The sequence below is a fragment of the Bubalus kerabau genome, chromosome 18, assembly GCF_029407905.1.
Source record: "Bubalus kerabau isolate K-KA32 ecotype Philippines breed swamp buffalo chromosome 18, PCC_UOA_SB_1v2, whole genome shotgun sequence".
NCBI lineage: Eukaryota > Metazoa > Chordata > Mammalia > Artiodactyla > Bovidae > Bubalus > Bubalus kerabau.
This window is the reverse complement of record NC_073641.1, coordinates 63042718-63114806: the sequence shown is the minus strand read 5'-3', so window position 1 is coordinate 63114806 and position 72089 is coordinate 63042718. Positions and strand designations below refer to the sequence as shown.

Here is a 72089-nt window from a genome sequence, read left to right as displayed (position 1 = left end):
TGTCCCTGCGATTCTCCAGGCAAGAACACTGGAATGGTTGCCATTTCCTTCTCCAATGCATGAAAGTGAAAAGTGAAAGTGAAGTCGCTCAGTCATGTCCGACTCTTTGCGACCCCATGGACTGTGGCCCACCAGGCTCCTCTGTCCATGGGATTTTCCAGGAGAGAGTACTGGAGTGTTGTGCCATTGCCTCTACTGACTGAGAATCAGGAGATGAAGTAGGGAGCCTAGAGCTAGTTTAGCACAAGTATCAACAAGTTTTTAGTGGTAGCTATTGCCCTAAAACAGAGCAGATTAGCTTTTGCAACTGGGTAAAATGTGAAATCATGTAGTAAGTTATGGATTTTTTTATTGCTCCCATAAACCACCAAAAGGACAAAAATCACCCATGCACAGACCAAACAAAATGTATTTTGTAGTTAAGGAAGCTTTTAAGGAAACTACTTCAGGTTCTAGAAGTCCTATTCCTGTTTGGGTTTCCAAACCAACTGGTCTTTCACTAAGGACTTCCTCAATTCATAAAGGAGGGTGCTGCCACTATCTTCAACCCCAAGTTAAATCTAGAAATTATCTCAATTGTTTTTCAAGGGCTCTAGGATAAGTGTTAATTTTTTTTTATTAATTTCACAGATAGGTCATGGCCTAAATAATGGACTGTGTTTGGGGTAAAATTGTAATTTATCTTTTGCAACTTTATGTCTTCTTTTCTTCTAACACTGAGGACCAGAAAATGTGATCCTTTTAGTAGTTTTACTTGTTCTTTCAACACAGTAGGGAATCATCTACTTATTGAATTAGAACTGAATTACAAAGGCAATTGAGGCCTTTTAAGTCTTGATCAAGGACCTCAGAAAAATAGGAAGGGCCTTCAGTGAATCCCTGGAACATAAATGTCCAGTTATATTGTTGTCCTCCTAAGTAAAGGCATAAAGCTCTTGACTGTCCTGATCCACAAGCACACTGAAAAAGGCACACTCTACTACAATGAAATAAGGTGGCTCCAGAGGAATTGAAGACAGAGTGATATTTGGGTTAGGTACCACTGGGAACTGAGGGATAACAATTTTGTTTATGGTCCTGACTGAACACATAAAAATCTTCCGTTTTTTTTTTTTTTTAAGCTGTCAGGAGAATCTTTATTGAAGTATCCCTTCTGTTATGGTATTAAAAAGCATCCTGAGAATAGTTGAGGACCCCAAACCAAAGAGCAGATTTGAGACCTGGTGCTGACATCCTAGTTCAGTTCATTTCAGTTGTGTCCAACTCTTTGTGAACCCATGGACTGCAGCAAGCCAGGCTTCCCTGTCCATCACCAACTCCTGGAGCTTGCTCAAACTCATGTCCATTGAATCGGTGATGCTATCCAACCACCTCATCCTCTGTCATCCCCTTCTCTTGCCTTCAATCTTTCCCAGCATCAGGGTCTTTTCCAATGACCCTTTTCTTTTAATTTCATGGCTGCAATCACCATCTGCAGTGATTTTGGAGCCCAAGAAAATAAAGTTTATCACTGTTTCCATTGCCCCATGTTGATGCAGATTTGACAATCGATGAGCAGCAAGGCACAAGGGGATTCCATGGGTCCTGCTGCTGGTCAAAGGCTGCAGTCCAAGAATGAGCTGTGCAGATGGCTTCTATAAGAAAATGGAAAGTAAATGAAGCACCACACAAATGAGAAAAACAGAAGCTATTTATTCAGAGCTTGTTGAAGTGAAAAGAGTCAACCATCATCACTTGCATTTGGCAGATTCGCAAAGTCAGGCAGTGAAGTGGGAAAGGTTTATAGTATAAGATGAGAAAACTTCAAACGTGTTCTAACTGTTGGCACAGAGGCTGTTGGCACAGGGAAGCTAGAGGCAGGTAACTAGAAGTGGAGCATCTCATAAATCAGTTAGAGGAACTTATTTGGCTTTCTCTAGTTAGTCCTGACTTTTCAGCAGAAGCAAAAACGTGGAGAGCTGGCAGTCACTGACCAAGTCCTGATCTTTCTGGGTCTAAAGCTGGAAGAGGTTGGTGTGTGGCTTCCTGAGCTGATTGCTGCAGAGACTGTAACTCAGACTTACATTATCGTATGTGATCTGACTAGTTTCCATTTGTATACTGACCCTTTCAGTCACCTTAAGAGTAATATTATCAACAAGATGTTATGCTGCAAAGGAAGAAATTTTGTTCCAAAGGAACAAGCATGCTTCCCTGGTGGCTCACTGGTTAAGAACCCGCCTGCCTACGCAGGAGACATGGGTTCAATCCCTGGTCTGGGAAGATCCCACATGCACCGGAGCAACTAACCTCATGTGCCACGACTACTGCATCTGTGCTCTAGAGCCCAGGATCTGCAACTACTGAGCCCTCTCGTCACAACTACTGAAGCCTGTGTGCCCTAGAACCTGCGCTCTGCAACAAGAAAAGCCACAGCCGAGAGAAGCCTATGTACCACAAATAGAGGTTAGCACCTGCTTGCCGCAACTAGAGAGAAGGCTGTGCAGCAGTGAAGACCCAGCACTGCCAAAATATAAATAAATAAACAAAAAGAAAGAAAAACAAGCCAAGATGGAAGCAGAAACTTCTGGAGCACATAATCCACTCCTATTTTAAGTTGCCTTATAAAAGTATACATAAAATCCTTGGCACAGATCTTGGAATGATTATATATCATCAACCTATTTTGAAAGTCTGCCTATAAAAAAATCTCTCAAATGTCAATACTATATGTCCCTGCCATGTCGGAGTTCAGCCCAGAGTAATCTACTTTAAATTCCTTGTAAGAATTACCCTCAAAGAGAAGGGCCAAGTTTGTCTTTCTTTTTGTATATTCCCCTAGAAGTTTCATAATTTCATGTATCGTTACGTGAATTTTGAATTCCTGAGTGCATTTTTAATTTAATTTAATTTAATTTTTTGACTTTACAATATTGTATTGGTTTTGCCATACATCAACATGCATCCGCCACAGGTATATGCATGTTCCCCATCCTGAACCCCCCTCCCACCTCCCTCCCTGTACCATCCCTCTGGGTTGTCCCAGTGTACCAGCCCCAAGCATCCAGTATTGTGCATCAAACCTGGGCTGGTGACTCGTTTCGTATATGATATTATACATGTTTCAATGCCATTCTCCCAAATCATCCCACCCTCCCCCTCTCCCACAGAGTCCAAAAGACTGTTCTATACATCAGTGTCTCTTTTGCTGTCTCGTATACAGGGTTATTGTTAACATCTTTCTAAATTCCATATATATGTGTTAGTATACTGTATTGGTGTTTTTCTTTCTGGCTTACTTCACTCTGTATAATGGGCTCCAGTTTCATCCACCTCATTAGAACTGATTCAAATGTATTCTTTTTAATGGCTGAGTAATACTCCATTGTGTATATGTACCACTGCTTTCTTATCCATTCATTTGCTGATGGACATCTAGGTTGCTTCCATATCCTGGCTATTATAAACAGTGCTGCGATGAACACTGGGGTACACGTGTCTCTTTCCCTTCTGGTTTCCTCAGTATGTATGCCCAGCAGTGGGATTGCTGGGTCATAAGGCAGTTCTATTTCCAGTTTTTTAAGGAATCTCCACACTGTTCTCCATAGTGGCTGTACTAGTTTGCATTCCCACCAACAGTGTAAGAGGGTTCCCTTTTCTCCACACCCTCTCCAGCATTTATTGCTTGTAGACTTTTGGATCGCAGCCATTCTGACTGGTGTGAAATGGTACCTCATAGTGGTTTTGATTTGCATTTCTCTGATAATGAGTGATGTTGAGCATCTTTTCATGTGTTTGTTAGCCATCTGGATGTCTTCTTTGGAGAAATGTCTATTTAGTTCTTTGGCCCATTTTTTGATTGGGTCATTTATTTTTCTGGAATTGAGCTGCAGGAGTTGCTTGTATATTTTTGAGATAAGTTGTTTGTCAGTTGCTTCATTTGCTATTATTTTCTCCCATTCTGAAGGCTGTTTTTTCACCTTGCTAATAGTTTCCTTTGTTGTGCAGAAGCTTTTAATTTTAATTAGGTCCCATTTGTTTAGTTTTGCTTTTATTTCCAATATTCTGGGAGGTGGGTCATAGAGGATCCTGCTGTGATGTATGTTTAATGAAACTGTGTACATGTGTCCTAAAATTGGGTGCAATCTTACTGACCTTCATTCTTGGGTATCCAATCTTAAATTCTCACCTTGTCCAGACTAGGTTTCCTTTCTTTTATGTTTGATTCTTTTTCTCATAAACCTTTCAGTAGTTTAGTTCCCTGAATACTGATTCCCACACCCTACCTCCAATATCTCATCATCAGCATCTGGGTGAGCTAAATCTACCTTTAACATTGATCTTGCATCTATTTCTTTCTCTTTTCTTTCACCAACACTTATCTAATTTAGGTTCTCATTAAATTTCACATGGTGTAATGCTTTCTCATGTTCTAGCCATGCTCAGCCAGATCCAACATAATCATTGCTGTCAGGTTAATTTTCCTTAAGGCTATACCTGGCCATTTAACTGTGCTATTGAAAAACTTCACTTATTCCTTTTATTTTACAGAGTGAAGCCCAAACTGTGCAGCCATGTGGGACACTACACTCTTCATCATCATCTTCTCTTACCCTCTTTTCCTATTTATGAGCCCCTGTAACTCTTAATCTGGGCTTCTCATGTTATTTCACATTTTCAGCTCCACACCAAATTTATCTAGGCACATGTCCAAAGTTTCACTGATAGAAAAAATTGAAGTTACATATCCAAGTCTGACTTATCTTTCCTTCTTTACAGAATTTAGGATAATGGACAGCATTTATTAAATAACAACATTGAATAATTGAATCAATACACTTATATGTAGAAATAGAAAAACATGCAGTGTTAGTGGCAAAATGAAGCTATGATCAGGGCAAAATTAGATGCTCCAGTATCACAGTGGTTAACTTCTATCCTGGATATTTTTAACAGAGTTTGGATGTGAGATGAATCTTGCATGAATTATAGGGTTTTCTCCATGGAATTAAGGGAAAACACCATGCTAAAGATGAGGAATAATTTCAGGAGAGATTTTGGTATCAGTTACAATGAGCATCTTTAAAAAAAATTATTTAAGTGTAGATGATATACAATGCTGTGTTTAATTTCTGCTGTACAGCAAGTGACTCAGATATACATGAATCTATTCTTTTTCATTTTCTTTTCTGTTAGAGCTCATCCCAGGATGTCGAATAGAGTTCCCTATGCTCTACAGTAGGACCTTGCTGTTTATCCATCCTATTTATACTAGTTTGCATCTGTTAATCCCAAACTCCCAGTCCCTACAGGGAGCATCTTAATCTAGTTAGGTAACAGAATCTTGAGTATCATTGAATTTACCACCATTTTTCCCCTACCCTTTCATTTAGCTCCTTCATAAGTGTCAAAATAGGTACAGAAAAAAACAACACTGTGGATAAAAACTAGAAATTAATTGGCACAATAATATAAACATATGATTTAAATATTTTGCCCTAGCTGTGATAAACATTAGAAATTAAAGTTGTAAAAAATAGCTTTAACTCTGCAGTGACAGAAAGAGAAGAAAGCGGGATAAGACATATGTTTCTACTTGATCTGATTTCAAGAATAAACACTTGCTTACTGTGGAAAGCATCATAAGGAAGAGCTTTTAAGTTATCACTTTAGAGACTATCTGGTGAGATCTATGTTTTTTCTTTTTTAACTTAGTCAGAAAGAAATGTTCCAAAGGGTTGTTTAATTAAATGTTAGTTAACCAGAATATTACTCTGTAAAGCAAATGGGTAAGTTTGATAGCGCCATGAAGAGAAAATTTAGCTTTCCTAACAAAGCTTGTATTTTCTCATATGCTGGGAACTGTCATTTACCACACCCAGTAATGATTTTGAACACCGCTAGCTCGAGGGAGAGATGAGAGTCAGCTGGATCAATATCTGGAGAGGAAGCTCTTGGGTAAAAACAAAATGCATAGCTATGATATCTCGGATTGGTTTTCCATCTTGGGAATTTTTAACCAGTGGGATCACATTCCAGGAAATGTGGAAATGGCTAGGTATTTATATGCATAACTGAATCACTTTACTGTACAGCAGAAATTAGCACAACTTTGTAAATCAACTATACTTCAACAGAAAAAAAAAAATCATTCTCACCTTTGTCTCAAGGAGGCTCAAATAATATAGCATAGGGGAGAACAAAGCAATCTTTTAGCCATTGTCAACCAAAGGATGCTGTTATTCACCACCATACACCTATTGGCTTGAGAACAGTAGCTATGCATCCTTTCTAGGATAAACGTCTTCATACTTTTTCAAAATAGCCAGGAACAGAGAGACAGGGAGGTGTACTGGTCTTGAGGATTCTTTTCCACCTTGTCCTGGATCATAAAATGCATTGGCATAAATCTAACTTGTCCAAGTATCTTTAAGATTCCCCCCAGAAAGGACAAAAGTCAGATGAAATGTTACTTTTTTTTTTTTTAAATGTTCCCTGGCTACTCCAGCCAAGAGTGATTTAAGTGGCTATAACTGTCCAGTATGGTTTGCCCCACTTACAGGATGTTAATCACATTTCACCTTGAAGCCATTACTTGTCAGGCCACCTCACTAAATTTCTTGGCAGGTAGAATTCTGCTTACAACTCTGAGGCTAGTGTTTTGCATATGAAAGGCACTTGCTTGATAGCTTTTTTTTCTTTTTTTAGGGTGTAATTTTATTGTTTACAAAGTAGTTTGAAATCCTTCAAGTGAAAATATAAACTGCTGTCATTAATCATTTCCTACTATGTCTTATCTCCCTGTGTATTAGATTGATAAATTTATTTTGTCTGTTGCTATTTTGATCCCCGGTGATGTCCCTGAAAGCAAATATAATTAGGCAGCTCCTTGGTTTTTATAATTTGTGATTTCTGTTCCAGCTCTAGATAATATTATTTATGCTGACCTAAGCAGTATATATTTGGTTGTATGTTATGATATGCATTTTCAGAATGGTTTTATTACTTTTATATACTTACTTAAATATTCAGGCAACCTGTCCTGAGGTTGCGCTGCCTTTATTTCATGATGGGCCATTACTAAGCTCTCTTTACACGATGATGGCTAATTCCTTAAGGCTGAAGTTTTGGAAGCTCATGTGTTTAAGGAGGTCCAAGATCATGTACAATCCTCAGAGGAAAAATGGGATAATGGACCAATAATTGCTGCTGATTGCAAAAACAGATTTTCACCATTTCGTGAGATAAAAGGGAGTGTTGTTTAATTGCTGTAAATGTGTCCTATTCCTTCAGGAATTGGATTCAGATGATATTGCAGTGTTACACCTGGGAATCTAAATATGGTTTTGTACTGATTGCTCATTATTATTTTTAGATCTCTGTAACCTCCTGTCTTAATGCGCTACTCTATGAATACTCTGATAATAGCGTGAAACACCATTAATTCCATTAATGTTATGCCAGTATTCAAGAAAGGGGTCAGTACATTTGGTCCACTTAAAATTTTACTTTAAAGAAAGGTTACATAGTTTGGTATGCATAAAAAGGAATTATCAAATAAAGTGAGAGATACTATGTTTATTTTAATGGTCTTTGCTTCTATTATTACATGGAACCTTAATAAAACAATGGTACAATCTATTGAAAGTGAACCAGGCAAATTAGGTTCTTCAACAAGAGAGATGTTAAACAGAAGCTTATTTTACAAACAGTGATACTATCTAACAGGTAGCTGAGAACTGAAGTTCTTTTCAAGAGATCTAAGCTGTAATTCTTGCTTGAATCTTTAGTTATTGATGAAACTTTCCTTAAATTTCTCCCTGTCTTATTTTCTCCATCTCTGACATTAGACAATTTATAGTTTCATTTTCAAGATGTTTGTGAAATACTTTGAAGTAAAACAAATACAAAAGGGAAATAGCAGGAAGCAAACTATTCTTGTTAACACTTATCAGCCAGTACCAAAATAGCAAGCATTTCATCAGTAGCATGCATTTCATGTTTGAACAGTAAAGCAAACATCACACAAGAAGTTTATTACATTTTTGTTTCTGTTAGTAGCTATCAGGATACAAGTTCAAGTCATTTAATGTCTTCAGTTTTCCTGTTAATAAGATCACAGCTTTAGATTATTTTGATGGTAAAAACTTACATGAACCTATATGTATGGTGTTTGTGTGCAAATATGTGTGAGTAGGTTTTAATAAAAAATGAAAGCTGATAGTAAATAATTTAACTTGGTTACATCATTAGCTGAAAGGATACTTCTTAAATTTTGATTTCTATTTTTTGGCCACCCCACTTGGTATGTGGGATCCTGGCTCCCCAGTTGGGGATCAAATCCATGCCCCTTTCACTGGAAACACAGTCTTACCCACCGGACAACCGGGAAAGTCCCCAAAGGATATTTCTTTGAAGATGTCATCCTGTCATTGAAATAAACAGGTAAAAATTTCTCTAAACAAATATCAGAGAAATTATTGTTTTGTGGGGTACAGAACATGTTCTGTTTAAGGGCCTTATTTAAACCATTTGAAACATTTCAGTTGGAGTCATTTCTGAAAAGTCATTTACACATTTTACATATGGTTGCATTATTTCCTTTTAACAGAATCATAGAATTAAAATTTTTTCCTGCAAATATTATTAAAGGTGAAATTCCAGCACTACTAATGTTCACACATATTTCTAAATGAAAATATCAAGATTTGGATAATTCACATAAAACCAAACAATTCTAATCCATCATATGTGTGAATAGAGTTAATTTTATGAAGAACTGAGTCCAAATAATATAAAATTTACATGTGAAAATTTTTTTTCCACATTGGAGTCAGTTTTGCTTTATTTTGTTGATTTCACTTCTGACATCTAATTAGGTGAGAAGATGACCTTTATTTATCGCTCTTTCATTCATCATAAGGGAGTATGTGGAGCTGTGTGCCAAATTTCACTGACAGGAAAGGGGAAAATTGTTTAAAAACAGCCCTGGGGCAGAAATGTCAGACACTTGCAAGCCTGATTCTATTTGGTACTCAGATTAAATTCTCTCACATGAAACTCTGTACAAGGAGTTTTCTTGATAGCTTTCCTTCTACTGCTACTGCTCAAAGGAAGGAAACAAATATATAAATCTCTCACCCAAGCTCTCAATAGAAAAAACTCTCCACCACCTCCATTTCATTTCTTTTCACCAAAGAAGCACAAGAGAAAACACTAAAATTCTGAGTTTTATACTCTTGTGGGTTGTTCCTTTTTTTAAAGCTTCATTTAAAAAATACCTTGTGAGGAAAATATTTCTAAGGTTGGATTTGAATAAAATTATTGAGAAAATTAACTGTATACTTGAAATGATGGAGGCTTTTACTCTTAAAATCTTTTTCAGATTGGCTTAAAATATGTACTTCCAAAGAGACAAGAACATTTCTCATTATAGCATCCTTAGAGAAAACCATGGATTTAGACCAGTTTTTCACAGAGGAGAAAAGATCAATTAACTTGTAATCACTGAAGCAGTATAAGTTTTGGAAGGCTAGAGGAGAGGCACTTCTTTCTGTGTGTCAAAGAATTGATTCCTGGTTCTGAGTTGTAACAAAGGAACTCTTGATTTTTGTAGATGCCTGTGAGTCACGTAGAAATTGCCCATCCAAAGCAATCAGGCAGTGCAGAGGTGAATTTGAAGAGTGGTCTCAGGAACTGAACACCAGTATCTTAATACACGATATTAAGACAAGGGGGATCATGTCACTTTGTTCAAGATAGCTAGTAAAATTTTAGTTATCATTTTAGCATGTTTTATAGGTATTCTGTTTGAAAACTTTTTACTATATTATTCTAGAGATGATAATTTTTTAAATGTATCCTTTTCTCAAAACTAACACAACATTGTAAATCAACTATATTTCAGTAAAAAATAAATACATTTAAAAAGTATCCTTTTCTGTAATATTATCAAAACATATTCTATGTTTTAGAAAATGTGAATAAGCCTCTATCCACAGAGCTTATATTTCTCTTTATTTCTCAACTTATTCATCAAAATTAGGTATGTGCTTATTTCTACACTGTTTATGTAATAGTGATGTCATTAATATAACAATACCTCTCCTTGGCTTTTTTGTACTAATTAATTTGACCAAAAAATCAACAGAATATTGTGTTCTATAATTAGAATTTTAAATGCCTTTGTAAATAAAGTTATGGATTTGGTGTTTTAGTTTTTAACAATTCCAGGGTGATTTGAACAGAATTCTGCACAGATATGAGAAGACTGATGAATGGTCCATAAAATATGATATTAGTTCATTGAGGCAAATCACCCTTTTTTAGAAGATGAATCACTTTTATTTATAGAAAATTCTAATTTAAAGGTATGCATTTTTAGATGAACACCTGTGGTGTGGTTTTGTTCTTATTATACAGTTTAATTTGTCTTTAATTGGAAGATAATTGCTTTACAATGTTGTGTTGGTTTCTGCCATATAACCAAGTGAATCAGTCATAAGTATATAAAAGTCCCCTCCCTCTAGAACCTCCTTCCCACCTTTGACCCCATCCCACCCATCTAAGTTGTTACATGACAGTGTGAATGAACCTTTTCTTCACATTCTTCATGTGAAGATTCATGAAGATTCTTCATAAGATTCTTCAAGACTGACGACTGAAAAAACTTTGCAAGTTTCAGTTTCATCAGAATCACCTATGGGTATAATATTTCATCACCATTCAATATATCTTCCATCTGATTGTAGTTGTTTTTATTTTTATTTAAAAAAATTTTTCAACTTTATTTTATTTTTTAACTTTACAATATTGTATTGGTTTTGCCATATATCAGCATGAATCTGCCACAGGTATACACGTGCTTTTAATTTATATTCTAGAAACCGGTAAGCTGCCCCTTGAATAAGTCCCACATCATTTTGATGTTTGCACACTGTGGTCAACTCCATAAGACTGCACTCTACAATGTGGGGGTTACTACTTTGAGAGTCCTAGGATGTGAATATTCTGAATTTTAAGATTTATGATTCATAAAAATACTTTAGAATATTTTCTTTTCACTGTGATCAACAGGTGACATGTAATAACTAGAATAGACTATGTCATAGGTATCTTCTTATCTCAAAAGAGGGATTCCCCTGTGGCTCAGATTGTAAAGAAGACAAGGGTAGACATGGGTAGATAGATAGGTAGACACAGGTAGACACAGGTTTAATATCTGGGTCTGGAAGATCACCTGGAGAAGGGAATGGCTACTCCAGTATTCCTATCTGGAGAATTTCATGGATAGAGGAGCCTGGCGGGCTACACAGTCTGTGGGGTCTCAAAGAGTTGGACATGACTGAGCAACTAACACTAACACGTAGCATCTCAAGAGAATGTTTTAAAATTTATTTCCTTTCCTGAGAAATCCAAAATTGTCTCTGAATTATAAATCAAATCAGAAGACCATAAAACCAATCAAGTAAATATAAATTGACTAGAACTGTTCATAAAGTATGAACCTTTAATACCTTTGTTCTCACTATTATTTCAGGTTATTTCTATGGGGAAAAATAATTTTTTAAGAAGAAATTTTATTTTTCAAGGCTTCAAAAATAATATTCACAACATTAGGAAACTGAACATAAAAATAATTAGTAATGCCATTGTATCAGTTGTAATTTTTGAGCAAGAGTATTTGAGACTAATAAATTCTTGTCCAAATTATCAAATTATTATCAATATATTATTTATGGTCAAAGCACACTAAGGCAGGAGTCTTATAAAGTAATTTATGTAAATAAAATTCAATTACCCAACCTCTTTCTTGAACATTCACTGTTATTAACATTTTTTGAATAGATTATTTTTTAAGAGATCTCAATTTTTGAGAGACTACCTTGCCATGCTAAGTTGGTTCAGTCTTTACTCTTTGCGACCTCATGAACTGTAGCTTGTCAAGTTTCTCTGTCCATGGGATTCTCTAGACAAGAATACTGGAGTGGGTTGCCATGCCTTCCTCTAGGGGATCTTCCTGACCAAGGGATTGAACCCACCTCTCTTGTGGCTCCCACACTGTTCAGTTGTTCAGTCGTGTCCAACTCTTTGTGACCCATGGACTGCAGCACACCCACCAGGTTTCCCTGTCCATTACCAACTCCTGCAGCTTGCTCAAACTCATGTCCATTGAGTAGGTGATGCTACCCAATCATCTCATCCTCTGTCATTCCCTTCTCCTCCTGCTTTCAATCTTTCCCAGCACCAGGGTCTTTTCCAATGAGTCAGTTCTTCACATCAGGTGGCCAAATATTGGAGCTTCAGCTTCAGAATCACTTCTTCCAATGAATATTCAGGACTGATTTTCTTTTGTATGGATTGGTTGGATGTCCTTGCAGCCCAAGGAACACTCAAGAGTCTTCTTGAGTGTTTTTGAGTTTCTTGGTTTTGAGTTTCAGCTTCAGCATTGGTCCTTCCAATGAATATTCAGGACTGATTTCCTTAAGGATGAACTGGTTGGATCTCCTTGAAGTCCAAGGATCTCTCAAGAGTCTTCTCCAACACCACAGTTCAAAAGCATCAATTCATCGGCACTCAGCTTTCTTTATAGTTCAACTCTCATGTCCATGCATGACTACTGGAAAAACCATAGCTTTGACTAAACAAATCTTTGTTGGCAAAGTAATCTCTCTGCTTTTTAATATGCTATCTAGGTTTGTCATAACTTTTCTTCTAAGGAGCAAGCATCTTTTAATTTCATGGCTACAGTCACCATCTGCAGTGATTTTGGAGCCCCCCAAAATAGTTTGTCACTGTTTCCACTGTTTCCCCATCTATTTCCCATGAAGTGATGGGACCGGATGCCATGATCTTCGTTTTCTGAATATTGAGCTTTAAGCCAACTTTTTCACTCTCCTCTTTCACTTTCATCAAGAGGCTTTTTAGTTCTTCTTCACTTTCTGCCATCAGGGTGGTTTCATCTGCATAGCTGAGGTTATTGATATTTCTCCCAGTAAGCTTGATTCTGGCTTGTGCTTCCTCTAGCCAAGTGTTTCTCATGTTGTACTCTGCATATAAGTTAAATAAGCAGGGTGACAATATACAGCCTTGACGTACTCCTTTCCCTATTTGGAACCAGTCTCTTGTTCCATGTCCAGTTCTAACTATTGCTTCCTGAGCTGCACATAGGTTTCTCAAAAGGCAGGTCAGGTGGTCTGGTATTCCCATCTCTTTCAGAATTTCCCACAGTTTATTGTGATCCACACAGTCAAAGGCTTTGGCATAGTCAATAAAGCAGAAATAGATGTTTTTCTGGAAGTATCTTGCTTTTTGGATGATCCAACGGATGTTGGCAATTTGATCTCTGGTTCCTCTGCCTTTTCTAAATCCAGCTTGAACTTCTGAAAGTTCATAGTTCATGTGCTGTTGAAGTCTGGCTTGGAGAATTTTGAGCATTACTTTACTAGCGAATAAGATGAGTGCAATTGTGCAGGGTACATCATGCTAAATGTCAGGCTGGATGATTCACAAGCTGGAATCAAAATTGCTGGGAGAAATGTCAACAACCTCAGATATGTAGATGACACCACTCTAATGGCAGAAAGTGAAGAAGTACTAAAGAACCTCTTGATGAGGGTGAAAGAGGAGAGTGAAAAAGATGGCTTGAAACTCAACATTCAAAAACTGGACCGTGATGTGACCCTTCATGGCAAATAGAAGGGGGAAAAAATGGAAGCAGTGACAGATTTTCTTTTGGGGGGGGGGGCTCCAAAATCATTGTGGATGGTTACTATAGCCATGAAATTAGAAGACACTTGCTCCTTGAAAGGAAAGCTATGACAAACATTGTATATCACTTTGCCAACAAAGTTCTGTATAGTCAAAGCTATGGTTTTTCCAGAAGTGAAAGTTGGACCATAAAGAAGGCTGAGCACTGAAGAAATGATGCTTTTGAATTGTGGTGCTGAAGAAGACTCTTGAGACTCTCTTGGACAGCAAAGTGATCAAACCAGTTAATCCTAAATGGAGTTGACCCTGAATATTCATTGGAAGGACTGATGCTGAACCTGAAGCTCCATTACTTTGGCCAACCAATGCTAAGACCCATTTGAAATGCTAAGACCCTTTTCATTTGAAAAGACTTAGATGCTGGGGAAAATTGAAGGCAAAAGGAGAAGGGGATGCCAGAGGATGAGATATTTAGATAGCATCACCGACTCAGTGGAGATGACTCTGAGCAAACTCTGGAAGACAGTGCAGGACAGAGTAGCCTGGTGTGCTGTAGTCCATGGGGTCAAAAAGAATTGGACATAACAACTGAACAACAAAATGAACATTGGGGGTGCACATGTCTTTTCAAATTCTGGTTTTCTTCGGGTATATGCCCATGAGTTCTTCCTGCAACAACGTGTCCTTTTACAAATAAACACACCTTGGTTTCAATGGCATGTAAATAGATAAATATTTAGACAAACTATTAAATTAAAAGATCAGTGATGACCTGAACTTTATGATTTCTTCCATGGAGATTTATATATCATTATAGATTCACACTTAGGTAACTTTGATTTTATGTTGCTGCCAGAATGAAGTTTTTATTTTATTGAATAAATTTTCCAATTGTTATAACCATTTTATATAAGGCTACCTATTTTACATTGATCTCATAACCAGCAAAATTGTTGAAATTTAAGATAAATTCAGTTTGTCTTTAATACTCTCCTAAATAACATTTTAGTCTTAACAATGGTAGTTTCACTTTTCCCCTTCCAATCGCAAATATTTTAATCACTTTTTGTTTTACTGTATAGGATAGCTCTTACTGTGTTTTTATGTTGATACTCAGCCAGAGTGGTCATCTTTGATTTACTCCTGACATTAAAATAAATGCTTCAACTTTTTTTCTCATTAAGTAAAGTGTTGGCTGTAGATTTTTAATGAACAGACTTAACATTTTAAGAAAGTTTCTTAGTTTCCTCATTTGTAACTTCTCTTAAATGTGTGTTGAATATTTCTAAGCAATTTCCCTACTGCTCATTTGGGCTTCCCTGGTGACTCAGACCAGAGAAAGCAATGGCACCACACTCCAGTACTCTTGCCTGGAAAATCGCATGGATGGAGGAGCCTGGTAGGCTGCAGTCCATGGGGTCGCTAAGAGTCAGACACGACTGAGCGACTTCCCTTTCACTTTTCACTTTCATGCATTGGAGAAGGAAATGGCAACCCACTCCAGTACTCTTGCCTGGAAAATCCCATGGACGGAGGAGCCTGGTGGGCTGCAGTCCATGGGGTCGCTAAGAGTCAGACACGACTGAACGACTTCACTTTCACTTTTTCACTTTCATGCATTGGAGAAGGAAATGGCAACCCACTCCAGTATTCTTGCCTGGAGAATCCCAGGAACGGGAGAGCCTGGTGGGCTGCCGTCTATGGGGTTGCACAGAGTCGGACACGACTGAAGCAACTTAGCAGCAGCAGCAGGAGGTGGCTCAGACAGTAAAGCGTCTGCCTGCAATGCGGGAGACCTGGGTTTGGTCCCTGGGTCAGGAAGATCGCCTGGATGAAGGAAATGGCAACCCATTCCAGTACTCTTGCCTGGAAAATTCCTTGGATGGAGGAACCTGGTAGACCAAAGTCCATGGGATCGCAGAGTTGGACATGACTGAGCAGTTTCACTGGTTCATGGGGATTTTACAATCATTTTCAGAATTTTTTTCTACTCAATATGTTAACATATGAATCGCATTAATAGACTGCCAAATGTAATAGCTACTTCTGCTTTCTTGGAATAATTAACTTGTTTTATAACTTTTTTAATGCACTGCTGGATTTTGCTTCTTGAGTTTAATATTTCTTTCTTGAATACATGTGTACATAGAATAGGATGATATGTGAGCATTTTCTTCTTTTGAGAAAATTCTTTACTCGTGAGCTTTTCTCTTTTGTTACTTTTTTTCTGAAGAAACAGTCACTGGAGGTTTGTATTGTTCTTACTGAACATTTTTGTTTTGCTACTGTTTTCTGCTTTAATTTTTATTAATTCATTGTATGATTCTCACAGGTTTGGTTTGTGGTTCTAGTTCTAACTTTTAAAATTATATGCTTAAGTTATTTTTATTCACTTTTACCAAATGATGAAATGTATTTTGGCCTTAAGTGTTTCTCTGAGCACTGCTTTGTTGACATTTAATAATTTCTAAAATATAATGTCTTCTTCATTATTTTTTATATGTTATTAAAATACAGTTTGATTTCATTCTGGCCTTAGAGTTTCTTCATTACCATTAAAAAATTGCAATGCTTCAGAGGGATGGTATGGGGAGGGCCGTGGGAGGGGTGGTTCAGGAAAGGGAACACATATACACCCATGGCAGATTCATATCAATGTATGGCAAAACCAATACAATATTGTAAAGTAAAAATAAATAAATAAATAAATAAATTTCTAACAGTTATAGCAATTCGTTTTTCATATTTTCTTATTTTCCTGCTTTACTAAAGAATATAGTGGGCCTTATTTTCAGTGTAATGTAAGTTTTTCAAACGTTTCATGGGTAATTTCTAAGAAGATGCATGTACCTAGTTGTTCAGTCGTGTCTGACTCTTTGCAACCCCGTGGGCTGTAGCCCTCCAGTTACTCTGTCCATGGGGTTTCTCCAGGCAAGAATACTGGAATGGATTGCCTTGCCATCCTTCAGGAAGAAGGTGCATAGATAAATACAAATAGAGTAGATCATATAAGCGCATCAATTAGATTTGTGTAATTTTTTGTATGTCTTGTTTTTCCCCCATTTAATCTGAACTAATAAATGTAAGTTTTTTATCTCTTTATGTTACCCTCTTTCTACACATCCCCAAATTTCTATTTCATGAAATATTATGTCATCTAGCTTAAAAACTAATACTCAGTTCTGTTAGATTTGTAGAGCTTTGTACTTATCACTGGAAATTTAATTTCCATGTTTGTTTAATACCTTTGTGCTGCATATAACCTCAGCTAATATGCTTACCCCTACTTTCTTAGAAAGAGTTATCCCAGGAATATCATACTCTTCCTTGTTTACAGACTCTTTCATCAACAGGTCACTTCTGGATATATGAATGTAATCCAGAAAAAGAGGAGGTCTTCTTGGCTCAGTGAGAAATATGTTAATCCTCCCTGTGTGTGTGTCCTTTTATTAAATAATTGAATCTGTATCCCTTAGTTGCTACAAATAGTCTATAAATAAAATGATTTTAAATGTGATTTAAAACCGCTACTTTGTACTATGCCTTTGTAACCAGGTGAACACACAAAATATATTAGAGAATTGATGTCCAGACTGAGATTGTTCATAAGAAGGAAGAATTTCAGACACATTTTTTTTGTTTGTTATTGCAGTGTTGCTGAAAATAGATTTTTAACATATACCATCCCACACTTCCTTCTGTAACTATATCCACTAGACTTGATGCCAGATTTCAGTGTTTGGCACTATAAAAAGTACATGTGTTTATTTTTATAAGCCCTTATCAAACTATTATACATTAAAATTTAAACTTATATAGTGCCTGGTACTTTTGATTAATTTAAAAAGCAAAATTTGTACTTTAGAATTAATGTAAATTGACAGTTAAAAGTAAAAGATTTCTTCAGTTTTTAAAAATTATTATTATATGGATTATCACCCCCAATACATTGGTTACAACTGCCAACTTTGGCTAAACACATTATATTTAACAATTGTTTTAACCTGACTGAGCCTGAAAGAAAAAAAAATAGCTTAAAAGAAATTTATTTAAATAAAACTCCCAATACTTCAGCAGAATGCATCAAGTCTTAGATCACTTTTAAAGTTGGGTCATTTAAAATGCCCCCAAATAAATTTCATTCCTGCATTTTACTCTGGATATAAAGGTTCAGCTCTGTTAGATGGGCTATCAGTCTCTTTACTTCAACAAACAGCAGTGAGGAATTGGTCCTTCTGGACATGCAGTAGGTGTAGGTGGCCAGTAGAAGAAGGCACTTCAGGGTGTGGGGCTGGGAGGGGGAGATGCACTTTCTTGGGGCTGGACTCACTGACTGAGGACTGAGGGAGGGGTAGCCAAGGGAGCTTAGAAGGGAGAGCTGAACCTGGGCCACGTCCAGTCCGAGCACAAGAGGGCCTCCAAGAAGACGGGAGAAGGCGCTCAGCAGGGGCATCTGCCATGGTCACAGGGCACAGCCTCGCTTGCTCCTGAGTCTGACCCTCTCCCCTCCTCCATCCCTGGCTCCATCCTCCCCATGAGGTAGTCACAAGCAACTTAGGGAGAGGAAAGGAAAATGAGGCAGCCTTGGGGAGAGGCAGGATGACCACTCTTGGCCCCCTCCAGCGTTGACTGAAAAAGAAAAAAAATGCACAATGTGAGCTGAGAGTTAAGTTTTACTTGGGGCATTCTGAGGACTATAGCCCAGGAGACAGCATCTCACATAGCTTTGAAACTGCTCTGAAGAGGTCAAGGGGGAAAGACATGTATGATCTTAATGAAGGGGAGTACGTGGAGTCAAGTACATTTTTTGGCAGAGGCTGGCTGTTAGTCACAAGGAATAGATATCACTGCTAATGGTTTTAGTGCTTTTCTAGATGAGGAGATGCAAGAATTTGGGCTATAAAAATCTTCTCCTGAAAATATCTGTCTTAAGGCCTGTTCTGCCAAGCTTTCCCAGGGCACACAGTGCTTTATTCCTAATCTGTACCCTGAACTCCTTTCAGAGTGTGTTGAAGGTCAGCATCTGCAGTGGTTTGTGACCATCTTCATAGAGGCAGAGGCCAATTTTTAGTTTGCTCCAGACATTGATCTTCCCCACCTTCCCACTGTCTGCAGAACCCCAAGTCTGAAAGAGAGAGGGAGTTGCCAAAGGAGAAACAGTATAGAATTATGTCAGTATGACTTTGGTCTGGGGATTTTAATACAGAAACAACAGTGTCATTGTCTGAAAATGATCAGAAATCTTTTTAGCATCTGTGAATGACCAGGAAGGTTGTGAAGATCTGTTCAAGTCTTCATTCAAAGATTGAGAATGAAATAACCCAGGTTATAGGCTGTTGTGTATGTGTGTGTATGTGTGTGTATTCATGCTCAGTCATGTCTGACTCTTTGCAACCCCTCTGGACTATAGCCCGCCAGGCTCCTCTGTCCATGAGGTTTCCCAGGCAAGAATACTGGAGTGGGTTGCCATTTCCTACTCCAGAGGATTTTCCGGAACCAGGGATTGAGCCTGAGTCTCTTGAATTGTCAGGCAAATTCTTTACCACTGAGCCACCAGGGAAGCACATTATAAGTTGAAGGGACAATAAAAAAAAATTAAAATGTTATTGAAACACAGTATTGAGTAAAACTTTTTCAATAAATAGTTAATAGACTGCTCTGCATTAACCTATAAATCTAGGAGATCAGACATACAGATCCTTCTCATTAAAAAAACATTCTGCATTACTTTATATGAGGTACCATTATTTAATGGACATTTGTTTTTAGCTTTTGCTATTCAAACAATGCTATACAAAAATTGATTGTTTTGTTCATTGATTCCATAAAATTACTGAACACCAAGTATGTGCCAGCTTCTTCTAGAAACTTGACAGAATAAGCAGACAATTCCTTTGCTCAAGGACTTTCTGCTCTCAGAAAGAAAAGAACATTCTTAGAGCACTGTGGAGAGTAGAAAATATTATAAATTCTAGCAGGGAAACGGTCAAAAGACAGGGCATATGCTTTAGAAATTCTTCTAGGCACTGTTAAATTGATCTCCAAAATGGTCACCACTGTTGACAGATCCATCAGCCATACAAGGGATTGCCTGATTCCCATCACCTCATCCACACTGTGATTTATACAATTATCCCTCAGTGTCCAGAGGGGTTGGTTTCAGGGTCCTGTCAGATACCAAAGTCTTTGAAGTTCAAGTCTCTTATTTATATTGGTGTAGTACTTGTCTTTTATATTTTGTCCTACCTCCTTTCGAAGAGAATGGGCTGCCTTTCTGGGTGCCTTGTGTCCTCTGCTAGTGTTCAGAAGTAGTTTAGTGTAAGTTGCTCAGCATTCAAACAATCTTTTGATGAATTTGTGGCAGAGAAAGTGGTCTCCCCATCTTATCCCTTCACCATCTTGACACTGTGAAAAAAAGCAAAGAAGAACTAAAGAGCCTCTTGATGAAAGTGAAAGAGGAGAGTGAAAAAGTTGGCTTAAAACTCAACATTCAGAAAACTAAGATCATGGCATTCAGTCCCATTACTTCATGGAAAATAGATGGAGAAACAATGGAAACAGTGACAGACTATTTTTTGGGGCTCCAAAATCACTGCAGATGGTGACTGCAGCCATGAAATTAAAAGACGCTTGGTCCTTGGAAGAAAAGCTATGACCAACCTTGACAGCATATTAAAAAGCAGAGACATTATTTTACCAACCAAGGTCCATCTAATCAAAGCTATGGTTCTTCCAGTAGTCATGTATGGATGTGAGAGTTGGACTACAAAGAAAGCTGAGCATTGAAGAATTAATGCTTTCCAACTGTGGTGTTGGAAAAGACTCTTGAGTGTCCCTTGGACTGCAAGGAGATCCAACCAGTGAATCCTAAAGGAAATCAGTCCTGAATATTCATTGGAAGGACTGATGCTGAAGCCGAAACTCTCATACTTTGGTCACTTTTTGTGATGAACAGACTCATTGGAACATACCCTGATGCTGGGAAAGATTAAAGGCGGGAGGACAAGGGGACGACATAGGATGAAATGGTTGGATGGCATCACCTACTCCATGGACATGAGTTTGAGTAGGCTCCCTGAGTTGGTGCTGGACAGGGAAGCCTGGCGTGCTGCAGTCCATGGGGGTTGCAAAGAGTCGAACATGACTGAACGACTGAACTGAACTGAACTGATAGATTTGCATATTACTTTCCCATATCCTCCCCTACACTTTAAATCATCTCTAGATTACTTATAACACCTAGCACAAGGTAAATGCTCTGTAAGTAGTTGCTGGAGTGCATCAAAATAAAATTTCACTTTTTGGAACTTTCTGGAATTTTTTTTTCTTGACTATTTTTGACCCATGTTTGGTTGAATTTGTGAAGGTGACATCTGAGGATATGGAGCACCTACTGTACACCTTTTAAAATTTTGCCCAATATGGTTCCTAAAGCTAGCATCTGAATGTTATTTTGATTTGCACTTATTTAATTATGAATACATTTGGGCATAACTTTATAAATTTATTTGTCCTGTTGTTTTACTGTGATATACCTTATATATATATCTTTTGCCATGTTAATCATTTCATCTTTGTACCTGTAGGGCTTAAAGATTTCCTTTTAGACTCATAGTTCTACTAGGAGAGCTCTCAGGGTTAATTTTTCTGGATTACAGGGTAAGCTCTTTCTGTGTTTGTTAGTGGTAGTTGCTCAGTCATGTCTGACTCTTTGAAACCCCATGGGCTGTAGCCCGCCAGGCTCCTCTTTCATGGGATTCTCCAGGCAAGAATGCTGGAGTGGGTTGCCATTCCATTCTCCAGGGGATCTTCCTGACTCAGAGATTGAACCCAGGTTTCCAAATTGCAGACAGATTTATTAGCATCTGAGCCACCAGGGAAGCCCCTAGTTATCTTTCATTTCAAAAATTTTTCTCTGTTCATGTTTAAATAATAGCCTGTTCAGTTATTTTGTGTTTCCTCCCAGAGACATCAATAATATGTGTAGTATTTCTTTTGTACTTTCTACTTTGGCACCCCTTCCCTTGACAACTATTTTAACTTCATTTCTTAAAATTTCATTTTCATTCTTCTTATTATTTTAGTTTCTTCAGTGGTCCTTATTATATTTCATTTAAATCAATTTTGTCCTGTAAATGTTATAGTCTAGCCTTCATTTCCAGAGAAGGCAATGGCACCCCACTCCAGTACTCTGGCCTGGAAAATGCCATGGACGGAGGAGCCTGGAAGGCTGCAGTCCATGGGGTCGCTGAGGGTCGGACACGACTGAGCAATTTCACTTTCACACATTGGAGAAGGAAATGGCAACCCACTCCACTGTTCTTGCCGGGAGAATCCCAGGGATGGGGGAGCCTGGTGGGCTGCACAGAGTCGGACACGAATGAAGTGACTTAGCAGCCTTCATTTCTAAAATTACTTTATCTTTTCTTGTTTGTTTCTTTCCTACAGAAGTCAATTCTTCATTTCTTACTTTAAAAAGAAAATCTATTCTTAGTTTTTTGTTTTGTCATGGTATTTTTTCCCTTATCCTCAAACGTTTGTTTGCATATATTTATTTAGATTTAGAATATTATCTTAAAGTTTCTTTTGCTTCATGGTTGCTTTTTTCCAGAAGGCTTTTCTTTAGTTGAAGCATATTGAAGCAGGGAACAAGTGATACTAGTTTGGGTGTAGTGATTGATAGTGCCTACAAGAGAGATGCTGTATTCATATAGGGAGGGCATGGAGGCGCCATCCTTCTCTCTCGGAACAGACCTGCTTAGAGGTGCTATGAAAATCATCTACTGCACTGTGAATCTATTTCTCCGTACTCTAAATTCACTTCTTTTTTCGTCACCTAAACCACAGTGAAGTAGTCTTTTTAAAAAGTTGTTGAAGTATAGTTAATTTACAATGTTGTATTAGTTTCTGGTATACAAGAAAGTGACATATATATACAAATATATACATATATATATATGGCATGTATGCTAAGTTGTTTCAGTCTGACTCTTGAAGACCCCATGGACCGTAGCCAGACAAGCTCTTCTGTTCATGGGATTCTCCAGGCAAGAATACTGAAGTGGGTTGTCATATCCTCCTCCAGGGGATCTTTCCAAACCAGGAATTGAACCCAAGTCTCTTATGTCTCATGCATTGGCAGACAGATTCTTTACCACCAGCACCACCTGGGAAGCCAGTGTGTGTGTGTGTGTATGTGTATGTATTCTCTCTAATATTCTTTTCTCTTATGGTCTACCACAGGATATTGAATAAAGCTCCCTGTGATAAGTGGAAAGACTTCACTGTTTATCCATTCTATATATAACAGTTTGCATCTGCTAACCTCAAACTCCCAAATCTTCCCTCCTCCAACCCCCTCCCCCTTGACCAGCACAAGTTAGCTCTCTCCATCTGTGGGTTCGTTTCTGTGTTTTAGGCACGTTCCTTTGTGGCATGTTTTAGATCCCAGATGTAAGACATATCATATGGCCTTTGCCCTTCTCTTTCTGGCTTACTTCACTTAGCGTGATAAACTCTAAGTCCATTTCTATTGCTGCAAATGGCATCATTTTATTCTTTTTTATGGCTGAGTAGTATGGAATAGCTTTTTAAATAATTCACTTTGAGCTCTTTGATTATGCCTCTCATCATGCATAGCTCTGTCATTTTTCACTGCTTTGATTACTAAATATCACAACGCAGAGAGTCTCAGTAGGCATAGCTAACGTTTTATAAATTGGGTCTTCTCATACAACAAAAACAACAATAAGGAAATAAAAAACAGAATCTGGGAGTATTATTTGTACTGCAGTTTTGTTTGCTGGGCGAATTCATCCCTGCAGAAGCCAGATTTCAGATCGTATGAATCAATATATACAAAATCTCCAAGTCATGCAGGGCTATGTCAGTGGCATCTTCAAAAGATCATTTTTGGGCAACAAATTATCCTTAATCAGGGTGGTTTGAAACAAAAAAATGATTTGGAAATCAAGAAGTGTTGGGGGATTATATATATTTACGTGCATACGACTAGTGCATTACTCTCAGATTTGAGCAACTAACGCATACATTCACACTCTCAGGAAAAACCTTCTGCAGATATTTTCCTTCCACTTTAAAAGTAGAATTTTAGATTAAAAAATAATTGAAAATCTGATGTTCTGAAAAACTTACTACTGTTCAAAAATATGTCAACCACTTTCCCTTGTATCTACAATAGACTGAAGAAAAATGTTATAAACTTTTAGATCTGTCATCTACACAATTTACTTGTGCTTTATTGGCTTAAAAAAATCTGCTCAGCTGCACTCGCCAGTCTGAAACTTAAATACATATTTCATATCTAATTATTTGTCAAAGTAACTTTGCAAAAATGTTATTTTTGAATGTCATCCAAAATCTGTCTAAAATACATTTCTCTTAAAATTTTAACTGACGTAAAATACAAGTAGGAGTACACTTTGCAGAATATTATGCAAAGAGAAAGAAAATGAGATATTTAGGTTGATGAAATAGGACATTAAGCAATTGACAATAATACAGACTTCCATTTTAAATTGTCTTTTAAAAAAACTTACTTTTCTGTGACTTCTTTCTAATCCTTTTCCCATAAAGCAATCTAGATTTTATGTTTTTATCATAACAGTAATGTGGCATGTGAGTATTATCTTAAAATAATAAGTGCGTTAGTGCTTTATTTTTTGCACAATTGGCCTCATATATCTGTAAATAAATTGTTTAGTGTTTACAATAGTTCTTATGCTTTTTCTTGGCCCCCATGGAGCAAAGTCCACCTGGTTCCTTGTGTGCATGTAGCATAAATAAATCTTAAATCTTTCAAGTGTAAATTCACTGATATTTTGTATTTCTTTGTTACAAGAGGATCAATCTAGTCTTTTCCAGTTAATACAGTTACTACACTTTTTCTTCTCTGACACAACTTGCTTTCCCTAGACTGTGTGTGTGTTAGTAGCTCAGTTGCATCTGACTCTTTGCAACCCCATGCACTGTAGCTCGCCAGTCTCCTCTGTCAGTGGAATTCTCCAGGCAAGAATACTGGGGTGGATTGCCATTCCCTTCTCCAAGGGATCTTCCTACTCAGATATCGAACCTGGGTTTCCCACATTGCATGCAGATTCTTAAACGTCTGAGCCACCAGGGAAGCTTGAACTAGATGCCCAGAAATAGGGCTGCTGAATCAAAGGTATGTATATTTTAGGGTCTGTATTTTACTGGAATACTTTGAAACAAAAGGTGAAGAAATTCACAGTCACAAAATCAACAAATGCCCCAGTATAAAATGAGGGTTCATTCACTAAGTGTGCAAATAGAGCACCTACAAAAAGGAAAGATTTAGAAAAGTACTCCTTAAATGTTTTATCTCTTGATTACTTTATATTTTTACAAAGAATCGAGAACCCAAAGAGCTTCTGTATACACGGGTTCTACCTATTGATATCTAACCATATAAGCAACTAATACAGGGATACATCAAAATCATTATGTATTCATTCAGTTTAAAAATGATCATCAATTCATTACATGTTAAGATATATGATATTTTCAATGAAAATCACAATGCTTTCTAAAATGATAACAGCAAGATAAGCGGCATTGTTTTCACCTGAAAAATCTCTTCATGAGATTTATTTTAGTAGAAGATACCGGAGTTGTCATAGCTGGTTCTAGATTCAATCTGTTGTCATATCACACCTCATGTAGCTTTCGGAAAGCTTCTTGATGTACTTGAGGGAAAATGAAAGTAAGGAAAGTAACTAAAGCCTTAGTATTCTTATGAAAATATTTTTGACCTTGCAGTCAACCACCCAAAACCTTAGAGAACTACTAATTTATATTATTAGCTACAAACTTGCGGGGGAGGACTAGGTTGTAATAAATGAGAAAGAAATCTTCAGAGATACATTTAAAAGCAATTTTGTTGTTCAGTCACCAAGTTGTATCCGACTCTTTACGAGCCCAGGGACTGCAGCACGCCAGGCTTCTCTGTCCCTCACCGTCTTCCGCAGTTTGCCCAGGTTCATGTCTAAGGAATCAGTGATTCCATCCAACCATCTCCTCCTCTGTCCTCCCGGCAGACAGAGGGGGCAGCAGAAGATTCAATGGACATGAGTTTGAGCAAACTTTGGGAGACAGTGAAGGACAGGGAAGCCTGGCGTGTTGCAGTCCATTAGGTTGCAAGAGTCTTGCTTGACTTAGTGACTGAACACCACCACCTACACAATGGCTGATCATTATTGTCAACACAGATTATCAAGAAAGAACTGGATGCCCCCAGCCTGAAACAGGAAATGCAACTGGAGTGAAAATGTAGTTGGGAGCATGGGAGAAGAGATAAGAAAAACCACGCAAGGTGGAGGAGGGGATGAGGAAAGTGGTAGGAAGGTAGGAATTGTAAAAGCAGAGATAGGTGCATTTAGATGCTTTGGTTGCTGACAGTTGGCAATCTGAACTGTAAGGATGTTCATTCTCTATTAACGGTATATACAGATTTCATTTCCTGATAATGCTGAACCCATGTGATTGAATAATACACTCATAAATTTCTCTTCAGATTTATCAGCATTAAATTAATAAGTATGACTACACAGTGCTTTATATACATTTTCTCAGTCTTCCTGAAAATGCTGAGGGGAGATTATTTTGGCTTTAAAATGTGTATTGTGTAGTGAAATCTAGAATCAAATAACTTGAGATTGGACTTAATAAAAAACAAGAGTAACAGAGTTTCAGATATATTCAGTTGTATGTTAAAGAAATTTTATTTGCTTTTGTATATCTCTGTCTTATGAAACCTGACTTTTAAAAAATTAAACTCAGATTTCGAACTATGAAACTATGCACAGCGTATTTTCTTTCTCCACTTCTTTGCCTTTATTACTCCCCAGGGTGATCTTTGTCTCTTTCCCAGGAAGCCAACTTCCAATGCTGGCCAAAATATGATATATCAAAATTTACCATCTTTCTGTGTTATTGCTTAGCTCCATTGCTCTATTCATTTTTACAAGCTATCACCAAACCCTTCCTTTTTTATACTTTTTTCTTTCTCCAGAGGCTACTTTTTCTTTTCCCTGTATCTTGCACTGAACTTTTATTTTGGAAAAAAAAAGCATGTTCTATTTTTTAATCAACCAAGAGTAAGATGGGACTTTAATATATATTCTAAAGTGTTGCCAATTGACTTTACTAATCTCTGAAAACCATCCTTTGCTTGTCACCTGGACAATGAGATCACTGATGCTCTTTCTTAGAATAGTCAGTATTTGATGGTTTCAATAGATTGTGGCATTCTTCTGGGAGTCCCTCCTCAGCTTCAAAGTTTAGTTAGAAGTCTCGTAGGATTTTAGCCCATTAGAGTTAAACATCATTTTATATTTCCTTATCTAATGTCTGTGTGATGAATGCTTTCCTATATTCTTACTTTCTTATAATGCTGGTACTCTCCCCAGGCTTTCATATAGGATCTATGCAACCTTCGTAATCAACTGGTCTGAAAATTTTATATAGAAAGACGATCCACAATATTTGGTGACACACGTTTAGAAAGACCTTGATACTGGCAGTGAAGGTCATTAAATGCTAGGAGATAATAAAAAGAACTTTGGAAAGAAATTTCCAGGACAACAGGCAGATACTACAGAGGCAGGCTGGTTTAGTCTGTCCTTCCTATCATGCTCTTTCAAATGATGCCTCATCTGTCAGCCAAGTATGATAATATCTAGGTGTTTATGGCTTGGAACAGAGCATAAATTGATGATGATTGTAGATGTATTTAATTGCATGCATCAATTATATATAGGTTTTGGTGACTCCAATGAGGAAAACAACCTTTTTAATTATTGCCAGATCATTGGTCTAAGTATTCCATTTTGCAGATAATTCAGAACTCTCCTGGACTATGACTATGGAAAGGGGGATCTTGGAAAGAGTAATGGATGATTATATTTTGCCAAGTGTGCTTATGCAAGTATACTAATTCTTATGAGTTATTCAAGCTATGCTTAATACAGAATGATTGATTTTCATGTTTATTTCCCTCTTTCCTTCTTTTGATCCAGACCAAGCTCTGGGACTCACACCTGATTTATTTATTTATTTATTTATTTTAGTTTCTTTTTTAAAAATTAAATTTATTTATTTTAATTAGAGGCTAATTACTTTACAATATTGTATTGGTTTTGCCATACATCAACATGAATCCACCACAGGTGTACACGTGTTCCCAATCCTGAACCCCCCTCCCACCCCCCTCCCCATACCATCCCTCTGGGTCATCTCAGTGCACCAGCCCCAAGCTTCCTGTATCCTGCTTTGAACCTGGACTGGCGATTCATTTCTTATATGATATTATACATGTTTCAATGCCATTCTCCCAAATCATCCCATCCTCTCCCTCTCCCACAGAGTCCAAAAGACTGTTCTATACATCTGTGTCTCTTTTGCTGTCTCCCATACAGGGTTATTGTTACCATCTTTCTAAATTCCATATATATGCATTAGTATACTGTATTGGTGTTTTTCTTTCTGGCTTACTTCACTCTGTATAATCGGCTCCAGTTTCATCCACCTCATTAGAAGTGATTCATATGTATTCTTTTTAATGGCTGAGTAATATTCCATTGTGTATATGTACCATAGCTTTCTTATCCATTCATCTGCTGATGGACATCTAGGTTGTTTCCAATTGGAGGCAGAAGTAGAGTTCTATCTTGGAAGAATCTGCTTATATGGCATAATGTCTTGACAGTTAAATGTTAATACAGAACATGAGCCCATGCTATGAAAGGCAACTGAAAAATGTCACATGACAAGCTGCATAGGCAGCTCTCATGAAGGAGCTCCTGATAAGCTTTGAAAAGTAACACAAAGGTAACAGGCAGAAAGAGAAAATATATGGAAATACATACCCTGTGGTTCAGACCTTCTGTTATTTTTATGGGAAAGTAAAATCAAAGTAATGTGTTTGCAAGTTTCAAAGAACTTATTGTCCTCCTGGGAAAAATAATATGAAAAGTAAGACTGAAAAAGATAACCCTAAGATAAAGATATAAATAAATGGTTTTGTTTTCATATGAATTGAAGATGGATCAAATTCCTAGTTGAATCATATGAGGAGGTGAATAAAGCTGTATGATGAAAAATCCATGATGGATCATAAGTTAGAAATGATGCATGATTTCCACTAGTTTATATAAATCTAATCCAACCAGTCCATCCTAAAGGAGATCAGTCTTGGGTGTTCATTGGAAGGACTAATGTTGAAGCTGAAACTCCAATACTTTGGCCACCTGATGTGAACAGCTGACTCATTTGAAAAGACCCTGGTGCTGGGAAAGATTGAGGGCAGGAGGAGAAGGGGACGACAGAGGATGAGATGCTTGGATGGCATCACCAACTCGATGGACATGGGTTTGGGTGGACTCCGGGAGTTGCTGATGGGCAGGGAGGCCTGGCGTGCTGCAGTTCATGGGGTCACAAAGACTCAGACATGACTGAGCGACTGAACTGAACTGAACTGAATCACCATTGTGTGATACCTTAACTCACAGTGTATGTCGAAGGATGGAAGAATAGAACATATTTTAAAGGAGAATCTTTCCCTTTATTAATATGAAGAGGATAATTACCAATGAATAGTTGGTCATTATTTAGAAAAATCATCATTATCTAGATATTTCATTTGCTGCCTTAAGTAGCAGGACTTCCTTAGGAGAGGCGGGTGAAACCATTGGCAACTCAGAATATAGGAAAGACAAAATAAGGTGAGCAAACAAACAAAAATTTCTGGGATGAAAGAAATGAAAAATTCCTGAGGTTTGTCAAAGGAATATGTATTCTTGGTTCTGTAGGAAAAGGTACTTTTAAAGTTGGTTGGTTGACTTGGGAAATCAGAAGTAGGGAAACTGCTAAATACAAATAGAATATTCCATGGGACCAATTTTGCATATCCCCGTGCCAGCCAACAAACAATGCAGTCCAGAGAAAAACTCAGACGTGAAGAATAACTGTTATAAGATGAAAGAAATGGGGGAATGAATACCTATATAGAATTTTTAGCCAGTAGCCAATTTCCAAGCCCCAAATGTATGAAAATTAGATAAACAAAATCTCATCCAGTCTCCAGAAAATGAGAGACAATTAATAATTTTCAAAGAACAATGACGTATTATTAATTCATTTCATAATAATTGTAAATAATTAACAGACTACTGTGATAGTTTTAAAATGTGTCACTTTTCTACATCAAAATCTTCTGAGTGAAAATTTCTTTAAGAAGCAAATGAAATCAATATAATTCTGTGTCTAAATGCATGAAGAATAGTATGTTAAAAGGATATTACACTTTTCTATGCTACTACATATATTCAATTGCTTATTATTTTTAGCATATCATTCCCAAATAAAATAACTGTGGAGAAATCTATCTTGTTTCTGTGACAGAGCAAGTTCAGTTTTCACATTTCAAGTAAAAATCATATTACATTGGAATAGTTCAATAAATTACTTCGTTTCTTTTGCTACACCAAAGCAGATATTTCACTTTTTTTTTCACATTGAAAAACACTCACAGTATGCTTTCTTTAAAAACATCTCTTAGGCATATTTTGAAAGTTAAGTGGCTTCAGCCAGTTAAATATATGCCACTTATTTTATTCTTTTCAAGGATATTAGATGACTCAGAAAATATCTATTGACTCATGTGTTAGCCATGGTATAAAAAGCTCAGTACTTTAACATATACTGAATAAAAAATTAAGTAATTAAATGCAATAAGTGATTGTGAATTTCTATTGCCTGATCATGCATTCTTTTCAGTATAAAAATAAAAGAAGCATAACTATTGTTTACAATAAGAAAAAAAATATTCCATATAACTAGAGTGCTTTTCACTGAAGAGCTGTATGTATGCATAGATATAATTTAACATGTTGAATACAGACAGTTCTATCTTGCATATTTTATTTATAGATCCAAGAAACAAGAGATATTTAGGATATCCTAAAATAGATTAAAGTGATGTACTGGAATAATTTTCAGAAGTGGCCAAAGAAACTCAGAGCTCATTTAGTCAGCTTAAAAATTTTAAATTGTACTGATGAGGAATTTGAGCCTGTAAGAAAAAATACGATGCAATCAAAGAGACAGTTTTTAAAATCGGGTTGATAGTTTATACATATAAAATACTTGGCTTTCCATCCTTTGTCTCTTTTCATTATACTATTCAACAGTTTATAACATACTAATTATTCCTCAAAACATATGTTTTTGAAAGAATGCATAATCCATTGAAAATTTATAACACACTGGGGCTGACTCTGCACTGAAGTATATGATTTACTATTAGTAAGAGTAACTGGATATCAGGTGTCAGTTTGAACTTACAGAACAAGTTCTAAACATCTATAATATTTAATCTATATTATTAAAACCCCATACATAAATTGTGCTTGCTGTTGTTCAGTTGCTAAGTCATGTCCAACTATTTGTGACTCCAGGGACTGCAGCATGCCAGGCGCCTCTGTCTTCCACTGTCTCTCCGAGTTTGCAAATTCATGTCCATTGAGTCAGTGCTGGTGTCTAATCATCTCATCCTCTGCAGCCTTCGTTTCCTTTTGCCTTTGATTTTTCCCAGCATCAGAGTCTTTCCTAATGAGTCAGCTCTTCACATCAGGTGGCCAAAGTTTTGGAGCTTCAGCTTCAGCATCAGTCCTTCCAGTGAATATTCAGGGTTGATTTCTTTCATTGACTGGTCTGATCTCTTTGCAGTCCATGGGACTTCTCAAGTGTCTTCCCCATCACAATTGTGCACAAGTACATAAATATATGATAAAATATTCCACTACTGCTTTTACATACATTTTTATAATACCAACAATCATTTAGATTTATTACTAAACATTATTTAGTTCTCAAGAAATAAAAAAATGAAATTTGATTGTTTTCTCTTTAGATTAGCAAGAAATAAAGCTAAGCATACCACTGGAAAAATAATATACGTAATTCTGGTGTCAGATGGTTGAGACGTTTCTGAGTTTGCTATGATTGAATTTTGTAATAAGTTTGTTACAGGTTATGCAACCACAACCCAGTGTACTCACCGTAAGTTAACGTCAGTAAAGAGTGATTTTTTTTTCCTCTTTCAATATTCTGATATCAGTGCTTACAAATAATTTCAACTCTTCTTACCAATGGCAGTTCTTTATATTTTTCGGTGGTCCTTTTAAAGCAATATGCAATAAACCTTGTTTGTGGAGTCAGCAACAGACAGGAAAATCTTTGGTGACTCTTGTGCTACACACATCCCTGTTCCCTGCTTAATTGAATTAGGACTTAGGAACATAAGCAGTTAATTGGGACATGGAGAGAAACGCATGTCTTTTTGTCTACATCCTGTGTAAGTAGATCTTGAGCTCTGAAAAAAATTTTGAGCCCCTAGTTTCTCTCCACCACAAACTCCCCAGCATCTGTGACTTAATAAGAAGAGGAGAAAAGAACAAAGAGGAGAGACCAGAGGAAAAGTAAAACGATGAAAGAAAAGGAACATGTTTAAAGAGAGGAGCATCCTTGTTCAGAGGAGGGAAAAAATTTGCCGGAAGGAATTTAGATTTCTTTCCACACCTACTGCCTTGAAGTCATATATTAAAATGCAAACAAAACTGTAGTTTTGGGTTAGTTTGCTTTTCAGATGGATTTAAGGTTACCCAGTAATGGATGATAAATAGATCTGCTAATAGGCTCAGGAATTTAAGGAGAATTTAGACATAATTGGAAATAATTACAAAGCTCCTAAACAAATCCAGAATTTCCATAAATAATTTCATACGATCTATGTAAAGCATATAAAAGGCTTTTGGTCCAGGCCAAATTATGATACCAAGAAACTTGTCCCCTTGGTCTGGATTTCTGATCATTACCAAGGATAATTCCAGGAAGGCTGCTGATGAGAAGGTTAGAAGTCAGCAAGTGGCCTAGAATCTGTGATCCTTTAGAATTTCCAAACAAATAGCAGAACAGCCTTATAATGTATTTTATGAAGAGGTAAGGGTGAGGTCTTCAGGCCCTTTCAGGTATAATTTCTGCACCCCAACCCCAGTACTTAAGGAATGTGACAAGTACATCCTTTATTGTAGAGATTCATTTGGTGTATTGCTATGTAATCCATTATATTACTCTTGGTTGGTTCTATATGAGTTCATCTTGAGGTCAGAGACCTCTTGCACATTGGTTCTCCTGGCATTGATATGCTCCTTAGTGGTGTAGCAGTGGATGCCAAGAAGTCGCCTGCATTAAGACACTAATCTCTGCCTCTTTTATCATTTTTGCTTCATTCCTTTGAGTTGTCAAGGCAGTCTCTCTTTGTGTGTTCCGTTGCTATCATCTTCCAAAATCTCCTCATTAAAATGCACTCTTGGGAGGTGCTTAACCATCAACTAAATTGGCAGTTAGCTAACTGAAATATTTTTAAAAATAGACTACTAGACAGAGAAAGTCCATTAGGCGGAAGGAAAAAAAAAAAGGAAAAATCAAATACAAAAAAGAACAAAGACCACCCTTGCCTGCTTATGTTTTCTAAAGCATTAGCGTCTCAGGTGGGGATCCCCAGAAAGAAGGTTCTGAGATAAAGTACAGGTGGGCAAGAGAGCAGGGTGCTTATCTGTTGTCGTTGTTTAGTTGCTAAGTCATGTTTGACTCTTTGCAACCCCATGGACTGTAGCCCACCAGGCTACTCTGTGAGATTCTCTAGACAAGAATACTGGAGTGGATTGCCATTTCCTTCTCCAGGGGATCTTCCCAAACCAGGAACCAACCCTGCATCTCCTGCATTGCAGCAGATTCTCTACCACTGAGCCAGCCTAATAAGCCCAAGGTGCTTACTAGGTAGTGCTTTTAGGTTCAAAATCACCCAGGGCAGGGAAGGAAACAGGGTTGGGCAGAGGGAGACGTGAATGTGCAGTATAGACTGGCAAAATCTTGCTCCCTCTCCCAGGCATCTCTGAGGCTACAGTGGGCTGTAAGAGTTGTTCCATGTTGCCTCATCAGTCTTTCAAAACAGATCTGCCCACAAAGACCACAGGCTTGGGGTGGGTGACTCTGCAGCTATGGCTGTCCTTGAAGCCACTCTCAGCTCCACCACATCAGCATCAGTGGAAAGTTGTCCTTCCATGTTGGGATGTCTGGATGGCATCTCTCCATGTGTGAGCATGAGCACAAAAGTTACTTTTCTTGTGTCCTGACAAGTTTCAGTGTCTTGAAAATGCAGTAAATATAAACATTATTGCAAAATGATTGATTATTAAAGGCAATGAGGTATAAATGTTCTTAGAAGACAGAAGCAAGGATCCAGAGAGAAGTCCAAAATGTCAGGAAATATTTGAAACTTTACATTCCTGAAGGCACAAGGGCAAAACCTCACTGAGAGATAGGAAGGGGGCCCTTTTGGAGTTGCTCTTTACAACTGGGCTATTTCTTCTCAAATATTGTTTTTAATCTTCTCAAATGATGATTTTTGTATCATCATCCAGTTTCCAAAGTGGCTCATGTTCAATGAGAGTCCATTTTTTTGGACTCCCAAATCTTGAATTCTGTTCCCTAGAAAGAAGAGTCATATAATTCACTCATTGCTTATGTCCATTTATTCATCTGTTCTGATAGTAATTACATGCTTGCTCCTTGGAAGAAAAGCTATGACCAAATTAGACAGCATATTAAAAAGCAGAGACATTACTTTGCTGATAAAGGTCCATACAGTCAAAGCTATGAGTTTTCCAGTAGTCATGTATGGATGTGAGAGTTGAACTATAAAGAAAGCTAAGCACCGAAGAATTGATGCTTTTGAACTGTGGTGTTGGAGAAGACTCTTGAGAGTCCCTTGGACTGCAAGGAAATCAAACCAGTCCATCCTAAAGGAAATCAGTCCTGAATATTCATTGGAAGGACTGATGCTGAAGTGGAAGCTCCAATACTTTGGCCACTGATGCAAAGAACTGACTCATTAGAAAAGACCCTGATGCTGGGAAAGATTGAAGGTGTGAGGAGAAGGGGTCAACAGAGGATGAGATGGTTGGATGGCATCACCTACTCGATGGACATGAGTTTGAGCAAACTCCGGGAGTTAGTGCTGGACAGGGAAGCCTGGCGTGCTGCAGTCCATGGGGTCGCAATGAGTTGGACACACCTGAGCAACTGAGCTGAACTGAACTGAACTGAACAAAAAATTATTAATCATAACATTCACCACCTAAAAGTTAATTTCAAAAAATTGAGAATCAGTAAAACATGGCAGGGGCATCACAGAATTTATTTCAGTTCAGTTCAGTCACTTAGTCGTGTCTGATTGTTTCTGACTCCATGGACTGCAGCATGCCAGGCCTCCCTGTCCAGCACCAACTCCCAGAGTTCACTCAAACTCAAGTCCATCGAGTCAGTGATGCCATCAAATTATCTCATCCTCTGTTGTCCCCTTCTCCTCCTGCCTTCAATCTTACCCAGCATCTGGGTCTTTTCCAATGAGTCTGGTTTTCTTATCAGGTGGCCAAAGTATTGGAGTTTCAGCTTCAGCATCATTCTTTCCAATGAATATTCAGGACCGATTTCCTTCAGGATGGACTGGTTGGATCTCCTTGCTGTCCAAGGGACTCTCAAGAGTCTTCAACACCACAGTTCAAAAGCATCAATTCTTTGGTGCTCACCTTTCTTTATAGTCCAACTCTTACACCCATACATGACTATTGGAAAACCCATACCTTCGACTATATGGACCTTTGTCGGCAAAGTAATGTCTCTGTTTTTTAATATGTTCTAGATTGGTCATAACTTTTCTTCCAAGGAGCAAGCGTTTTTTAATTTCATGGCTGTAGTCACCATCTGCAGTGATTTTGGGGTCCTCCAAAACAAAATCTCTTGCTGTTTCCATTGTTTCCCCATCTATTTGCCGTGAAGTGATGGGACTGAATGCCATGATCTTAGTTTTCTGAATATTGAGTTTTAAGCCAACTTTTTCACTCTCTTCTTTCACTTTCATCCTGAGGCTCTTTATTTAAATGCACAAATTAAACAACTATGAAAATAATATCTTCAGAAGAGAATTTAAATGTAGTAAACCTTGACAGTGATTTCATTGCATACAACTGTATGTCCCATGATTTTTATATAATACACTCATGTGTAAACCAGCCCAGTCATTCCAAAGACAAGTCTAATGTATTTAATCCTTTATTCATTTAGTTTCAGCAATAATTCAAACCTGGGTAGGATTTTGTTTACAATTTAAAAGGACAAAGTAGAAATCTATTTTAAACCACTATTTTATGGAAGCTAAAATAATAGGTAATGGGCAAATATTCTTGGGAAAACATTCAAATAATTGAAAGCGAACAGAATGTGCCCAAAATAAAAAACAAAACTAGGCATTTACGTGATTATAAACGATGTTTGGTTTAAAATGGGTTAGCATTTTGTAATTACCATATAGGATCTTCTCCTTTCTCCTTCTGTTGAAATGTATACTGTTAGTACTTTTCATTGATTTGTTAGGTCTATCAACAATATGAATGTAAAATAACATGAGAGGAAAATGAAATGATATTTCTTTAAAATGAGTTATAGGATCATTTTATAATTTAAAGTTTGGACATCATTTAAAAGTTCTAAATTCTTTCCCTTGACTTTAGTTCATTCATCTGCAAAAATAGACAATTTATCTCAGTTCAATGAATGCTAATTCTAAAATGGACAATTTAATAAATGAAAAGATAAGGAAGCCTCACTCTGGGTCTAAAAATTCATCAGTGATAACATACTTTTTATTCTAGTTTCTAAGAAATTGGTGTATCTTCAAATTGCCCTTGAGAAATTTATGCAGCTTTTTTATTTATTCCTAAAAAGATTTTGAGTTGAAAGTAACAATGATGTCACACATAGACTGCTATTTTTTAAAACTGTTAGCTCTATTGGCATATACTACATATAAGTTCAGTCTTTTAAACCTACAATTTGGTGTTTTTTTGGTACATTCACATACCTGTATAATGATCAAAATTCTTTGATTTTACAACATTCTCAACACCCAAAAAGGAAATATTCATTAACAGCCACTCTCCATTTTCCACTCTCCTGTCCCTCAGAACCACTGATCTATATTCTTTGAGAAGATTTGTCTTTACTGGGCATTTCATAGAAAAGATAGCATACGGTGTCATCTTTTGTGATTGGCTTCATTCACATACCAAAGTATTCTTCAGGGTCATTCATATTGTAGAGTATATCAATAGTTTATTTTTTTTTCTTTGCCGAATAATAACCCAGTGTGTGGATAGACTACATTTCGCTTAACAATTTATCAGTTGAGGGGCATTTGGATTATTCCGTATTTGGCTATTATGAATAATGCTGCTATGAACAACTGATAGATTTCAAAATATGACCACAAATTCTTCTCATCTCATTACCCCTGCTCTGTCTGCAATGGACTTTTTCACTTCTCCTGTTAAGACAGGATTCACCTGAAAAGAATTGGTATAGACAATCTTATTTAAAAAGCAGAAATAGAGACACAGATGTAGAAAACAAATGTATGGATACCAAGGGGAAAATGGCGGTGGAGGGTAGGATGAACTGGGAGATTGGAGTTGACATATATACACTATTGATACTGTGTATAAAATAGATAACTAGTGAGAACCTTAAAAAGATAAAGAATTCAGTTGGGCTGGTATTGTAACGCTATGACTAGCATGATGGAGAAGGAAATGGCAACCCACTCCAGAATTCTTGCCTAGAGAATCCCGTGGACAGACAATCCTGGTGGGCTGCCATCTATGGGGTCTGCACAGAGTTGGACACAACTGAAGCGACTTAGCAGCAGCAGCAGCATGACTGGCATAATTCACGGGACTTGAATTTGGGGGTTTGAAGTCGCAGACCCCAGAGAGACCTTTTTGCCCTCCTGCCGCCCTGTGACCACTAGTCAAAGAAGTTTAGTGTAGCATCTGAAGTGTGAAGCATGCTGTGTGGGGCTAGAGGCCCAGCTGGCAGTACCAACTGGCAGATGTGTGAGTGATGCTCTCTCATGCCAGTGTCTCTGACTGATTCCACACATGTGACTCAGGAGAAACCAACAGAAGTTCCGTTCAGCTGAGTCACTATGTTCACAGAATTGCCTCTAGCCAGGACATGGAAGCAACCTAGATGTCCATCAGCAGATGAATGGATAAGAAAGCTGTGGTACATATACACAATGGAGTATTATTCAGCCATTAAAAAGAATACATTTGAATCAGTTCTAATGAGGTGGATGAAACTGGAGCCTATTATACAGAGTGAAGTAAGCCAGAAAAAAAAACACCAATACAGTATACTAACACATATATATGGAATTTAGAAAGATGATAACAATAACCCTGTGTACGAGACAGCAAAAGAGACACTGATGTATAGAACAGTCTTATGGACTCGGTGAGAGAGGGAGAGGGTAGGAAGATTTGGGAGAATAGCATTGAAACATGTAAAATATCATGTATGAAATGAGTTGCCAGTCCAGGTTTGATGCACGATACTGGATGCTTGGGGCTGGTGCACTGGGACGACCCAGAGGGATGGAATGGGGAGGGGGGAGGGAGGAGGGTTCGGGATGGGGAACACATGTATACCTGTGGCGGATTCATTTTGATATTTGGCAAATCTAATACAGTTATGTAAAGTTTAAAAATAAAATAAAATTAAAAAAAAAAAAAAAAAGAAAAAAAAAAAAGAATTGCCTCTCCAAAGAACTGTATGCTAACACATGACTGTTCTTGTAAACCACTATTTTTTGGGGGTATGATTTATTACAGAATAATGGATAACTGATACACTCTTTTGGAGAAGGCAATGGCACCCCACTCCAGTGTTCTTGCCTGGAGAATCCCAGGGATGGGGGAGCCTGGTGGGCTGCCGTCTATGGGGTCGCATAGAGTCTGACACGACTGAAACGACTTCGCAGCAGCAGCAGATACACTCTTTTAATTCCATCCAGGTTACTAATTGGTGGTATCCTACTTCTACCAGTTCTTTACTTATTATCTGGAATACTTCTACAGTAAGGAACTTCTCCACATCAACTGCTTTGTTACCTTAAGATACAGCATATAGGAAAGGAAAACTATATGGAAAAATGAATTCGTTTCTGGTTATCTACCAGTTTTGAAACTGACTGCTTGATTTCTTTGTACACTTTATAGATATTCAATGCACTTTCCCCCATCATTGTGGACTTATGGATTTAAATGTATGAAATGCATCCCTACTTCAAGAGCTCCCCTAACTTTATCAGTTTAACATTGTAGATGGGATCTTGCAGCTCTCGGTTTCCACCTTCCCAACTAAATTTTAGCAACAGAATTGACTTCAAAGGTCCACAAATATCAAATTTGTTTCTTTTATCTGATAAGGAAGTTAAAAAACAAGTTGGCAGATATAAAATATTGATGATTTATTTGTTGGCCCAGACATGCCTGAATATTAATTTTAGAAAATCTTAACCACTTTCTACTTGTGTGACCTCAAGCCAAGTCTTGGTTTTTCTGAGCCTCACTTCACTCACCTTTAAATGGGAATAATTATACCCAGTAAAATATTTATAACAGTTAAGTTAGACCTCATATGGAAAAGTTTCTCTTAAGGTTTTTGGTCCAGAGCAGGCACTCAGAAAACTTTAAGTCCTTCTATTTTCTATCTTCTTTCCTAACCCCTTCCATGTGTTAGAAATTGTTACAGTTCCTTTATGCTATCAAAGTATAGAAGTTGATTTGACTAATATTCAAATATCCTTCCAGGGGTAAAGAGATGGGAGTGTACTTTAATTTCTCTTTCCTTTCTGACATGTCCTAATCACAGCAAACTCTTTGTAACTGAATGCGTTCGTAGTGACCAGTTAGTGTACGGTACATGAATTGAAAAAAAAAAAAAAAGTATATGTGTAAAGCACATTTGAATAATATATATTACCTGCCCAATTTATTTTGGTGATTAAATGTTCTTGAGTACAGTCATTTTGTTTTTAATCTAATTATAAAGCTTAAATATTTTAAAAGAACTGTTGATCCCTTTTGCTTTCTTCCCTTGTCCGCAAGTGATGCCCTTTCAATCATCTTGTGAGTCACACAATGCAGAGGCAAATGTAGGAGAGAACAGGAGGTCAGAGCATTCATTTTGTTGCTTTGTTTCAGATCTGGCCTCAATTTCAAAATGAAAGGAGTTGAAAACACTGATTTAAATGAGACCTCATGAGTATCTTTGGGTTTTTATTATCTCTGATTTGATATTAATGCTCTAGATTTTCAGTGGGGAAAAAAAGATTTCAACATTCTGGCTCTTCCCTGGCTCCCAAGTTTCCTTAGATCTTTGAGCTCTAGTTAACATGGTAGACACTTAGAAACCAGCCTGGGAAATTTATCTTTGGATTAGCAGCTGAGAAAATCATCAAACCCCTTTGTGATCAATCAGAGAGATTCTGAAAAATCTGGAGAAAGATGGAGGATGTTGGCCAAGCATGGGAACCAGTACAAAAATGAACACGACCCAGCCAAGGAATGCAAGACCCATCGATGATGGGATCAATACCAGCCCATCACCTCCTTGGCCTCCTCCAGCCCTTGGATTTTTAGCTTCTCATTTTTGTAGAGTCTTTCTAGTTTCCTCTTAACATTTCTATTTCTTCAGGGTAATGTCAGTATCTATGTATCCCATAGATGATACTTTATGTTTTTCTCACTTTGCTGTCTGCATGAGAATAACACTCTGAGTCAAAATTTTTTGATTTCCACAATATATACCCTGTTGAGACTTTGGAAACTGGTTTATAAATTCTCTTATTCTTATACAGTTACAGATTCTCTTTTTTTTGTTCCTTTTTTTGTTGCTACAATTCATGCAAACGAGTAAAATGGACTTACAAAAGCTATTAATCTATTACATTGCACAAAAGCCTGATATCCGATAGTTAACAAATATTTAGGTGTGATTAAAACTAACATGCATACTACATGTTAGCTTGTGTAAGTGAATTTATTCATTGCTATAATTTGTTTTATGCATTTCCAAGTGTTTTAGTATATGTACATGTTATAACAAAAGGCTTAATGAACTAATAGTGCTATAGTAAGGAAAAAGATAAAGATTTGAGCTTTGAATTTTACATACAAGCAAGATATAATGTGAAATATGTTTTGATTTCATTATCTATCTTTAAATGTAACTCTCTAACTTTAAATTTCATAAGAGAAAGTCAAACTAAGTCAATTCTGTTATTTATTTTATTAACATTTAAACTAATTTAATTTGTATTGGGTAATAAATTACTAGTTGTTGCTGTTCAGTCACAAATTGTGTCCAGCTCTTTGTGACCCCATGGACTGCAGCACACCTGGCTTCCCTGTCCTTTACCTTTTCCTGGAGCTTGCTCAAACTCATGTCTATTGAGTTGGTAACACCATCCAACCATCTCATCTGCTGTCATCCCCTTCTCCTCCTGCCCTCAGTGTTTCCCAACATCAGGGTCTTTTCCAATGAGTCAGTTCTTCGCATCAGGTGGCCAAAGTATTGAAGCTTCAGCTTCAGCATCGCTCCTTCCAATGAATATTCAGGATTGATTTCCTTTAGGATTGACTGATTTGCTCTCCTTGCAGTCCAAGGAACTCCCAAGAGTCTTCTCCAACACCATAGTTCAGTTCAGTTCAGTTCAGTCGCTCAGTCATGTCCGACTCTTTGCGACTCCATGAACCGCAGCATGCCAGGCCTCCCTGTCCACCACCAACTCCCAGAGTTCACCCAAACCCATGTCCATGGAGTAGGTGATTCCATACAACCATCTCATCCTCTGTCATCACCTTCTCCTCCTGCCTTCAATCTTTCCCAGCATCAGGGTCTTTTCCAATGAGTCAGCTCTTCGCATCAGGTGGCCAAGGTATTGGAATTTCAGCTTCAACATCAGTCCTTCCATTGAACACACAAGACTGATCTCCTTTAGAATGGACTGGTTGGATCTCCTTGTAGTCCAAGGGACTCTCAAGAGTCTTCTCCAACACCACAGTTCAAAAGCATCAATTCTTCAGTGCTCAGCTTTAAACATCAATTCTTCTGCACTCAGCCTTCTTTTGGTCCAACTCTCACATCCCTACATGACCATTGGAAAAACCATAGCTTTGACTGTATGGATCTTTGTCAGCAAAGTAATGTCTCTTCTTTTTAATATGCTGTCTAGGTTGGTTATAACTTTTCTTCCAAGGAACAAGAGTCTTTTAATTTCATGGCTGCAGTCACCATCTGCAGTGATGTTGGAGCCCAGAAAAACAAAGTCTGTCACTCTTTTCATTGTTTCCCCATCTATTTGCTATGAAGTGACGGGACCGGATGCCATGATCTTTGTTTTTTGGATGTTGACTTTTATGCCAGCTTTCTCACTCTCCTCTTTCACTTTCATTAAGAGGTTCTTTGGTTCTTCTTCACTTTCTGCCCTAAAGATGGTGTCATCTGCATATGTGTGGTTATTGATATTTCGCCCGGCAATCTTGATTCCAGCTTGTGCTTCATCCAGCCTGGCATTTTGCATGATGTACTCTGCATATTAGTTAAATAAGCAGGGTGACAATATACAGCCTTGATGTATTCCTTTCCCAATTTGGAACCAATCCATTGTTCCATGTCCAGTTCTAACTGTTGCTGTTTGACCTGCATACAGAGTTTTCTACTTTCTTTCTTTAAATATTTTGCCTTAAACTTATATGTCATCTTATATGTTACCTTATATGTAATGTATAAGGTATGTTCTCTTTTATTTCTTCAAGAGGGTCTGTTGTTAGGTGAATTTTTATTATGGGCATAATAACAACTAATGTTTCAATTTCCTCATTGCAAAAAGGATAATTTGGATTCAAGTTGTTGTGCAGCAGAAACCATCTCAACATTGTAGCAATCATCTTCCAATAAAAAATTTGAAAAAAGATACTTTGTGAGGCTTAATTGAGACATAACATTTGATACAGAAAACAATGGATAAGTAACAGCTGCTGCTGCTGCTAAGTCACTTTAGTCCCTCCAACTCTGCAACCCCATAGACGGCAGCCCACCCGGCTCCCCCGTCCCTAGGATTACTTATATAATATATTTTTTGGCAAAACTAATATAATATTGTAAAGTTTAAAAATAAAATAAAATTAAAAAAAATTTAAACTATGAAGCTTCTAGAATAATGTTTATGAACATAAGTTAGGCAAACGTTTGTTAATTACACACCAAAAGCATGATCCATAAAAGAAAAATTGATAAAATGATAAATTTGACTTCATCAAAATTAAAACTCCTAAAAAAAAAAAAAGAAAAAAAGGAGATATCCCACTGCTGGGCATACACACTGAGGAAACCAGAAGGTAAAGAGACACGTGTACCCCAATGTCCATTGCAGCACTGTTTATAATAGCCAAGACATGGAAGCAACCTAGATGCCCATCAGCAGATGAATGGATAAGAAAGCTGTGGTACATATACACAATGGAGTATTACTCAGCAATTAAAAAGAATACATTTGAATCAGTTCTAATGAGATGGATGAAACTGGAACCTATTATACAGAGTGAAGTAAGCCAGAAAGAAAAACACCAATACAGTATACTAACGCATATATATGGAATTTAGAAAGATGGTAACAATAACCCTGTGTAAGAGACAGCAAAAGAGACACTGATGTATAGATCAGTCTTATGGACTCTGTGGGAGAGGGAGAGGGTGGGGAGATTTGGGAGAATGGCATTGAAACATGTATAATATCATGTATGAAACGAGTCGCCAGTCCAGGTTCGATGCACGATACTGGATGCTTGGGGCTGGTGCACTGGGACGACCCAGAGGGAGGGTATGGGGAGGGAGGAGGGAGGAGGGTTCAGGATGGGGAACACAGGTATACCTGTGGCGGATTCATTTCGATATTTGGCAAAACTAATACAATATTGTAAAGTTTAAAAATAAAAAAAAATGAACAACAACAACAAAAAAGGAGATATAATACATAGATGTGCATTTATTATTTATCTTTAGTAAACAAAAGAGATGCTAATTAATGTTAAATTTCTTTTTCCACAGGAAAAGAGACCCTCAAACTAGATAAAGAAAAATGAGAAGACTCATTGCAAGGATTCCACAGGAATCTGAGTTACAGAGATCAAGAAAGTAAGGAGAGTGTTGCTGGGCCTGAGACCTGCAGTATTTGGGGCTAAGCTAACTTTCTTTTATCATTAAGACACTGAGGATTTCTTTCAATTGGGCTTTTGTATGATGCTCTTCGCATGGCCTGCACCATTTTTGTTGTTGTTGTTATGACCACAATTCTCTGGTTCTCTAACAATATGGAGGCATCTCTCAGATTCTGGGAAAAGTTGAATGAAGAAAAGTTCACCAAAGGCAGGACTCCAGGCAGCTCATAGATTAGTAGCTTGTATCCTCATCTCTTTTACTCATGACTGCTCCCTTTCTCAGTGTGTCTGTTACCTTTCATCTGTGTCTTCTTACCAGCTGTGTCGGGGATATTTACTTTCCTGTGCCTGTTGCTCCATTAAGCCTGTCCCAGTCTCTGAGCTCCATGATCTCTTTTCTCTAGTTCTACCCTCAAACTGTCTTCGTGGGTCCAGATTCTTAAAGGAGAGAATATAATGCTGTCAGCTTAACTTTGTCAAACAGGTCACATATCACTGATGAACAATACTTTCTTGCCAGGAGCCTATCTTTCACCCAATGAATTCAGAGTCTTGGTGGTTCACAAAACAGTGACCACAGCCACTGTGTGGGGGTCCAGCCATAACAGGCTTAGGGATACACTCAGAAGAGGACATGAAAAGGGTAAGGAATGACTGGTTACCCCGGTAGAAGAAGTGTGGATCCCACTTTCCAGGGGAAGTAATCATGCTCTTTTGGATAAATTCTAAAAAAAAAAAAATATTCAAACATAAAAATTATTTGAAATTATACAAAATAAATAAAATAGAGTTAACTATCAGTGGGCAGATTTACTTAATTTATAGTTCAATTCTTCACCAACTCTAAACTGTCTCTGTTTAGCACTATCAGAGGATGATTTGAGAGACTTTGTGATGATGGATGACTGTAGAAGACCAAGCTGACTCTCGATCCCTCTGATTTCATCAATTAAGTCAGATCACCTGAGCATTGTATCTGGGGGCCACCTGGTTCCCAAAGCTTGCAGAATGGCAGCTGCATCAGGGCAATTTTCCACTAACTCTCATTACGGACTGCTGCAGGAAACAGCACTATGTATGAAAGCACATTATTTACCTCCAGATATCCTGAGTGAGACCCACTGCGATGATGCTTATTACAGATAACATCCAGGGGGAGCTTTGCTGCCTGAAGCTGGTTTTTCTCTTCAAAGACAATGAAAGTTATATAAGTAACCACCTGAAGCTCTCTTAGCGAAAGGAAATGCAGTCAGGGACATCCCAACCAAAATGTGGACTTTTCTCTAGCTTTCATTCCTTCAGCACTCCCTACCCCCTGTTTTAAAAACACCAGATAAGGACCTCCCTGGTGGTTCAGTGGCTAAGGCTCCTCATTCCCAATGCAGGGGGCCTGGCTTTGAGCAGTGGTTGGGGCACTAGGTCTCATATTCTGCAACTAAAGATTCTCTGTGTTGCAACTAAGCCCTGGTGAAACCAAATAAATAAAAACAAATTTTGAAAAATTAGGAAAAAAACACACCAGTCATCTGATGTCTACCCTCAGAAAAGAAAGAAAGAAAAAGAAAGGAAAAGACAAAAGGGAAAGAATAAAGGGAAAAAAAAAGAATACCTCCAGGTAGGGATATCCATAGTTTCAGTGATCCTGCCACTTTGCAACTGTTTTCGTTTCAGTTTGGCATTTGACAAAGCTCGTGAAAAAATCACTACGCTTTCTTGGTGGCTCAGTGGTAAAGAATCTGCTTGTCAATGCAGAGATGCAGGTTTGATCCCTGGGTTGAAAAGATCCCCTGGAGGAGGGCATGGCAACCCACTCTAGTATTCTTAGCTAGAGAATCCCATAGACAGAGGAGCCTGACAAGCTACAGTCCATAGGGTCTCAAAGAGTTGGATATGACTGAAGTGACCTAGCAGGTACCTATCCATTTACCACAGGTTTCTAAGCTGCATTTGATCCCTTCATTCATACATGTGATTTCATAATTCCAGACAAATAATTAGACATCTAAGCAAAACTGACCATATGTGAGATCTATATAAAAACAACCTCCTCTGAAAAACTTGGCACTTCCCATATGTATTAAAAGCTCTCTGCTCCAATGCACCAGCGGCCACAGGCTCTCCCAGCCCGACTCAGAGGTGACTGATCCACTCCGAGAAGCATTGTTGTCTTCAGGCATTCAGCTCGTCTGCATCTGTAAGTTTGGCAATGGAGAGAATATTTGCTTCTCTCTTCCATATAGCAGGGGGGGAAAAAAAGTAAGAAGATGATGCAGGCCTGATGAGGAATGAGATTCAGTAAACAAAACTTAGATAAGCTAGAGTCGAGAAGAAAATCAGAAGGGATTCCCATGCCTGTTTCCGGTCCCTCTCAGAGGTTCCCTCTTGGTGAGTCCTGGGGCCCTTCAGTCTCTTCCTGGTTTGTTCTCCCATCTCCCCTTCACAGTGAGGCCCCTCCAGTGGAGGACTGAGATCACTGTATACTACCTGGCCTTGACTCTCAATTGGATTAGAATTAGATTCAATCTTTTAGATTTACAGACTCAGAATGTATGTTTTTGTTTTAAAATGATCAGAATCTAGAAACTTGCCTGGTGGTCCATTGGTTAAGACTCTGTGCTCCCAGTGGAGGGGGCCTGGATTCCATCCCCTGACAAGCAACAAGATACCGCATACCTCAACTAAGACCCTGAGCAGCCAGATAAAAAAAAATAAATATAACATTGCCTATTAAAAAAAAAAAAATAAGGGCCTCCCAAGTGGCATGGTGATGAAGAATCCACCAGAAAATGCAGGAAACACAAAAGACCTGGGCTCCCTCCCTGCCTGGGGAATATCTGCTGGAGGAAGTAATGGCAACGCACTCCAGTATTCTTGCCTGGAGAATCTCACAGACAGAGGAGCCTGGCAGGCTACAGTTTATGCGGTTGCAAAGAGTTGACATGCCTGACTGAACACATACACATAAAAATAATAAATAAAATAAAATTGTCAGAATCTACAATAAACTGTGGAAAATTCTGAAAGAGATGGGAATACCAGACCACCTGACCTGCCTCTTGAGAAACCTTTACACAGGTCAGGAAGCAACAGTTAGAACTGGACATGGAACAACAGACTGGTTCCAAATAGGAAAAGGAATATGTCAAGGCTGTATATTGTCACCCTGCTTATTTAACTTCTATGCAGAGTACGTCATGAGAAATGCTGGGCTGGAAGAAGCACAAGCTGGAATCAGATTGTCGGGAGAAACATCAATAACATCAGATATTCAGATGACATCACCCTTATGGCAGAAAGTGAAGAGGAACTCAAAAGCCTCTTGATGAAAGTGAAAGAGGAGAGTGAAAAAGTTGGCTTAAAGCTCACCATTCAGAAAACTAAGATTATGGCTTCGGGTCCCATCACTTCATGGGAAATAGATGGGCAAACAGTGGAAACAGTGGCAGACTTTATTTTTTTGGGCTCCAAAATCACTGCAGATGGTGATTGCAGCCATGAAATTAAAAGAGACTTACTTCTTGGAAGGAAAGTTATGACCAACCTAGATAGCAGATTGAAAAGCAGAGACATTATTTTGCCAACAAAGGTTCGTCTAGTCAAGGCTGTGGTTTTTCCAGTGGTCATATATGGATGTGAGAGTTGGACTGTGAAGAAAGCTGAGCGCTGAAGAATTGATGCTTTTGAACTGTGGTGTTGGAGAAGACTCTTGAGAATTCCTCGGACTGCAAGCAGATCCAACCAGTCCATCCTAAAGGAGATCAGTCCTGGGTGTTCTTTGGAAGGAATGATGCTAAAGCTGAAACTCTAATACTTTGGCCATTTGATGCGAAGAGCTGACTCATTGGAAAAGACCCTGATGCTGAGAAAGATTGAGGGCAGGAGGCGAAGGGGACAACAGAGGATGAGATGGCTGGATGGAATCACCGACTCAATGGACATGAGTTTGAGTGAACTCTGGGAGTTGGTGATGGACAGGGAGGCCTGGTGTGCTGCAATTCATGGGGTCGCAAAGAGTCAGACATGACTGAGTGACTGAACTGAACTGAACATATTACCACATACACAACAGGGTCTCTCTCTCTTAATATAAAGTATGTAATTCTATAAGTTAAGAATTAGTATTTGCATTCCACTGGACTCAGTTTCTGTCCGCACTCTGAGCGTTCATAAAGCATTAACTGGAAAAGATTGAAGGTGGGAGAAGAATTAGATGAGATGGTTGGATGGCATCACCGACTCAGTGGACATGAGTTTGAGCACACTCCGGGAGTTGGTGATGGACAGGAAGCCTGGCTTGCTGCAGTCCATGGGGTCACAAAGAGTTGGACATGACTGAGTGACTAAGAGCCTCTTGATGAAAGGGAAAGAAGAGAGTGAAAAAGTTGGCTTAAAGCTCAACATTCAGAAAACTAAGATCATGGCATTTGGTCCCATCACTTCATGGCAGATAGATTGGGAAACAATGGAAACAGTGGCTGACTTTATTTTTGGGGGCTCCAAAATCACTGCAGATGGTGATTGCAGCCATGAAATTAAAAGATGCTTACTCCTTGGAAGGAAAGTTATGACCAGCCTAGACAGCATATTAAAAAGCAGAGACAACAGTTTGTCAACAAAGGTCTGTCTAGTCAAGGCTATGGTTTTTCCAGTGGTCATGTATGGATATGAGAGTTGGACTATAAAGAAATCTGAGCACAGAAGAATTGATGCTTTTGAACTGTGGTGTTGGAGAAGACTCTTGAGAGTCCCTTGGACTGCAAGGATATCCAACCAGTCCATCCTAAAAGAAATTAGTCCTGGGTGTTCATTGGAAGGACGATGTTGAAGCTGAAACTCCAATACTTTGGCCTCCTGATGCGAAGAGCTGACTCATTGGAAAAGACCCTGATGCTGGGAAAGATTGAGGGCAGGAGAAGAAGGGGATGACAGAGGATGAGATGGTTGGATGGCATCATCGACTTGATGGACATGGGTTTAGATGGACTCTGGGAGTTGGTGATGGATAGGGAGGCCTTGCATGCTGTGGTTCATGGGGTCACAAAGAATAGACACGACTGAGCGACTGGACTGAACTGAAGTGAACTGAGTGACTGTACTGAACTTAACTGAAACCACTAACTCTATTCCTAAAGCCTGGAGCCTAGGCAAAGTGAAGTGGTTCTTCTGCATCCTCACATGATTTGCAGCCTTGGTCCCACACCCCCTCTCCACCTGAGTCCCACATGGACCTATTCCACACCGGACACCCTGACCCACTGCCCTCTCCAGAGCTGGGCTTGTTTAGCCCTTACTGCTTCTTGTTGTCTATTGAACCTAACACAGTGCATCAGCCCCCCTCCTCCTGCATCTGTTCTTTATTTCATTCAGGCTTCTCTTCCATCAGAGCCTCATTGCTAACTCTGGATCACTATCCTACACCACAGGATATCCAGAACCTTCCAGAACAGCAGCCACAGCTCTGCTCTCCTCCTCCCCCAGCCTGTTGTCAGCTTCTTCTCAGCTCCACCATCAGAGCCCCGAGAACCTTCTCTTAGTTACAACTGGCTTAGCAAAACCAACATGGCTCTGCATGCAAGACATTTGTGAAGATCAAACTGAACTAGTAACTAGATGTGAGTATTTTTATTTTAGAAAACATGACACATGACATTGGCATTGATTGTAATGCCAATTTTAAAAATGCATACCAGAATGTAGAAATCAATCTTTCAGTAAAATTTATCCTCGAGAGGGATGGTTAAGCATAACTAATGGGCCAGTTTAGATGAGAAAATATTAAGCATTTTGCCAATGGAAGAAAAAAAATGTGAATACCCTTAACAAGTCAGATAATATTTGAAGAGATAAAAGGTTTTCCCAGCACAAGATGTTAATTTTGGCTCCTGTGCACAGTGAGAAAGAGAAGGAATCTGACATATCTTTTTCTTTCTTAGGCAGTGTTGTTTGTTCCCTAAGACTCTGCTCTCATCCAGGTGTTTTAGAACTGACATTTTAAATTCAAATTTCTTGTGCACAAGTATATAAATAAGTTGAGCTTTCTAGTTCATACAACATTATTCCCCAGCCCTCTTTCAACTAGAATTACCGCATTGACTCTTTTATAATTTCTAGGCATCTTGCCCACCTTTCAAATTCGCTAAATTGTAGCTAGAAGCCTTGCAGTGACTTTTGTCGATACCTTAAGTGCCTTATTAATTGGGTTTGAAAAATTGTATCTAGACTGGACATTCAATTCATTCAATTAAAATTAATGAGTATCCATGGGGCTGCTTGTTCAGAACCGAGTTCTTGCCAATCCCTCTCAAGCCGAAAGTAAAATATTCTTCCTTTTAGACAAAGCCTCTGTCACAACTAGCAAGTGATTATAGAGCTTTTCCTCATTGCCAGTGATTACGCAACACCATTTCTCACTGTTGTTGTTTAGTCACTAAGTCGTGTCAGACTCTTTTGCAACCCAATGGGCTATTGTCCCATCCCTTCTAGGCTCCTCTGCCGCTGGGATTCTCCAGGCAAGAATACTGGAGTGGGTTGCCATTTCCTTCTCTAGGATCTTCCTGACCCAGGGATCGAACCTGCGTCTCCTGCATTGGCAGGCAGATTCTTTACCACTGAACCACCATGGAATTGATGCAAACAAGTACAGTAACCATTTCTTGGTTGCAGTTTTGAACATAGGATAGTCTGTTCATTTCAGGGTTGCCATGATGCCTGTTCCTCTGCTGATGATCAATCAGTTCTGGGTTGGCTGGAAAGATTTATTTGTAACTATAAGAAAAACATATTTAAAAAAATGTTTAAAAGGATGGATCAGAGAATGGAATTTAGGAACTCTTTTTTTTCTTTCTTTTTGATATTTTTTAGAATCCAATCCTTACCATTTAGAAATGATTTCTGTGGTTCTAACTGAAGACCTGATTGTACTCAAAAGGAATATAATGAAAGAAAATAATTTAATTCTGACCATTAATAGTGCAATTGTAATATTATCAAATTCTCAGCTCTCTAAGTAATAACGATTTTCTATTCTTGGCATAACAATAATATCTATGTGAGTTTCAAGGGGATATAAATGAATTTTTGAAAAGAGAAAAAACTATATACCCTGGTATTCTCCTGACTAGACTATAAGGTGACTTGGGCATTGGGACACATATATGTATGTCATATATATATTTTTTTCTTTTCTCTGTGGCTTCTATTTTAATACTTTTCACCTGAATATTGACCATTCAAATGTTGCTCAAGTAAATTAAAATAAAAAAAAATAATTTAGTCAGAATTCACCATTATATGTATGGAATAAAGCACACAGAAGCAAATGTATTCCCATCTCTAAAATTCTGAATGTCTATTCAGTACACTAAACTAGACATTTTAGGTGCTATCTAGTCTTGGAGCTGACTCTATAACCAAAATGGAATCATTATGGGTGCAGTTGGGGGAATGCCATTTATCACATTAGTCTAGAATTCCTTCTATTCTGAAACAAATACCCAGACATTATTTTTAGCTTTTATGATACATAACTTGCACAGAACTGTACTTGGATAGCTAGCAAAAGGAAAAATGCAAGCAGGACTATAGAACACTCTCTGCTTCTGAAGAATAAAGGCATATCATTAAAATTAAGTCAAATTACATGGTTTTAACTAATTACGATTTAATTAGCAAAAGCTGATTTTGTAGAACAAGAGCTTATCCTTCTTATCCCTTTAAAATATACTGAGAAAATACACAACAGATTCTAATAAGCCTTTGTCATATTTGGTATAAAATTTGGTGAAGAAGACGTTGACCAGTCCAACTTATATCCTTAAAGTTCTTGGTTATCTGAAATTAAACAGTGAGCTCTCTGCCTCTGAGTTTTGTTATCAAAGGAGTTGAATTAGTTGACTCTCCATGGATCACTTTCTATGATGTTTCTTGCTCTCTATTCAGATATTATCATGATACTACGTTAAGTTGGTTAAATAAACATTAGTATAACTCAACAAGCACCTAACTAGCTGTATGAGAAAATGTGCATAATTTTACAACAGCAAGCCTCTTCTAGTAAATGATCTTTCATCATCTTTCACCATCATCATAATTCTCTGCTACCCCCTCCTCCCATTTGAAACTCCTAAGTTCCATTGAGCAACTTTCCATGTACTTACTGTTTCCAACACTGTTTAGAAAATTCTCCATGGGATGCGCTTTTATTTTTTTCTGCATCATTTCCCCCAGACTGTTGCCTTACTCTTTTGACTCTCCAGATTTGATGTTTTTACACACAGCATCAACTAGATGCTTTCAAGAATCTCACTCATTGTTTCTCGGCTTATCTACCTCTTTTCAACTTAACCAGCCATAAAACAGCCCCATATCTTTTGCATTTTAAAATAAGACACTGTAACCTTAAACTCTTGCAAAAGTGAATTCCTACTTCTCTGATTAACATATTCATTCTTCTCAGCTTTGTTGATTCAACAATATTTACCAGGCACCTGCTATGAGCCTGCACTGTGCAAGGGTCTTTAGGTTCAGTAATGAGAAAACAGACATCAGTTCTGCTTCTCTGTGGCTTCTATTCTAGTGGGAAAGACACATTCATAGACCTTATCATAAAATTCCTGTTTGTAGAGAGGTACTCCCAAGGGAAGGGTCTCAGCTCTATGATAGCCCATCTGAAGAGCGCCTAACTTTGATACAGGGAAATTTCATTGCCAACCAGTTGAGAAAGCAGGCCTATGATTGGAAGCAGCATGGTGGTTAGGTGTAGAAAAGGAAAAACTATAAGATATGTATGTATTAAAGTATGATGCTCTGAGTGATATATTAGGCAGCTGGATTTACTGTGTGATCTAATACCCATTCTCATGTTTATGGAGAGAACAGTGCAAGCAAGTCTCCAGTGTTACCCTTGGCTGGGGCATTTTCTCATCAGGGTGGGCAATGTATCTCTTCCATTCTCCACTCATTCTTATAAATATGGACCATCAGTTGAATAAGTCACTGGCACATATAAAGTTTTTGGTTTGGCAGTTCCACAAGTTTCAAATCTATCAATCTATCATCTATCTATTTACCTATCTGTTTATATGTCTATCATCTATCGACTTATCTATTCATTAACTATTCATTGCCTATATAAATATGATAGTGATTATTAGTGTGTGTGTGTGTTTGGAAGATTAAGGAATCCTAGATTGAATAAGTAGATAAATTAGATAAGCCATGTCTTACCAATATCCTCATAATTACTAATAGTGTTTAATTGTTGCTGTTCAGTCACTAAGTCGTGTCTGACTTTTTGTGACCCCACGGACTGCAGCACGCCAGGCTGCCCTGTCCTTCACCATCTCCCAGAGCTTGCTCAAACTCAAGTCCATTGAGTTGGTGATGCCATCCAGCCATCTCATCCTCTGTCGTCCCCTTCTCCTCCTGCCCTCAATCTTTTGCAGCATCAGAGTCTTTGCCAATGAGTCAATTCTTCACATCAGGTGGCCAAATTTTTGGAACTTCAACTTCAGCTTCAGCCCTTCCAATGAATATTTAGGGTTGATTTCCACTAGGATTGAATAGTTTGATCTCCTTGATGTCCAAAAGGACTCTTCATGAGCTCCTCCAGAACCATAGTTCAAGAGCATCAGTTCTTCAGACTCTCAGCCTTCTTTATGGTCCAACTCTCACATCTGTACTGACAACTGGAAAAATCATAGCTTTGACTATATGGACCTCTGTCGGCAAATTCATGTCTCTGCTTTTACACTGTCTAGGTTCTAGAGAGGTTTTGTCTAGGTTCTGCTTGATAGCTCAGTTAGTAGAGAATCTGCCTGCAATCCAGGAGACCCTAGTTTGACTCCTGGGTTGGGAAGATCTGTTGGAGAAGGGATAGGCTACCCACTCCAGTATTGTTGGGCTTCCCTTGAGGCTCAGCTGTTAAGAATCCACCTGCAATGTGGGAGACCTGGCTTCAATCTTTGTTATAACTTTTCTTCCAAGGAGCAAGCACCTTTTAATTTCATGGCTGTAGTCACCATCTGCGATGATTTTGGAGCCCCCCAAAAAAATTTGCCACCATTTCCATTTTCCCCCCATCTATTTTCTGTGAAGTGATGGGACTGAATACCATGACCTTAGTTTTTTGAATGTTGAGTCTCAAGCCAGCTGTTTTCACTCTCTTCTTTCATTTTCATCAAGAGGCTCTTCACTCCTCTTTGCTTTCTGCCATTAGGGTGGTATCATCTGTTGCTTAAGTGTAGAAATAGTCTTTTCCTATCCTGTGAGGAAGGCAGATATGAATAGACACTCAGAGGACGCAGAGAAGCCATGGTTGTCTAGGGGAAGAGATATTGAAAGGAGTTAAAGGCTATTCGACACTTTTTTCTAAAAAAGTCCTCAAGAAGGATTTAGCTCTCGATGGTGCTTTTCCTGTGAAAGAGGGATGTAAGATTGCCTTTCCACATTTGTACTGCTTTGTTCAGAGACTATAGGTTTAAGGCACCCATATCCTTTGCTTCTTAAGAAACTCCAAAGTAACAGATATATACAGTAATTCTAAATATACATCCTTGTAATACTGACCCTGCTTTTCTTATCAGTAAATTTGCAGTAACAAAATTTTCTTGAGTGAAACTATGAAACTCACCTATTATGAAGCTTATTTTAGGAGGATAAATGTAAATGTATTTTGGGAGTCTTGTACTTCATACATATAGTCAAAACTGTTACTTTCAACCCACCAAATCAATCCATCAGTATTCAGACAAAACACTGAATCATGTAAACATGATTTCCACAAAACAAACAAAAATTATAATGGTGCTATAAATAATGAACTTCTCTCCACAAGCCAATGTAACCTTTCATTCCAAGTGATCTTTCTAACAATTTCCCAGAAGATGGTGTATGCAAAAGAGCTTCTTTTATGCGAGTTTAAATTCTTGTATGTATTCCCAATTAATTCTATATCCTAATATTTATTCTGTACTCTATCACTTGCAAAGTATTTTCACACTTGCACAATTATTATCTCATTTCAAATTAACAATACTCCATGGTAAGGCTGGTGGGCATTATAATTCCAATTTGAGATATGAAGGGAAGATTCAAAAAGTCAATCATTTGCCTGACATCAAATAAAACGTCATTTGCAGAAGTAATGAGAGTCATCAGGATTTGCTAAGCAACAAACAGCCTGGCCATGAGAATAGGTGCCCTGTATACATCTCCCTGTAAGGCTAGCATCAACATTTCAAGGAATTTAATGTTACTACCAATTAACTGATAAGAGAATGGAGGTTAACCTAGTTAAGTAAATGGCAGAGGCTAGAACTAAACTAGGAGCATTTCACTGTGAGTCATGCAATAGTTTTCATATTAGTTTATTTTCTCCTCATTCAATAGCTTATATCAATGACTTTTTTATGATAGCAGAATAATTTGGGTCCATATTTTTCAGGTCAAATGATCAAATAAGGAATGATTTATGGTTGTTTCCTGGAGATTTCTGTAGACAGTGTCTTTTTAAAAAGTAATTATTTTGAACAGTAATTTTCTATCAAATCACCAATTTCTTCTCCCCTGCAGAGTGTCTTAATAGGGGAGTCAGCATATGGCACTGTTGATTTAATTGCTGCCACATAGACTAGCTGGAAGTGTTTAAGTCTTCCTTATTTAAATCTTTTTTTTTTTTTTTTCCCAGACATTCCTCTTAGTCAAGATTTAAATGATGGGCTAGGGGAGAAATCCCATAGAAGCTTCATCATCATCACCACCTGATATTTATCTCTAAGCACTTTACAAAATACAGAAGAAACAATTCTTGCTTGCTAAAACTGAAATCTGAAAAGAGGACAGTCTCAATTCAAAACATACAGAATTAGGTCATTTTCAATAAATGTATTTACATTTACAAATAAAAAATCAAATAAGTACTAAAGAAAAGATTCAAATGATTGTGGAGATGTTTGACAGTAAAAATTCTACCCAAGATGGTACGTATCAAAGCTGTAAAGTGATCTACTAGCATCGCAATTTTTTAGGAGCTGATTTCATATGTATATAGAGCAAAAACAAATGAAACTATATATAGTAGAAAAGAGTAGATGTTATTTTCCCCTAAGGATTAAGCACACATAATAGTTCCTAGCTTTTTAAATTAAGATGCTCAAAAATAGGTACCTGTATGTGCCTAGCTAAATCACATTGTCATGTACCTGAAACTAACAGAGCATTGTAAATCAACTATCCTCCCATAAAAAATAAAAGAATAATAAAGTGTTCAAATGCTGAAAAAAGCTGCTTTGTTATTATTTCAGTATCTTTGAAAACAAGGTTTATTAAGAAATACTACTTCAATTTTCTTGGAGCTGGGATATTGATGTCATCATAAGATGAAGTAAAACTGGATCATGAATTAGCATTTTTGATGCCAAAAGGTGAATCACTGACTGAGCATATCCACATGGAGACAAACATCAATAGCTAGAATTTACACCATATCAAGCTATGACGTCGTCCGGAACACTGGTCTCCAGTGATATTTGCTATCTTAATTCTAGCCGGCAACAGGAAAATAAAAGATAATTTATATATTTTCAAATGCTCTAGAATATTAATTCTGCAACCCTGTCTAGTTTATCACTCTCATGTACGTAACTCTTTGATCCATTATTGGAAAACACTGTAATGCATATTAAACAGGAAGACAGGTGTTATCAATGCTGCCCAACTCTGTAGTTATTGCTAAGCTGTGTGCATATTTTATTTCTCTACATCTCTATTGCCACTTATTTCCTTTGGATTTGATGCTCTGTTTTCAGAAGCCAAATTAAGGAAATCTGGGCATGGGAATTAATGGGGTCATCCAGTCACTCACTCTGGAGGAACCTAGTTATACATTGGTTTCCATATGTAGCACTGCCCTCTACTGGGTAAATAAAAAATTGATGTTATTAATGGATTTTTAATTAACGCTTGACAGTAGAGAGTTAACAGTAGAGATGGAGAAGGAAATGGCAACCCACTCCAGTATTCTTGCCTGGAGAATCCCAGGGACAGAGGAGCCTAGTGGGCTGCCGTCTATGGGGTCACAGAGTCGGACACGACTGAAGCGACTTAGCAGCAGCAGCAGCAGCAACAGTAGAGAGTATATGAAAAGATAATTCAATTTAACTACCCTGATATTTTTCAACAGGAAGGGGCTGAGGAATGTGATCGTAGAATATGAGAATTTTTAACTTTTCATATAGACATTTTTGCTTTGTTTTGAAAAAAGTGTATTATTTGATATGAATGTGAGAAGCTCTTGATTTGACCTTAGATTCTATGGGGGCTTAAATGAGAGATAATTGGTTTACCGTATGATAAACCAATTAAGTGATAAGGAAATTGAAGACAGTATGACATTATTTAAAATTATTTTCTTATTTATCTGAGTTGGTACTTGAAGCAGGTAGAGAATAATATTATGTTTTTTTATTTATAGCTTTATTTTGTTGGTAACTTTAGCTATATTTATGATTAGTTTATATCTTGATGGTGATATAATGTTTCCTTTCAGGTATACTTTCTTTAAGATATCAAGGAGGATCTGCTAAGTATATTTTTTCTTTCTCTCCTTATCCTGTTACAATCTAGGGTAGGAATTTTAGAAATTAACACCATGTTAATTATGCCTTAACCCAAAAGACAAATGTTCAATACCACTATCAGTGTGTTTATAAATTTAGGCAATAAAAAACTCTAGGTAATACTGAATTAGTATTAAAATATGATTAATTACACTAATAAAAAAATCATTTTGAGTAAATGGGGAAGAGATATGACCAGCTATATATTTTTTTTTCAGAAAATTTAAAAAGATGGAAGAAAACATGAAAATTATTTTTCTATATATGCAACACATGATCTAAAATCAACTGAAGGTCAGATCTTTATTAATCTTGCTTTTCATATCAGCATGTTTTTATTAACAAACTTATAGAGGATACAGAATGGCAACCAGTTATACGGTTGCTTATGATAATGTTTCATGGCAGTTGTTAAGTACTAAACACATTTGTTTTTATTAAGCAAACTTATAGAGGATACAGAATGGCAACCAGTTATTTATTTATTTTTTTAATCTCAGTTTTGTTTATTTAGTTATTTTTTTTGCTTTACAATATTGTATTGGTTTTGCCATACATTGACATGAATCCGCCATGGATGTACATGTGTTCCCCATCCTGAACCCACCTCCCACCTCCCTCCCCATCCCATCCCTCTGGATCATCCCAGTGCACCAGCCCCGAGCACCCTGTATAATGCATCGAATCTGGACTTGCAATTCATTTCACATGTGATAATTTACATGTTTCAATGCCGTTCTCCCAAATCATCCCACCCTCGCCCTCTCCCAGAGTCCAAAAAAGTGTGCTATACATCTGTGTCTCTTTTGCTGTCTCGCATACAGGGTTATCGTTACCATCTTTCTAAATGCCATATATATATGTGTTACTATACTGTATTGATGTTTTTCTTTCTGGCTTACTTCACTCTGTATAATAGGCTCCAGTTTCATCCACCTAATTAGAACTGACTCAAATGTATTCTTTTTAATGGCTGAGTAATATTCCATTGTGTATATGTACCACAGTTTTCTTATGCATTTGTCTGCTGATGGACATCTAGGTTGTTTCCATGTCCTGGCTATTATAAACAGTGCTGTGATGAACATTGGGGTACATGTGTCTCTTTCAATTCTGGTTTCCTTGGTGTGTATGCCCAGCAGTTATACGATTACTTATGATAATGTTTCATGGCACTTGTTAAGTACTAAACACATTTTAAAAAACTAAGATGGAATTGACACCCTCCTGTGAAAACAGAGGATAGAGCAAAATTCTTTGCAGCTGGTAGCATAGGAATATCTGATGTCAGGCCCAAGTTCTCCTTCTAAAATAGTTTTTGTTGACTCTCTTTTTGACTAAACGAATTTTCTAACCTGAAGATGGAAAGTCTCATAGATGGCTTTCAGTGAGAATATTTTTTCCTGTAAGATTATTTTGCTGATTTTTTTTTCAAATAATGTCAATTTAATAAAGTTGTGTCATAAGTAGGGCTACATTCATAGAAATCCCAAAGGGATTGGCCCATAAATTGCATTGGTTTCTTTTAAAAGTCTAATAGTTCATAGGGTGTGGTGTGTGAGTGAGTGCTCAGTCATGTCCTACTCTTTGCGGCCCCATGAACTGTAGCCCACCAGCCTCCTCTGTCCATGGGATTTCCCAGGCAAGAATACTGGAGTGGGTTGCCATTTCCTTCTCCAGGGGATCATCCCAATCCAGAGATTGAACCCATGTCTCCTTCATTGCAGGTGGATTCTTTACCACTGAGCTACCATGGAATATTAAATATGAATAGAAGACACATTTTATTTTCTGAATTTTGACATTTTCTTCATTTACTAATCTAAGTATAAAGCCATAAGAATAATGAGTCTTTATCACCAATAGAAATCAACTTTATTTTGTGTCATACTTGTTGCAGATACTAAAATTATCACTAATAGTCACCATTACTTTAAAACTGCAATTGTTATTAGAACAAATACTACATATTGTTATTTAGTGCATTATTGATAAAGCACATTTCACCATATGATATTTTTTAATGATTTACAATTGTGTTTATAACTGATATTCTTTGTTGTTGAATTTTATGTCATTAATTTTAAAATGTCAATATTTAATTAATTTAGTTTTTTTTTTCTTATTAGAGTTGACCTTTGTTCCAGTTCAGAATAAGAGCAGAGACAGAAAATATTTTGCTGCCTGGGATTGGCAGTGGAAATTAAGGTGGATACAGATGGCATGAGATTTCATTTTGGAATGATGGAAATGTTTCATGTTATATTGTGATCATTGCATAATTCTGTAATTCAACAAAATTATTGAGTTTTATATATAAAATAAGGGAATGTTGTGGCATGTAAATTACCCCTCAGTAAAACAAAAGAGATAGGCTTAGGAATCTAAAAACAAACAAATTAAAATAAATACGTATGCATTGGTATCAACAAGTATATGAAAAAACTCAAATCTGAATATTATGTTGGCAATGTTGGTGGTGGTTTAGTCACGAAGTCATGTCCGACTCGTGCGATCTCATGGACTGTAGCCTGCAAAGCTCCTCTGTCCATAGGATTCTCCAGGCAAAAGTACTGGGGTGGGTTGCCATTTCCTTCTCCATATATTGGCAACAACATGTCAAAAAAGAAATACAAAACTAAATTTCAACAGTCTGTATCTTCAGTCATATATACTCTTGGAGGAATGTATTCTGAAGACAGAAAGGAAAAATAGAAAATTTTGAAATTTATTTAGTAAGCTTTTGTTATTAATGTCATAGAGGTAGAAATTCTTTTGAATTTGAAAGAATGAATATGTGTGTCTGTATAACTGAATAACTTTGCTGTACACCTGAAATTAACATAACATTGTAAATCAACTATATTCCAATAAAATTTAAAAAAGAAATTCTAAACAACATTATCTGTAGAGTGGATTCAAGTATGTGAGTAACTATATAAATGTTTGGAAGCCAGAGTTCTCACTGTGGGAGACAGAGTTTACATATATGGACTTTTTTGGCAAAGTGATGTCTTTGCTTTTTGATATGCTATCTAGGTTGGTCATAACTTTCCTTCCAAGGAGTAAACACCTTTTAATTTCACAGCTGCAGTCACCATCTGCAGTGATTTTGGAACCCAAGAAAGTAAAATCTGTCACTGTTTCCACTTTTCCCACTTCTATTTCCCAGGAAATGATGAAACTATATGTCATGATCTTAAGTTTTTTGAATGTTGAGTTTTAAGCCATGGACATGAATATGCCAAAGAATCAATTAATCAATCCAGTTATCCTCTACTGGAAATGAACTCAAAACCAAAAAACTACAGAAACAACTTAACATGAAAGAAAGACATCAGTCAAACAACAATGAGAAATCATAGACACCTTCAAAGGAAGTTCTCAAATCATATTAAAGTGGATGAAATGATGAGAGAAGGTACAGCTATTTCATTGACATCTAAGTAAAAATAGATTCCTCATCTAAGTTACTAGCATGCACACACACGTCTAAGTTACTGCTGCAAAACAACCATTTTCTTTTGTTCACATTTTGAGGGTTGGAAATTCGGGATGAGTCTAAGGTGGATGGTATTTATCCCTGATCCAGATCGAGGGGCTGGAGGACCACTGCCAATACAACCTCTCCTTCCATGCTGCACAACGTCTCTTCTCCCAGGCATCTCCCAGGTCATCATTCACATGACATGGCAGCTAGCCTCCCATAGGACTGTCTTTGGACTTTGGACCACGCGGCCTGACACAGCAGATAGGACAGAAGATTCCACCCAAGAAAACAGAGAACTGGCCAAGCCTGTGTGGTATCAGCATGTTCAGTTCAGTTCAGTTCATTTAAGTCACTCAGTCATGTCTGACTCTTTGCAACCCCATGAATCGCAGCACACCAGGCCTCCCCATCCATTACCAACTCCCGGAGTTTACTCAAACTCATGTCCATCGAGTCTGTGATGCCATGAAGCCATCTCATTCTCTGTCGCCCCCTTCTTCTCCTGCCCCCAATCCCTCCCAGCATCATGGTCTTTTCCAATGAGTCAACTCTTCACATGAGGTGGCCAAAGTATTGGAGTTTCAGCTTTAGCATCAGTCCTTCCAATGAACACCCAGGACTTATCTCCTTTAGGATAGATTGGTTGGAACTCCTTGCAGTCCAAGGGACTCTCAAGAGTCATCTCCAATCACAGTTCTTTTATGCTTCAGCACTCAGCTTTCTTCACAGTCCAACTCTCACATCCATACATGACCACTGGAAAAACCATAGCCTTGACTAGACAGACCTTTGTTGGCAAAGTAATGTCTCTGCTTTTGAATATGCTATTTAGGTTGGTCATAATAAACTGCTGGAAAATGTGAAACCTAAAATGTTAAAGGGAAACCAAGAGGAGATGCACTGTGTTCCCTCATATTCATTGGGAATTTCAGAAGGAAAAAAATGTAGAAACTTTAGCAGAGACTGCACTCAAGAGATGAAACTATTTTTTTTGGGGGGGATGGGGAAAATGACTTGATTTTCTTGAGGAGAAGTGGGCTTTTAATGTGGAGCAAAATAAATTAAAAATTCATACTGAGTTATAACATGTTAAAGACAAAATGAGACATTAAAAATTTGTTAGAGAAACTTCCCTGGTCGTCCAGTGGTTAGGAATTTGCCTTCCAATGTAGGGTGTGCAGGTTCAATTCCTGGTTGGGGAGCTAAGATCCTATATGCTTTGCTGCCCAAAAATCAAAATGTAAAACAAAAACAATAGTGTAACAAATTCAATAAATATTTTGAAAAAAATGGTCCACATTAAAAAAAAATCTTGAAAAAAAGTCAGACTACTGACAAAGAAATCAAATTGTATTACATGTTAGAGTTCTCAGAGAAAGAGACATGATGAGAGATGGCTGGAACATCCACTGGTACATTTCTTAGGTTTCACAGGAGAAATGGATGTAAATTTCATCTTTGAAGTATCATATTTGAATAGCAGGTAAAAAAAATTGCTCTGCCTAGGCACATGTATTCTCTAAGTACTGTACATGATTTGAAGGTGTAGAATTATATTGTTGTTATAATAAAGGTAATAATAATATACTACTGCTAATACTTAACATCTATTCCTTGTCATAGATGCAAGATTTTTGTAAGGGGCTTTACAGACATTTCATCCTTGAAACAATGTTGGGAAATGGCTATTCTTTTTCTCTCCTTTGTGAACAAAAAAACAATTTAATTGTCAAAGGTGGTGGTGGTGGTTTAGTTGCTAAGTCGTGTTCAATTCTTGCTACCTCATGGACTATAGCCCTCAGGTTCCTCTGTCCATGGTCTCCAGGCAAGAATAGTAGAATGGGTTGCCTTTTTCTCCTCTAGGGGATCTTCCCAACCCAGAAATCGAACCCGGGTCTCCTGCTTTGCAGACAGATTTTTTACAGACTGAGCTACAAGGGAAGCCAAAGGTAGCAGATAGTAGAAGCTGCTGCTGCCACTGCTAAGTGGCTTCAGTCGTGTCCTACTCTGTGTGACCCCATAGACGGCAGCCCACCAGGCTTCCCTGTCCCTGGGATTCTCCAGGCAAGAATACTGGAGTGGGTTGCCATTTCCCTCTCCGATTCAGAGCTGGTATTAAACCCTAGGTACATTTCTCTCTGAATTCCAAGCTCCATGAGCACACAATACTCTTCTAAAGAGCTCAAGATTGTCATCTTTCCCAACACGTGTACCGTGACTGTTTGCATGAGGTTGGCCAGTGTGCCATCTGTGAATACTTACTTGGGACACGTGACTTCTCCTGAAATACAACTGTGTTTGTAAAACAGCAAGACCTTTTATAATGAGGTAGTAATGGAGTTTTGCTTTTTATCGTACTTTCCTAATAAAAATCCTCTTAAAAATAATCTCAAATGAAATTTTCTTTGCGGAACAGAAAGTGTCTTGCTACATTAAAGCTGGTAGAAGATTAATGTTGTTGCCTCTTAGTTTTAACTACTCTTAACGTCTATGCCATTTAAATAAAAGGGATATAAAAAAATGTGTTTCAACACTTCAGACTAATCCAAATTGTAGTCTTTGCAAGCAACCCTCTTCTCTCAACAATCATGCACTTTGCAATCAAGCCTTTGAAATTCTGCTATGTCCCTCAGATTAGCAATTTATACATACTCTTAAATGCATGGATTGGATTTTAAACTTTTATAAACAGAAAATGATTATTGTTGAAGTATAATAATCTTACTGAAAATATATGCCCCTTCCTATGATGTAATAATGTGATAGATTTGTAGCCATTCTTATACCCTGAAGGATCTGAGCAAGCATTCATGTACATTTTGCATTGCCAAACTTTCTCTTAATTTGTTCATAGATGGTCATAATGGTTCAAAATATTTATATACTTTCATCTCCTGCATGCGTGCTAAGTCACTCAGTCATTTCTAACTCTTTGTGACCCTATGAACTGTAGCCTGCCAGGCTCCTCTGTCCATTGTGTTCTCCAGGCAAGAATACTGGAGTGGGTTGCCATGCCCTCCTCCAGGGGATCTTCCCCACCAAGGGTTTGACCCATCTCTCTTATGCCTCCTGCATTGGCAGGTGGGTTCATTATCACTAGGGCTGCCCAGGGTGCCCGTTCATCTCCTGACTGGTATGCAATCCATTCGAAGTTGGATAAGTTGGGAATCTTAAAGTCTTTTGAAACTTTTTTCTTTATTTCTCTCTCTCTCTCTCTCTTTTTTACATTGTTTTCCAGATCCATTGTCTCCACCCCCCTGGCATGTTTTGAAAACTGACTTGCTCTGTGTCTAGGGTGCAGTACTCACCCCTGACTCCATTCTTGAAGGTTTTGTGGTAGATGTTTTATTCTTCAGAAGGGAACACATATAAGAGAAACTGTAGCATCAGTTCATCCATTATATTATAAAGCATCACTAGTATGCTGCTAAGTCACTTCAGTTGTGTCCGACTCTGTGTGACACCATAGCCGGCAGCCCACCAGGCTTCCCCCGTCCCTGGGATTCTCCAGGCAAGAACACTGGAGTGGGTTGCCATTTCCTTCTCCAATGCATGAAAGTGAAAAGTGAAAGTGAAGTCACTCAGTCATGTCCAACTGTGTGCGACCCCGTGGACTGCGGCCTACCAGGCTCCTCCGTCCATGGGATTTTCCAGGCAAGAGGACTGCAGTGGGGTGCCATTGCCTTCTCCGAAATCACTAGTATAGTTCATCGTTTTTTATATACTACCATTTCTCTTTTCTTCCCAACACATAGAGGAAGATGAATAAACAACTCATAAATGAATGAAATATTGTAGCACAAGATATGCATTTTCTATGTGTGTGTGTGTATATATATATATACACACACACATATATATCTTGGGTTGAGAAAGTGAAAGTTTTGAAAGTAAAAGTGTTAGTCATTCAGTTGTGTCTGACTCTTTGTGACCCCATGGACTGTAGCCTAGGCTCCTCTGTCAATGGGATGCTCCAGGCGAGAATACTGGAGCGGGTAACCATTCCCTTCTCCAGGGGATTTTCCCAACTCAGGGATCAAACCGAGGTCTCCTGCATTGCACACAGATTCTTTACTGTTTGAACCACCAGGGAAATCTGGTAGATGGGAAAATACAAATCAAATATCTGGAAAGAATATTAAATAAGCAAGAAAAGAATCTGGTCCTTAGTCTATGCTCAAGGGGCTGGCTACATGAAGAGGGAAAATTGACAGTGATTTGGAATTTCATGTATTTCGTCTATGCAAATAAAATTTAATAACAAAGTGGCAGCTTTGTTGAACATTTATTATGTCCCGGGCACAATTCAGAGTGTCATACGCATAAACACTGAAATCATAGCTACATGAAGTCATAATAATATTGTCATTGCAATTTGAGAACCCTGAGACATGGAGAGTTAAGTGATTTTCTAAATCATGCAACTTTTAGGGAAAAATTGAACCCAGGTGGTCTAGCTTAGAATCTAAACTCTTAACTTCTATGTCACAGCTGCTTTTACTGAAGTGTAGGAATTAAACAATTTTTGAATTTCTTCCTGTTCTAACATGATGAAATTCTCAGTTTTCTTGAATGTCAATAAATAGAATAATAGGATGGAAAGTGAAATATCTGGAACAAAATTTTGAAAAAGCAGGAAATCTAGCTGGGACAAGGCTGAAATGATTATCTCATAGAGCCAGTATGTCTTTCAAAAATAAAAACCAGTTTATTACTTAAGAAATAGTACTAGAATCTATAATGCCAATAGTTTATCCTTCAGTGTCATGAATTCAAGTAATACCCGTCGGCTAGTATTCTCTCCTTTTCTACAGCAAGTATGTCAAATGCAGGGACAAGTCAGAAAATACAAATGAATCATAGATAACAACCACATTATGTTATGTTTTGGTATGTTAAACCCTCATCTAACAATGGCTGAGTCACATTTGCTAGTCACTGAATAAGTAACAGATCATCATTATCTTCCTTTGTATTTTTCTATCTCCAAGCTAAATTGGAATACACCATTTGGAAAATAATTTGGCAAAATCTAGTGAATCTAGCCTTAAACCCTGAAATTAAACCCCTAGGTTCATCACCTGCAGCAATGCTATGACATATACAGGGAAACGTGTGCAACGTATTCATAGAATCTGTTGGTGATAGCATAAAAAACAACGGGCCGTATTTTTCCACTCTCCCGTCTAATACTAATGAGTATGTCTCCTACATATGAACCTTCAAGTTGAGAGCTTTCAACCATGTGAACACGTGTTTGCCTGTCCAATCAGGTAAGTTAGTGCACGTGTCTGGCGCACATTGTCAGTTGCGTGCCTCCTGTACAGTGGTTGTGCCTTTGTGTACTTTACTGTAGGGCACGGTACAGAATGCAGCAGTCTGCGTTCTGTGTCTTTACTTCAAGCCCAGGATGTACGGAAGGAGGCATGAAAGTAGCGGGGATATAGCCTGGCTACTTCTGTATCTTTCAATGCACTGCACTGTAATATTAAAAATGCTTTCTTTAGTTTTTGTGTGCTTGCTTTTTTTAAAAAAATAATTAATTTATTTCCATTGGAGGGTAATTACTTTACAATATTGTAGTCGCTTTTGCCATACATTGATATGAATCAGCCATGGGTGCACATGTGTCCCCCATCCTGAATCCCCCCCACCTCCCTCCCCATCCCATCTCTCAGGGTCATCCCAGTGTGTGTGCTTGCTTTTTATCTGTTATTTGTGTATAGTATTATAAACCTATTATAGTACAGTGCTATAATAGTCGATTGTATTAGTTGGCTACCTAGGCTAAATTTGCTGGACTTGAACAAATTGGACTTACAAATGCATTGTCCGAACAGAACTTGCTCACTTATCTCTTTCAGAGGTAACTCCTTTTTGAATACCTCAGAATAGGCATGCCCCACTTCTGTGAACATATTTTAACCCTGGTGCTTTTCCTTCCTGGGAGTTACCGTATGCAATTTTCTCTTTCTTTGGGTAATTGTTTGCTTGTTTTTTTCTGACTCCCTATAAAATAAGCTCATGAGTATGAAAAGTCTCATGGTGAGACTTACATATTAACACCGTCAAATCACTGATACACTTTGTTTTCTACACAAAATTTCCCCAGTGATTTTTTGTTGGGCTTTTTGCTTTCAAAAATATCTGTAGTAGCTCTAGAAACTGGTGTACTCCAGAGAAAAGAGGAAGAAATATTGATTTTGTGCTGCTTAATTGAGAAGAAAAGTAAATTATTGAAGCGAAAGGGACTTGCAAGTATAACCAGGACAAAACTTTTTTTGTTCCAATTTTAGAGCATTTCCTGTCCTCCGTGTTGCCTTGTGTTTTGTAGATGGGACACATGATGAAAAACTGCTGGAACAGATGCTTTCTTAAAAAAAAAAACAACATTTATTTGTTTTTAAAACAGCAGAGTCAACTATAGGAGATGCTTTAGCTGTACACTGTAAACTTGTTTTTTCTTTTTTGTCCATTGTGTATCAGAAACCCTTGAAGGAAAGAACCATAGTAGTAGTAAGAAAAACAGCCAACTAACAAATAAGAAAAGAAAAAAAAAAAAACACGGAATCATAGAAATATGCCTATTTTGTGTTAGAGATTAATATGTGTGTAGCATGCTAAGTCGCTTTAGTCATGCCTGACTTTTTGTGATGCTATGGACTATAGCCCACCAGGCTCCTCTGTCCATGGGATTCTCCAGGCAAGAACACTGGAGTGGGTTGCCTTGCCCGCCTCTTGGGGATCATCCAGACCGAGGGATCAAACTGTGTGTGTCTTATAGACTTTGCAGTTAATATTTGATGAATGTATTCACCTTTGCTTTTGAAAGAATTTATACATTTTACAATGTACACAACCTAAATGATTAGACTGAGGACCAACTTTGTTTTTCCAGTTTTATTGAAAAGTAATTGATATACATCACTGTATAAGTTTAAGTTGTACAGCATGGTTATTTGATTCATATAGACTGTAAGACAATAAACACAATAGATTCAGCTAACATCCATCTTTTCATATAGATACAATAAAAACAAAAGAAAAAAGAAAAATTTCACCTTGTAATGAGAATCTGTAGGATTTATTCTTGTAACAAATATATGGCAGTGTTAGCCATATTACCTTCCTAGTATTTATCTTATAAGCGGAGTTTTGTATGTTTTGACCAACTTCCTCTATTTTTCCCTCCCTCTACCCTGTGCCCGTGGTAACCACAAGTCTGACCTCTTTTTCTATGAGTTTGGTGTCTGGAATTTTTTTTTTTTTTATTCCACCTATAAATGAGTTGTACAGTATTTGCCTTTCTCTGACTTATTTCACTTAACATAATGCCTTCAAGGTCCATCTGTGTTGTCCAAATGATTGGGTTTCCTCATTTTTATGGCTAAGTAATATTCTATGGTCTGGATACTATCTACTTACCTATTTCAGAACTTTTGCATTAATTCATCCTTTAATGTTTTTTCAAGCTTTCGATACTGTAAATAAAGCTGCTCTGAACATCAAGGTGCAGACATCTTTTTGAGTTAGCATTTTCTTTTCCTATGGATATATTTCCCAAAGTAGAATTATTGGATTATTTAGTACTTTTATTTTTATTTTTTCTTTCTTTTTTTAAAATTTTTTTCTGAAGATAGTCCACACCATTGTCTACAGTGGCTATACCAATCTGCATTCCTGCTCACAGTGCACAAGGGCTCCTTCCACATCCTCACTGGCATTTGTTATCACTTGCCCTTTTGACGATGGCCATTCTAACATACGTGAGCTGATATCTCACTGTGGTTTGGATCTGCATTTCCTTAATGCTTAGTGATGGTGGGCAACTTTTCATGTACCAGTCGGCCTTTTAAATATCTTCTTTGGAGAAATGTCTATTTAAGTCCTTTGCACATTTTAAAAATTGGGTTATTTCCTTTTTGCTATTGAGCAGTATGAGTTCTTTATACATTTTAAATATTAATCCTTTATCAGATATATGGTTTGAAAATATTTTTTTCCTCATTCTCTAGGTTGTCTTTTCACTTTGTTCATGGTTTCTTTTGCTGGGCAGAAGCTTTTTAGCTGATGTGGTTTCATTCGCTTCTTTTTGATTTTGTTACTTGTGATTTAGGTATCATAAACAAAAAATTATCAAGATCCATGTCAAGAAGCTTTATTCTTACATATTTTTCTAGGGGTTTCATGGTTTCAGTTCGTACATTTACATCCTTAATGCATTTCAAATTAATTTTTGTGAGTCATGTAAGATATGGGTCCAGTTTCATTCTTTCACATGTTGTTGTTCAGTTGCTAAGTCATGCCTGACTCTGTGACCCCATGGGCTGCAGTATGCCGGGCTCCTCTGTCCTCCTCTATCTCCTGGCTGCTGCTGTCTCTTCAGTTGTGTCCGACTCTGTACAACCCCATGAACGGCAGACAACCAGGCTCCGCTGACCCTGGGATTCTCCAGGCAAGAACACTGGAGTGGGTCTCCATTTCCTTCTCCAATGCATGAAAGTGAAAAGTGAAAGTAGAGTCGCTCAGTCGTGTCCAACTCTTAGCGACCCCATAGACTGTAGCCTACCAGGCTCCCCCATCCATGGGATTTTCCAGGCAAGAGTACTGGAGTGGGTTGCCATTGCCTTCTCTGCTATCTCCTGGAGTTTGCTCAAATTCATGTCCATAGCGTTGGTGATGCTGTCCAATCTCTACCACCATCCTCTACCACGTCCTCTCCTCTTGCCATGAATCTTTCTCAGCATCAGGGTCTTTCCCAATGAATCAGCTCTTTGCATCAGGTGGCCGAAGTACTGGAGCTTCAGCTTCAGGATCAGTTTTTCCATTGAATATTCAGGGTTAATTTCCTTTAAGATTGACTTGTTCAATTATCCCAGCATGATTTTTTGAAGAGCTTGTCTTTTCTCCATTGGGTATTCTTGGCTCCCTTGTCAAATATTAGTTGACTGGATATGCTTGGGTTTATTGATGGGCTCTCCATTCTGTTCCATTGGTGTATTTGTCTGTTTTTATGCCAGTACCAAAAGGCACTGATGACCACAACTTTACCACATAGCTTGAAATCAGGAAATGTGATAACTCCTGTTTGCTCTTTTTTCCTCAGGATTTATTTGGCTATTCAGGGTGCTTTTGTGGTTTCATATCAATTCTAAGAGTGTTTTTCTAATTTTGAAAAAATGCACTTGGAATCTTGATATGGATTGCTTTAAATCTGTAGATAACTTTTTGTGGTATTGTTATTTTGACCACATTAGTGTTTCCAACTCATGAATATGGGAAACCTTTCTATTTCATTTTTAAACTTTTTGACTAGAATTGTAAGTGACATAACTGCCATTACTGTATTACAGAATCTATCATAATATGGTCACTATTACCAGTGAGATTTATGATACCTTTTTATGCTTTTCTGATGCTGACTAGTGTTCTTCTACTTCCAGTCAAAGGACTGCTTTAGTTAGCATGTTTTGTAAGGGGCAGTCCTGGAGGTAATGAACACCCTCCAGGTGTTAAATTTTTTTGTTTGGGAAAATCTGTATCCCTACTTCATTTTTGAAGGAGAGATTTGTCGGCTATAGGAGTCTTGGTTGACAGTTTTTTCTGTTTTAAGATTTTTGTTTATTTGTTTATTTTGGGTTGTGCTGGATCTTTGGCTTTTCTCTAGCTATGGTGAGGGGGAGCTACTTTTTGGTTGTGGTGTGTGGCGTGGGTTTCTTGTTGTGGCGGCTTCTCATTGCAGGGCATGGGCTTTAGGGTGTCAGGGATTCAGTAGTTGGGGCACATGGACTCAGTAGATGTGTCTTCCTGCCTCTAGAGCACAGGCTCAGTAGTTGTGGTACATGGGCTCTTTTTGCTCTGTGGCATGTGGGATCTTGTAGAAGGGCATGGCAACCCACTCCAGTATTCTTGCCTGGAGAATCCCATGGACAGGGGAGCCTGTGGGCTGTAGTCCATGGGGTCACAAAGAGTCGGACATGACTGAAGTGACTTAGCATAGCATAGCACACAGAATCTTCCTAGATCAAGATACCCATCTTTATCCTGTGTTGGCCACTACTGAGCCCCCAGGGAAGTCCCAATAGTTATTTTCCTTCAATATTTTAAATATGTCATTGTTTTCCCTCTGACTTGAAAAGTAGAGACATCCACCTCTAGTTTTATGGGGAGTCTGTTGTATGTAACTTATCTCTTTTTTCTTGTTGCTCTTGAATTTTTTTTTGTGTGTGTGTGTGTCTCTGACTTTTGACAATTTGATTATAAATTTAGGTATAGTTTATTTAATTATAAATTTATAATTTGAATATATATTTAACATAAATATATTAACCTTTAATTATAAGTATGAAACATGTCTCCTTGTGGCCCTTTAGGTTTCAACCTACTTGGGGTCTTTTCAATCTTGTGGAGCTGGATGTCCATCTCCCTACCCAGTTTGGGAGACATCATTGCTTTAAATGCACTTTCTGCTCCTTTATATTTGTCTTCTCCTAGAATTCCCATAATACAAATACTGTTTGTTTTCATTGTGTCCTTTAATTCTTGTAGTCTCTCTTCAGTCTTTTTCATCCATTTTTCTTTTTGCAACACTGGGTAATTTCGACTGTCCTATCTTTCAGGTCTCTGATTCTTTTTTTCTGTTTGGTAGAATCTATTTTTGAAACGACTTCTTCAGTTTAGTGACTATATGTTTTAATTCAGAGATTTATGCAGGGTTTACCTGGTTGCTATTTCCTTGTAGAACTTCTCATTTTGTTCCCCATTATTTTCCTAATTTTCTTTAGATATCTGCCTGTAATTACTTGTAGTTCACAAAACTTCCTGAAGAGAGTTATTCTGAATTCTTTTTCTGACCATCCATAGATTTCCATTTCTTTCAGTTAAGTTGCTCAGTCCTGTCCAACTCTTTGTGACCCCATGAACAGCAGCACGCCAGGCCTCCCTGTCCATCACCAACTCCCAGAGTTTACCCAAACTCATGTCCATTGAGTCAGTGATACCATCTAACCATCTCATCCTCTGTCGTCCCCTTCTCCTTCTACCCTCAGTCTTTCCCAACATCGGGGTCTTTTC

General features: G+C 37.8%; 1 long non-coding RNA gene across 1 annotated transcript; it reads left to right on the top strand.

Annotated features, from left to right (window-relative positions):
* Nucleotides 1-44977: 44977 nt before the first annotated feature.
* On the top strand, nt 44978-60423 carry LOC129632892 (uncharacterized). Its single transcript, XR_008704737.1, has 4 exons — nt 44978-46104; nt 49334-49522; nt 57745-57820; nt 59656-60423. It is a non-coding gene; the product is annotated as an uncharacterized LOC129632892 (long non-coding RNA).
* The last annotated feature ends 11666 nt before the right edge of the window (nt 60424-72089 follow it).